The following is a 70679-nucleotide window of genomic DNA, read 5'->3' as shown; positions in this document are numbered from 1 at the left end:
GGAAGAAGGGCGCTGCGTCGACACCCCCCCCCCCCCCCCTCGAATGGGAACCTTGCGTACGCCTATTATTCTGGTGTTCTTTAACGTGCGCGAACATCGCATAGTACATGGGCCTGTATACTATTTCGCGACCATCCAAATGTGACCACCGCGGCCGGAATCGAACCCGCGACCTTCGGTTCACCAGCCGTGCACCGTGACCGCTACGGCTTCGCGGTGGACCGCAGAGAAACGGGCTGGAGACAGAGAAACGCAACGGGGCATTTCGCATTCCTTGCTCTTCTCTGCAGGAATGTATGCGTGCGCGCATCCCGTATTGACTGCGGCGCATTTGTTTTTGCCGCCAGAGAAATCCGTTGGAGCGCGCGTGCAGCGGATATGCAAATGAGATCGTGCAGATTTAGACGCCGCGCTGCTCGCGGAACGACGGCCGAGTTCGTGCATCCGGTGGTCAAGAGGCTCGCTTACTTCTGGGTTGCGCCGAGGCGAGAAGCGAATACTAGCGCATCGCGCGGGCCGGCCTTCCGCCTGCCAACGCAGGCGCTGTGTGCTCGCACAAACTCTTTGTTGTATAGTGCGAACGGCCATCTAGTATTGCAAAAGTTTTTTTTTTTTTTTTAACTGTGAAGATGTTTATAGGCCGGTTGTAAAGTGCGTACTCCGCCACTATCATCATCATAAACGAACATATGCCGTGGATGTGTCGTCACGTGGGGGACCAATCCATTTTTTTTTCACGACGTCACAGCGCGTGCACGAGCCCTTTCCCTGGCGGGACTGTCCCAAAACGCCCCCTTTTCTCGGAGGCCTTCTTTCCAGCAATACCAGTTTCTAGCAATACCAGTTTCTAGCAATGCCCAGTTTGTATGGCAATACCCTTCACAACTTCGCGTTAAAAGATGAGGAAGTTGTGTACTCCACGATATGGCTACGCTTCCTGCAGGCGATATTTCCTCCTCGCAATGTATTTCTTCATAAAGCACGTGTATACAATGCCAGCACTGAACTTTGAGCCTATCACGGCTTAGAGCTTGTCGGCTGCATGCTTTTATCTCGGCTTGCGCTGTCGGAGACACGCATAATGATGTTAAATCAGCTGATCGCGCACGCTAGGCATGTGAGACACGGATGCACGGACGGACGGCTGCATGACAAAGCAGTACGAATTACCAACTGACATTTCGCGTGTATTGACTGATGGGAAGTACGTGTTGTATGACGTCATGGGAATCACCGTTTCAGCGTCACAAACTACGCCAGGTAGACGAGAATGCGCAGGAAAGCATAACGCGCTAGCTTTTTTTTTTTTTTTTTTGTTCAGAGGCTGTTTAAGGGGGGCGCTGTGAATGACGAAAAAGGTGCACCTTTCGGGATGTCGTGGAGCTAATTTGCCGAAAATAAAGGAATCGTGATGGTCTAATTAATAAGAACAAATTCGACAACGAGGACGTCGTTTTTTTCTCAGGCCAGGCAGGAATGATTTAGTGCTCATTATTGCGTACATGGTCGATTAGTGGTGGCGGCGCCATGATTGTTCTAGTGTGCCTCACAAAGGGATCGTGACGCTGCCGGGCCGATCCCTTTCTTGGCCTTAATGGAAACTAGCGATCTCAGGTCTCTCGATTCTCACCACGCACGAGATGCTCGTTGGCTGATTGGTTCATACAATAATGGCTCAACAGACTATGGGCGGTCGGTCATAACTCGTGTGCCAGCACACTTTGTGAAAAAAAGAAAGATTCCAACGAGGTCCTTTGTACACGCAAGTGAAAATATTAGTAAAGTTCTCGTTTGTTTAATAAATGCTAGTGAAGAAAGGAGTTAAATAAATTAATAAATAAAAATAATTTAATAAATGAATAAAATAATAATTGTGTACTTATTAGTATAGTAAGTATGGACAGTTGGGTCGGGAGAAGCTGTCATTGGAACCTGAACTTGGCAACGTTTAACGTTAGAAGCTTATGTAGTGCGCAAAGTCTATCTGTGTTATTCGAAGAACTAGAGCGTATTAAATTGTGTGTAATAGCGCTCAGTGAGATTAGGACGATATATGAGGCCTATATAATGCTACATAATGGGCATGACCTTTGCTCTCGTGGCTTGACTGACTGAAGAGAACAGTGGGTGGGACGAATTGAACCGAATTGAGTGGCGAATTGAACCAAACGCGTACTACTTGCACTAGCCTGTAGGTACTCGGGCTATTTATTTTTCATCAGGTAAATAACTGTCAATTCTTAATTACTTTGTTTTTAATGATCGGCTGGAAACCCAAAATATGAACGCTGAGATGTAGAGCACTTTCACAAACCACCGAATAACTTGTTTCCTTTACTATACGTCTAGCGTTGTTATCTTTTTCCGCGTTGTAAAGAAAGCCCGCGAAACGTGAAAAGAAGCCGTGTGATATAGGCTTTCTTTACAACTTGTAAAAAATAATAGCGCTAGACGTATAGTAAAGGAAACAAGTTATTCGGTGGTTTGTGAAAGTGCTCTACATCTCAGTGTTCAGATCTTGGGTTTCCAGCCCATAAAGGAACAAATTTGGTTATTAAGAATTATAATTAATGGTATGGGAAGAAATGAAATATAGCCTGAGTACCTACAGGCCAGTGCGAGTAGTATGCACTTGGTTCGATTCGCCTCCTAAGTGCCTTTCACTTTCAAATTCTTGGCTGAAATTATGTGGCACACCCTGTATATCGTGCGTTTTCAGAAGCACCGGCTATCATGCCCGGTAAACTTAGATGACTCTCTGGACGACATGGTGCTTTCCAACTCTCGGATTATTCATAAGAAGTGCACTCGATTGAAACGTGCTCAGCCTACCGAGAATCAGGGAAGAGGATGGGCAGCGAAGTGCTGGGTAACGGATAATGGTCATGCCTTCTTTTGCTCTTTTTTTTTTATTTCGCTGGAATTGGCAGACAGCAGACAAACACCAATACTTTATTAAGATAAAAGCTGTCTAGTCAGACGTTTCGCAAGCTGATCGACGAGTCTCTCATTAAAATATTTTGCTCAGTTTCATTGCTTGAAAAGTTACTTAATACTTGATTAGGCAATAAAGCATAAGACATAAATTTACTAAGGCTAAATATTGTGACTTAGTCTATTTGTCTACCGAGAAAGAAAATGGAGAGGAGTGAGAATGGTAAGATCGCATAGCGGCATTCATTGATATTCATTGAACACTGCAAATTGCAAAGGTGCATTTTTTCACCACTTCACCGAAAGCTGAGCAAAAAAGACGTCTGTCGACTGGCAGTGATAACAAATTAGAACCTATGCGAATCCGGTGATCTCGCATCTAATTTACCCAGACATATACAAGGTTATACTGTGGTTATAGAGCCGCTCTCGAGGAATCTCGCGGGATAGCGATCAATGCTGGGGGGCGCAGCTTCTAGCGATTGCCTCCGCGTGCTGGGAGACTTGTGCTGCACAGCCCTGCCCTTTACGACCAGCTTTGAGCTTTTCAACAAACCAAGGAAGCCACCAGAAATGAAAAAAAAAAAAACTCGGCTGTCAGCCAGGCGGGACATTTTATTCGTCCCACTAACTTGCATACGTTTAGTTAAAGTTATTCTTGTGCATGTGCGTTACTTTATGCAATAGTCATCACCATGCATACAGTCGTGCCGTCTTGAGCTTCATCGACCTTTTTGAAATGTCTTGCTGTAGAGTTGGCTGGGGCACCCTGTAGAGCCATGGTGGTGCGGAGGAAAGAAGCAGGCCCTTTCACACGTCTCAAGCGACGGAGTTTCGTGTTCTTGTCTTTTAATGCCGAACATAATAAAATCATAAAGCTAACAACGATGTTGTTCTTTTTTTTTGTTTTGTTTCCTGTTCTCTCTCTATTATATATAAGCTTACGCGTGGGGGAAATGTGGGAGGGGAGTACACAAGGGCGGTCACCGCCCTTATTGATATAATAAATAGGGGGGTGCCGATTTCCCCCCATACCTTTACTCATTGAAACCTTTCAAGTTATTTTTGAATGCGCAGGGTCACGGTTACGCATTACGGGTATAGAAAACCAGCGCTAGAATGACAGAACGAAGGCAGGACGTGAACCACGGGGTTGACTAACAATCAAATGAGCTTGTTCTGCGAGGCCACTATATGGTATGTTAAAGTTTATCCAGGTCCCTTAGGCTCACGCAGGCGGCTCCCTTGCTGGCACAGTATGGCTTTAACTTTAACCACCGTATCGTGGACCTTGTGGACCTTGTACGCTTGATCTTAAAGTGCTCCACCATGAAGGACTCTTTACAACAGTCTCAGTCTGTGCAAACCACCAGACACTGCCAGTACACATCTGCCGAAGTAATGATGCCTTTACACTTCTCGCACTCAGTTTGCACCTCCATTTCTGACATATCCTACTAATAATGTTTTTGTCTGTGGTATTCTGTAGTAAGAGCATAGCGTGTGGCATGGGAATCCGCTGCTGTTCATCTAGTGATGATGTGTAACTTTGTTACATGTAAGTAATCGGTCCTTGTCCTCCTTCGTATTAGTGGGATTCTGGTCACGTGATATACGTGTAGTAAGTCTCCGTGCAGGGACAGAACTCTATGTGTGCAAGAGGCTAGCGGATTTCATTGTCTTCGCTGTTCATGTTTATTGTCTTGTTTTTTTTATATTGTACTTGTGACAAGGGATCCCTTATGGTGCATTGAAAGAACTGTACCTCCCTTCTTGAACCACAGAAAGCCGAGCACCCATGACAGGCCGCTGTGAGGAGCACGTCGTCGCTTCACTTTCATTTTTGCATACCTTGCGGAGCTCGTTTTCATTTGGACTCGACCAACGGAGGGTGCATGAGAGGCACTGCGGCCATACTCGCCCCCCCCCCCCCCTCCTCTTTCTTCTGATGGAGAACCGTACGCAGGCCTGTGCCCTCTATGTATATCTACATCTGCCATCCGCTCGTGTACCCCGACGAGGTTGATGTGCTACGTTGGCTGTCCCTTAATTTTCAGTTGCGCATTCTAGTCGCGTGCTTCGCGGTATTCCAAAGATAAGACGTCGAGATTTAATGACCCCCCTCCGCGAACGGACAGAGTTGGGACCAATCGGAGTTGGCTCAAGTGAAGAGCAAAGAACCACGACAAGGCCAGTCGAAGAGTCCTCCAGACAGAGCGTGGCTGAAGAATCTCGGTGGCGTTCTCTAATCGGGATCTCTAATGGGCCCCGCTTCGCAAAGCCACTGTGAGAAAGTATGCGACTGGGACGCTCCCCCGTCTGCAGCGACGATGTGCCGGTCAGATACGTCGACAGCTGTTGCGCAGGTACGCATGCACCGTATCCCCGCGCGTACAACAGCCCGTGAAGGCACACAGTCGTTCCGGCCGGGTTTCCTCAGATGCTCCGGCCTATACTTTCGGTGCTGAGGCACAGTGAAATGTTTGCTTTTTTACATGTGTTTAGAGCATATGAACTTCAATCAAGTTCAACGGCGAAACCCAAACCGAAGCACCCACTTGTGCATCAAGGCGATGAATAAGATGGCGTCGTTGTTCAAGACAGCGATTGCAGAAATGTAGTTGTTAGGCGTTCGTTAATGTGTGCGTGTCATGCGTGCTATCTGCTATGATTGCAAGCGCTACCTGCACAACCACAAAACAAAGTCGGCAAATGCTTGATAACGCCGCTTACTCTTTCTGGACGTCTCAAAATACGGTCGTTGCGCTCTAGCGCGGCCGCTGCATTTTCGATGGAAGCGAAAATGCTGTAGGGCCGTGTGCTCAGATTTGGGTGCACTTTAAAGAACCCCAGGTGGTCTAAATTTTCGGAGCCCTCCACTACGGCATCTCTCATAATCATATGGTGGTTTTGGGACGTTAAACCGCACAAATCAATCAATCAATCAATCAATCAGCGCTCTTGCGCGCTTTGGTTTAGGTACCGCCACTGAATTTCATTGAAGTTTATTGAATTTCATTACTTCGCAATTATCATAAGAACCGCCTTTTCTAAATCTCAAATCTCAAAGCTTGGAATACCGCATGAATGACTTCCATTTAACATGACTGCGTGAATCACCTAACTCCACCAATGAAAAAATTAATATAATGCAAATTTCTCAATAACGGCCCCAAATGATGTCTTTAACCATATTAAAGGAACACTAAAGAGAAACATTCACTTGCTGTAAATTGAAAAAAGTGCACTCTGAGGACCTTAATGTCATATGCCTCACCATAATATGTTCATTATTAGCAGAGAAAAATCAAGCTGAATTTTATCTTTAAATTGTGTGCCTAAATATAGGTGCGTGGCGTGAAAATTTTCAAAAGGCAGTATTCCGTATTTTCGTAACATTGACTGAATGAAATTCTCTGAAACTTCGTGTGCTAAGTCTGTGGCACCCGCAGATGACTGTGCACTTCATTTTATTGACTAGAAGCTACGTAGGGTTATTCTAGGAACCGTAGTAGGGCTCAGTAGACGCGCCTTCAAAATTCGTGACGTCGCGCTGTTTGGTGCAGAAATCTCAAGGGGGCGTCTCCACCTGCATTTTCTTTTCGCGCCCTTTCTCGTTAACCAGGCGTCATGTTGCGGTAAGAGTGGTACTTTTGGGATCGGAAAATTATAATTTACTAAGGCTGTGTTCCAATACTCAGCGTAGACGGCTGAATAGACAGCTAAATTGCATGCATTAGACTAGCATTGCCGGCTTTATTGTATCACGTAGCTATTTGTAACAAGAATTACTACTGCTTTTCGAATCGTGGGCCGTGCTACTGATTGCGCGCGCTTGTGTGTGTGTCGTGACAATCTGAAAGCTTACTCCATTATTGCTTCCCTGTGTACCGCGGACCGTGTTACTGGTCGCGTGTAAACTTTTTATTCAAACTCTGCACTGTACCACTCCTGCCCTGGCTGCCAAAGGGTGGCTGGCAGTATTGAATAAATAAATAAATAATGGACGGCGGCCATCTTAAGTCCCATTCCAATTCTCACGTAGCCGACAAAGTAGACACAGCTCCGAGGAGAACGCATTGTGGACAAATACGATGCAGGCTACTTTGCTGTCTAAACAAGATGGCGGCTCAGCGAATCACTCAGATAGATCAAATCTCGCCAGAATGGCCGTCTGCAGACAAGCAGACGCTTTCCCAGACGCTCAATGGAAAAGTTTATTTGTTTTTTTTTTATTTCAACACAAAACAAGCCAGGTAATACAACTGTTACGTTTGTTTCCTTAGGTTTTTCTTCTCGACGCGAGGTGGCGCATCGTCGCGTAAAAGCTGTCTAAACGTGTTCCAATTCTCGGACAGCATGAGCTCGGTGCGATCTTCTAAGCAGTCTGCGTAGACTCTCTACGTGTTGTCTAAGAATTGGAACACAGCCTAATACACGAGGAATAGTTTTTTTTCTCTTTAGTTTACTTTAAGACGACTGTGGCTACAGATGAATAATACTGAAGGCGTCGAGCAAATATCACATTCATTTCATTTTGATCATTTCGGGCACATTTTTTTATGCACCCGGCATGTGAGTGCATAGAAAACTATCCTTGTGTTGGTAAGAACGGCGACGTCGCACAGTTTTGAATCGTTTCAGCGCGTCTGCTGTGAAGCGGAAGGGCGAGCAGCATGTAGCCAACGAGGGCGTTAGACGCGCGTGCCACGTGACTCGTAAAGCGCGGCCGCCCCTCGTCCTTGTAATGAAGGCGTTACGCGCAAAGGATGGCTTGATTTGTGCTAGTTGCAGCATTCTTGAACACATGTAGCTGGGCTGCACGAAAAAAAAAAAAAACACGGACGAAAGACAGTACACAGAACGGGTGCAAACTTCGACTGTAACACTAAAGGCCACACCACAAACACAAAAAATAAAATAAAATAAAATAATGCCGCTAGCTTCAGAGCTAGCTGAACAGTCACCTGAGAAAGGGACCAAATCAGTCCCGAAACGTCAGGTCACTTTGTGGTTATAAATTTTAACGTTCGAAACTTTGGGCTATAAGTGGCTTGAGAGTTTGTTTCATTCGTTTTTAAGGTAACTTAGTATGAATAAACATCAGCCTGACACGGGCATGCATATAAAGAACAACAAAAATGTACGGCATCAAAATGCTGCGTTATACTTACAAATGCGTAAGAATGCCCTTGCCGACTTTGTTGGCTAAACTGCGACTTTCTTGGCTTTCGCAGAACCTGGTCTGCGGAAACAATTCTGGAAGATCCTAGGTAATATATGTCATGCGAATCGGGGAGGATCTGTCTGTGCCTCAAGGTTTGTATTTGAGCCAAGTTCTACAAGTATTGTGTATGGTAACTTCTGCTGTTCGAAAAAAAAAACTGTATAGGTCTCAGCTTTTTGGCGTTCGTTTTAGAAGCACGATGCCTTGTTTCTTAGAACTGCGGCCGTTTGTCTCCGCAGTGAGTCCTGGGCAAAGGTGAAGTGCTTCTGTGTTCGTCGATGCACAGTGGACCGCAATTTGAAGGTTATCGTGCGAGCGCCGACCAAGAACTACAACAGCGCCACGTCCCAGCATACTCTATCGAGGAGATGCAGGTATACCACGTAAGCTTCACTCTTTTTTGCTGTTCCTTCAGCTGCGATCACCCCCGTCTGATGAAGCAGTTTACACAAAGCAGTGCCAAACACCAGCTTTGTAAGGGCCTCCAACAACCTCTAAAAATGCGAGAATTGTTATCCCCCGACGTTACCCCTCTTTTGCGGCACAATTCTTGACGCCAGCTGTAGACCGAGTGAGATGCGCTCCTGCGCAGCCCAGACGAAATCTTGGCCGCTCAGTGCGTCCGCGACAGGGCCGTTATAGGCTCTGTAGACCTGCCAGTCCCCACGTGAAAGTAGCCGGGTGGCGCTTGTCAACCTCAGCGCCTGCACTAGGTCATAATAAAGTTGTACTCACTCACGTGGCGTCAGGATAGAATAAGCTATCAGTTTGTCGATTTACGAGAAATATTTGTTGTAAATTCTCACCTACCCTGCTTTCCCATTCAGTCGCATGCCCGCTGTGTCTTGTTTCTAATGGATATATATCACGTGCGATGAACTGCATTCACTTCGTTTTCTGCGTTTACGACGGCGCAAGCGGAGATAGCGGTGTGCAGTCAAAAAGCGCGGAATCCTGACTGGCTCAACGATTATGAAGAAATCAGTGACGAGGACAGCGCTTGTAGGAAGAGTAGCGGCAGCGAGAAAGAAACTGCTGTTTCACCTTTGAACTCGGTGTGACTTCACACATCTTTCCCAACAATTTTTTTAGTTGCCTGCGGAGATAAGAGCCCAGGAAGAATGCACTTGATCGCAGCGAATGGAAGGGTCAAAATAAAGAGAACGGGTGTAGAGATCGTCGTAGTGGTGATTATTGTAGCACGAAACTCAGAGAAGAATGCGCAGTCTAGATTTTCACTGTTATGAAACGTGCCGCTAGGTGACGTTAACCAGGTCGACGCGTGTGCAATAGCCTTCATATCGCGCGCAACTGTATTTTGTCCGCTCATGAAAAGGGCTTTTGCAACTATCCTAAGGGCCCGAAGCTGCAGAGGTCAAGCTGAGAATAGGAAAGTGCCCCAAGCCTTCATCGACCGTGTGGAGCAAGTACTTCGTGACTTCTGCTATACCCGCCTTAGGCGCCACTACTCGCTTGCAACCGTGCCCCGCCACGGTGGTCTAGTGGCTAAGGTACTCGGCTGCTGACCCGCAGGTCGCGGGATCAAATCCCGGCTGTGGCGGCTGCATTTCCGATGGAGGTGGAAATGTTGTAGGCCCGTGTGCTCAGATTTGGGTGCACGTTAAAGAACCCCAGGTGGTCGAAATTTCCGGAGCCCTCCACTACGGCGTCTCTCATAATCATATGGTGGTTTTGGGACGTTAAACCCCACAAATCAGTCAATCGCTTGCAACCGTGCTTGAGTGCCTCGCCGCTACTTCAGCCATTTATTGCTCGCAGGCTATAAGCATAGGCGACTTACACCAGGCGCGGTGACGTGCCAAAACGTGCCGCGAAGGCCCTTAAACAGGGATCTGACGTGGCCTCTGATCTGACGTGGCCCCCGCCCCCCAGAATTTTTTTTTTGCCATGACATAGAGAGCGAAAAATGACCATTTAAAGGGAGTGTGCCTCCCGAAATCAAGGTAGTGCCCCCTTTCGAAAACAAGGCTCGTGAGCGCAGCTGAGCGGCGCAGGATATACGAGACTATGGCTCTATTTGGTTGGTTGGCGTACCTATAAATTGTCCAGTTTCAATTAGTGAGTACTGCACAGCCAGCCGAATCTATACGGCGTATTTTGAACTATAGCATCGTGCGCGAGCGGTGACTTTTGCTGTGCGTCAGCGTCGTACGACGGAGCCAAGTTATGGGGTATATATACTATAGCCTATAGTTGCAAACAGGGCGCACTGCCAGGGCCACACTGGCGGTGCGCACATTGTAAACTACACCATTTTAACGGTGGTGCGTGAAGAGACGACAGCGCAGAAGGACTGAAAACTAAACGCAGCGCAAGTGTAAACTACAGGCCGACTCTTTATTGACCGGAAGGATTGATCGCGCTCCGTATCATTCACTCTTTACCACAACACCTTGGCTCCACGAGCGGCGTTGAACATTGCGTTGGCCACGCGCTCTGGACGTCCTACTTCATCTGTCAGTACTGTACAGTATGAATTTTCATGAAATGGAACCCGTGAGCCCGCGGCCTGCGCTCTTCTGCACAGCACTCTACAGATAAACAAAACGCATCCGCTTTTGGCGACATGGCCCTGTGCGAGACCAGAGCGGGAACACAATTTAGCAGCGATTGTTGTTTTGTTTGCTAACAGATGACGCAAGAAACGGACGCGCTTTTTTTATCTGTCTGTTGGTGGCGCTGTATACGCATGCAGCCACGACAGAGCGCCGGTCACGCGTTTTCGTGTCCCCTGTCATAAAATTTTGCACTATACATGCCTATAGTTTACCCATGAAGACAAGCACGTGTCTTCATCAGTAAAAAGACAATTCTGGTATATGCTGTGTTCACAATACAAAACGAGAGCACCCAGGCGCAGGCGGCTTGACAGATAACTCGATAGATAGGGAGATAGAAATAGTCAAAGTGCATTTCGTTCGTCAAGAAATGTTTCTCACTTGATGCACTTCCCCTTTCGTGTTCAGGTGTGTGCCCGTTTGCTGTCGAGTTATGCCCCGCAAGCTATGCAACGTGGGTGAACAAACCCCCTACACACCTCAGGGCAGAGGTGTGCGTCGCGGAGTCGCAGGCGAGGCGCCGACTACATGTCTCGCGCGCGAGCGTCGTGCATGGCGTGTGTCCTTTCACCTCCGTGGGCGAACGGAAGCGGTTGGCGCGCGGCTGCAAGACACGTTGGCCTAGCGCCGTGTATGTGTTCTCTGTTTTCTTCTCTGTCCCGTACTGGATGCGCTATACCTCGAACAACATGAATAACCAACAAGCCCGCCGTGCAACCTTAGTTGGCCTCAGTTGTCTTCGAGTCTCTGCAGGCTTCGCACGGCTTCGGTGCGACGCTGCATACCTGTCGCCGTCTCTCCGGCGGCTCACGCGAAAGGCGCTGCGTTTTATTCTCAGCGCCCGGTGCCGCTGCAAGAATGAGTGACAGGTGCACGTGATTCTTCTCTTCTGTCGCTCTTGGTTTCCGCTCTACTACCGAGTGTTCTGTGGCTTCTTAAAAAAAAAAGAAAAAAACTGAATGAGCAATGACTACAAAAAGATGGGATAGTTCGCGGAAGATCCGCCGCTTGCGCCTGTATTCGTAATCAGTCCACCCAAGTTTCCCAGCGCGCAGCCTTCGCATTTCACTGACTGCCACGGCAGGTGCGTCGCTGAATGTGCTATTTCACTGGGCTCAAGGACACGCTAGCTGTCTTCAGTACGGTTCCTTATTTACAAGAGCCACAAACTCATCTTTGGGTCTACTTTGCACGCACGCAAACATAAACATTTACGCAAGTGTGATGCGCTGATTTTCGGGAATATTGTTGCTCTCTGCCGCCGACTGATGTCGCCCCTCAGCCACGCACTGTAACTATAGTGTACTATATTCTGGTACACTCTAACTGTAACTGTATATAGAGTTACGCACTACGTGGTATGCGAGCCGCCCATTCAGCATTGCGGATTGGGAAGATTGCGAACGAACGAGCTCTGCGAAACAGAGGAGACACATCATGAGACACGAGGACTGCATATCCTCTGCTCCGCAAGTCACGGCGTCGTATTGCGTGCTAGTTGCCTCATCACCCTCACAAACGCCGTCTTGCGCATGAACTCAATGATGTTCTTGTTGACAAAGAACCTCTCGGGCCGACTGCTGGTCCTTTCACTGCGATATTATCGGCGTCGCCACTTCGCGGCACAGAACCATTGGGAGTGCGTCAGAAATAAAGGCTTGGCCTGCTGGGGTATGCGTTAGAATCTGTTTGATTTTATAAAGGACACGAAAGATTCATTTGATTCAGTTCAAAATATTTTACTGCAGCGACAGAATCATTAAACTCAATTGGGCAAGTGATAAAAAAAAACATTGAGGCAGCTTCGCACAAGTGACCAAGTACGGAGGAAAGAAAGAGTTGTTTCCTTCCTCTATCGGTGCCAAGCCTGACAGAAGTGCGGTGCTGTTTGTATGTTTGTTTTTTCTTCAATATATGGCACGTACCTACTCTGAAAAATCGGAAGGTTGCTTTTTGCTCTTTGGTTTTGTTGTTTTTTCATTCTTTCTTCTCGTTCACGTTTTGAGTTTTTCTCGTTTTCCCTCTTTGTTTCTATTCATTCGTTTTTCTTCTGAGAATTTTCGCCTTTTATATTTCTCGTTTGCTCCCATACATATTTCATTTTTTTACGCACTTTTGTCTACGTTACGCCAAGCGATGACAGCTTGGGCCCTGAAGTGCTTCGCCCTTTAATTGTAATTGTACGCTTAATACCATAAACAGTGAAATAATATATTGTAACGAACAAATACAGTGCCGGAAGCTAAAACAGCTATTTATTAATGGCCAACTTGTGCCCGTCAACTAAATACACAAAGGTTGTGAGCTGACTGGTCAAAAACTCGTCAACTTCTCTTGCGTCTCGCCTCGAGCTGCTCCTCGAAAAACCGCCAGCGTTCCTTGTCCAGCGCGTGATGTGGTGACACGTGCAGCCGGCGTTGCAGGGCGCGTTTTGCTTGGCGTGTTTGGCTTGTCCGTTGGTGTGGCAGAATTCAAATCAGCAGGAAGCGGCGCAGGACTTCGGCAGGTGCCTAACAACATGCGGCAATATGTTATTGCGTCAGACTTTAAGATCGCTGCCATAAGAATTCCAAAACTCGCTTATTGAAATAATATCGGACGCGGCTAATTGCTTGGAAAGTAATGAATTTCTGTAAAGCCCCTCTGGGGAATATAAAGTAGGCAATTGAACATTGCGGCCACTGACCAAACTGAAAGAATTTACTCTTTTGTCTTTGTCGGCAGAAGTAATGTGAAGGGGGGAGAGCATACCGTTTAGGAACTACCCATGGGTGCTTTATGGGCCACAAAGTAACTAACGAAATAGTCAATTAGTAAAGCCTACTTCAATAAAACTAATTAGCGTGCGTCTAACGTTTGTGGACGTCCGGCGCTCCTGGTACTTTACTTTTGAATATAATTTATTTCTTGCATGCAAATCTGACCATTAAAAATGCTCGGAAGTCGTATAAAAGCCACACCGCTATAGCTAAATGTGTTTACGCTATTTCCAACCCGGCGACACGCTCTTCGAGAAAGCGATTTTCTCATAACGGGACTTGGCATGCGTGCTGCCACCTGCCAGTTCTTCCTTCAACAAACGCTCGCGGGTAAATTGAAAATGCGTTCTTGTGTTACATCGGTTATGACGACATATTTTATTCGCAAAGCACGCACTTGGTGATCGAAAACCGTGTCGACACTTCAAGTCGTAATGCTGCCCACTGCATATTTTAATAGAGCACATCCGATGTCTCTGACGCTATACGGCTAAAAGCTAGAGAATGCCCGACATGTACCGTAAGTCTGCTACCGTATAAATCTAGCAAAAGAATGTGTTTGCAAATGATAGCAAGCAATATGGACATGTGTTGATTGATATGTGGGGTTTAACGTCCCAAAACCACCGTATGATTATGAAAGACGCCGTAGGGGAGGGCTCCGGAAATTTCGGCCACTTGTGGTTTTTTTAACGTGCACCCAAATCTGAGCACACGGGCCTAGAGCATTTCCGCCTCCATGAAAATATGGGCGTGGGTTAAAACGCTATCATTCCCTATGTGTTCTCATAGGCAAGTTCAACGTAGTCATGAAACAAATGTCGTAGAGCGTATGAGATCATTGAGATTATTGGCACGGTTACCTATCGGTGAACTCATCTATTCTTTTATTTTGTCGGCAAACGTTTTGTATACACATTGTGTACAGATTTCAACAAAATTACACTCGTGAGCGAAATGGGAATTCAACTATAAAATGTTGCTCATACATCGCCAAGTTTTGCGAATAATTAGCAAGATTTGTTGCACTGCACTGTTGTTAACTTACTTAGCGAGACGTTCGCGCTTTCAGGCAAGATATTTCAGCACCACTTAGCCCAATGCGTTTCACTACCGATTTGGGGGCATGATCCTGAACGCGATGGCTGTGGGTATGTATACAAGATACATTAAATGTAAACATTTCTTGACCTCATGTAATGCTGTCTGTGAAACTAGCACTGGAAGAAATGCAGCTATAGTAGTTCAGGAGTGCCGTGCTACGCTAGCGAACTATAACAGAAATCAGCTGTTGCAGCCAGAAGCTAGCAGAAGACAATCCCCGAATACCCTGGACCTTAGCACCGCTTCTATCAGTATCATAGTGATCGATAAGTACTAAGTTTCACTTTGGCGACCATCTTCTTTTACGTACTTGTTTCACCAACTCAGCTGAGCGTGGGTGTAGCCCGAAATTTTATTCGGGAGGGGGGGGGGGAGGCGAGCAGACTTTATCTGTTTTTGCTTGCGTTTGTACGCATGTGTGTGCGTGCGCACATGTATGTGTGTATGCGCACATACATAATAATACCTTCTTGTGGAGATGTGAAGACAACCCTATGCCCCTGTAGCTATACATATGAACATGTGAAAGTCTACCACCGCGCCAATATCCAACTTGCGCTCAATGTCTAACGTCGCCAGGTGGTCCATGCAGTATTCACGGTGCTCGGCCGCTGACGCCAAATACGACCAAGGTCGATCAAATCCGTGGCGGTCTCGTTTCGACGAAACAGGATGTTACAGGGCCTTTATACTGTACCATGTCAGTGTACGTTGAAAAACCCCGTGAGGTCGAAGTTCTGCGGAGCTTTCGCTAATATGGCGTCTCTCATAGGCTGAGTCGTTTTGGAATGTTAAACTCTACAAACAATCACCATTACCTGGAGCCGTTGCACATCGGAACTGGCGTCTAAATAATCAAACATGTTTTTATTTTCGTTTTTCATTTACACGATAAAATGAAAAAAAAAGGAGACAAAAAAAAAAGCTGCTTCGTCGCAGCTTGACAGAGTTCCTGCCACCTGTACATATGTATCATACAGCAAAATGCATAAGCATAAATTGAATACAGAATAAACCATCTATGCTCAATTTACACTTAAATGGCCTTGCAGAACGTCTGTGTAGCACAGTATGAAATAAAACAGTAAAAAACAGTACGAACAACAAGAACAGCGCTGAAACTACACTGCGACATGTATTTACGTTATACTACAAGTTCTAATACACCATTTCGTCATACCAGTTGTGATAATGAGACACACTTTCATGAAATGATGATTATTTATTTCAGGTGCAGAGATTTCTTCATATATAATTTTTATAATAATAAATTGATAATATCAGTGTTGGATAAAACCGTGTATTTTTACAGTAGTAGATGCCTATTGGACTAAATTTGAACAAATGCTGTAGCTGCCGCTTCCTGAAACGTGGCTCAACGGTTCGCAACTCATCTCTCAGCAGAATATTGTTAGTGGGCACGGTAAGTGGTAACGTTTACTGTGATTGCTTTTTGTCCAATGCGGTTGTATCCTACTCTTTTCAAGAGCCCGTACTGCTGTGATTTTGCTATTGCGGCATTAATACTTCGAACGCAATTCTTTTTGTTCGATGCTGAGCTACGGCATCGATAATGTTTGTAACTATGGCTTCGATAGTGTATTCTATGCCCTAACAGCAAACATTCTGGCATCAAGAGTTGACCAGTTGTTTTACCGTAAGATTACGGCGATATTCTTAACAGCGACCAACATACTCACATTCACACCCTTCACAACCAACCAGTCTACAATTATCTCAATAAAAGCCCTTCTTTATACGAATAACTACGCGCAATTACAATATGACACTCGACGATCCGTTTCCCTTAAACGGCGCTCTCACGGTGCGAGACAGGCAGCGTTTCTACGGCGTAGAGCTCTCGCTGGCGCGTCCTTCAAGCGGTGCAAAGCCATTCCTTGAACGCATAGTGGGACATGGTCGCGATACTGGACCTGCCGTTGCTGCATATCAGGTCGCCTCTGGCATTGAGTACCACAAGCGTTGGTATGCCGGAGATCTTGTACCTGGCCTTGAGAGTGCTGTCAGAGAGATACAATCAAACAATGCATGTGCGAGCGGCAGTAGAAAAGTACTGACTGTTTTAGCTAAACATTGTCTATACCAATACTGCCCAACTACTACTACTACTATAGTGCTACTACTAGTACTACAGCGATGACGACAAAAACCACAACAATGTTGATTTATCTTTTATAAGAATCGGCCATTGCACGAAAGTGAAACACGCGTTTTCATAGAAGCGGTTGCAGCTTTGTTGGATGTGAACGAATACAAGTTCAGAAGTTTTCACAGGGTCTGTTTCTGGAACATGGCAGTAGATACAATGCGCGTTTTTAATTGGGAAACTTCGTAAGCGATGTGAAATATCCGGAGTGGTCACGAAGCTGTTAAAAAAATATAACTCAACACTGACTACAGTAATAGGTAAACACGAAAGTGAAAGGTGTCTTCGCAGAGGTTGTTAAGTGGTTATTGTGCGTTGTTTCACCACAAGGGAAAATAAATGAATGATATAGCTACAAATTGTAATGTCACGCGAAGAACGGTAAACAGCTCGAAACGTGCTGCTCCCTCTAAAAACAGAAAGGTCGTACGAAAAGAACATACGCAGGACGAGCGCGAACTAGCAACTAGAACTAGCAAGTATATACAAAACGAGAGCATCGAGTGTGCAGCGTGCTCCTTTCGCAAGCGCGGCCGCTGCAGCAAGCGAACTGGCGTTCGTTCGTTCTTTAACTTCAACGCACACTTTCGGTGAGAGGCCAAGACGTACAGTGTCAATTTTCATGAAAGGGAACAAGCGAACGCGTGGCTCGTCCGCTTCGGCGGCTGCTTGTAGCGCGTTCAAGCGGGAGTGATGACAACCACAGTTTCTGTTCCCGTCGTCTAGTGGCGACCAAAAAAAAAAAAAAACCAGTCACTGGTGATATGCAACTGGCGGCAAGATTGCAGCCCCGTTCCTCTTCAAGGCGATTTCACCCGGAGTCTCACGTGATTGCTATGAAAGGGAGGTGGTTGCTATCTTGCCGCTGGTTCGATATCACCAATAACCGGTTGCTTTGCTCGCCACTAGATGACGAGAATACGGACTGTGGCTGCTATCGGTCCCGCTTGAATGCCCTACAAGCAGCAGCCGGAGCGCTCCGGTCCCGCGTTCACGTGTTCCCTTACATAACAATTGACACTGTACAAACCACCTCGATTGTAAGATAAGCGTGGGCGCACGAGCGTTCACGCCCTGTTGAGGCGCGCTCATCGCAAAGCACGGGCAATGGCTTTTAAACGCTCTGCGGACCCCTCGCGCCATCTCTCCTGCTATAAGAAGAATACGTGAAAGTAAATAATCTCTGAAGACCGCCAACAGTGTATATAAACAACTCATCGTTGGCAAGCTCAAGAACGTGCGCTTCGCGGTTGATTCGGTTCGCGCTGCGGAGCGAGAGGTCGTACGTTCGTCTCTCGGTGACGGAACTTTTTCTTCCAGTACTTTCATTGCCATCTCTTAATGCATATTTCACAGTATCATGTCTCTGACGGAACTACGTCAGGGAAGACGGCGGACTTGGTATAAAATACTTTTTTGTTAAAAAAGAAAAGCAGGGGAAAGAGAGAAAAAACCGAACAGAAACAAGGAAGGCTCCGCACTTCCTTCTGGCTGGGGGCACCCTTAGAGCAAAACTGCCTTAACTTTCGCTTTTTAAGGAGCCTCTCTTTAGCTATTTGTAAGCTTAAGTACATTCTATGGCATACTCACAACTGCAGTGGGTCACCGTAGGGAAGCACAGGCCAGTTTTCGTGGCTGTTATTGACGAAGGCGTTCATTTCGTCCTCACTTCGGTCGGACGACACGAACACTACCTGCACCGAGAAATTGCTGCTGAGCGTGAGGATGAGGGTTCGACTGCCAGCGCCGCGGCGGCAGATAATCGTTAGGAGCGAAAAAGCGCAGCAAGTATGGGCTTAAACGTTATCCCGCTTTAAGGGCCCGCCAACGGGCTCCGAATTTTTTTTTACACCCCCCAAAGAAGCTCGGCAATGCGTAAAGTAGACCGCGGTGATCATGTTTTCCGAATATTACAGTGCTGCGCGCCGCGCAAAGCCTCCATTTTGAAAAACAATTCTCGGGATCCTTTCCTACGCATAGCCAATCTTTTTTTTTTTTTTTCACGCGCAGTGACGCAGAGTCGCTGACCGGTGACTTGACGTAGCACGCATATCGTCTATTGGTCTAAACCAGTCGTGACGAAGGCGCTACGCCTTTCAATCCCTGTGAAGAAGGGTGGCGAGGCCGCGCGAAAATTTGAAACCATGGCAACTGAAACCGATGTTCTAGCCCTTGCAACTTCCTTAATGTAGCATGCTTTCGCAAAATTCTTGCAGCAGCATATTCACAAAGCAAAAAATGCACATATTTCTCTTTAAACTAATTTTCGGTCCTCGAAATTGTTTAATAGCCCTTTAAAGGGCTACTGACACGGTTTGACGACACTGTAGAGGTGACATTTTTTGTTTCCATATTATGTACTGTCAACACCCTCCACACACCGGAATCAGACTACACGTATAAAGATATTTTGATTTCAAAGATTTGTCACCGAGCATCTGCAAGCCAGTTCTTATGAAATGGACATTATCGCTACCAGTCAAGACAGTTCTAAATTTGTGAGCTCCGTGCCCTGTATGTCACCTATATCGCAGAAATTGTTGTCGGGATCACGGAACGACAATTCACTCCTCTTTATTTGCGTGCACCATGAGCAGACGAGATTTGCCGTCAGTATATTGGCAGCTGCGGTCTTCTCGTGACGTCACCCTTCTATTGATTGATATGTGGGGGTTAACGTACCAAAACCACCATATGATTATGAGAGGCGCCGTAGTGGGGGGCTCCGGAAATTTTGAACACCTGGGGTTCTTTAACCCAAATCTGAGCACACGGGCCTATAGCGTTTCCGCCTCCATCGGAAATGCTGCCGCCGCAGCTGGGATTCGATCCCGCGACCTGTGGGTCAGCAGCCGAGTACCTAAGCCACTTGACCACCGCGACGGGGCCGTCACACTGCTATTGCACGTCACTGAGAAGCCACCCTCTCGACATCAAAACCGAAAGTGTGTTTTAAAGCTAGTAATAATTAAAATAAATTTCTTTTCTTCCTTTAGCGTTATGATAAGCATCTCTTCGTACCTCGATGGGCAGGCCTTCTTCCTTTGCTTCGCGGTAGGCGGTGGCCAGTATCGGCGTGAAGGTAATACATGGAGGACACCACTCGGCCGCGAAGTAGAGGCAGATGAGGCGCTTGTTGCGCAGCGCGGCCTCGGCCGTGATGGTCGTGCCATCCTTTCTGACCAGGGTCTTGCCCCGCAGCGAGTTCATCGGCGATGTTCACTGAAACGCGCGCATCGCAGTGGTGACGTGGAAAGGGATGTACGAATGACGAGGAGCACCTAGACGGGCGTAAAGATAGTTACGTTATGCAACTCATTTGACGAAGAAAAAAGAAAAGTGGATTTGATGGGAGACGGTAACAACGTGCGTTAAGTGTATACCGATTCGGGCATAGCAAGCTGTAGTGAAGAAGAGGAGCTTCAGTGGCATTTCAAGGACCGCAGTAGAAAACACGAGGTGAGGACGCCGATGTTCCTATACCTCTATCTCTTCTCGACGTTCGGGCTGGCCTCCGAATATATATATATATATATTCAATAAATTTAGTTTTCAATTAGGACCTTCTCGGACTCTGACTAACCAACACTTCGCTGAACCGAACTCGCTTGAACTCGGTGGTGTTTTCGTTAACAAGATCCAACCGGACTTATATTCGCCAAAAATTGCCGCAAGTGGGGACTCGCACTCGACTCAGACTCATCAACGTTTGTTTGTTTCTTTTTTTAATCAAATTCACTCGTTCTCAAACTCGCGAAAATCTTCGATCCTCAGCTGGACTCACTCAGACTCACCGATATTTGCCTCAAGCTGACTCCCTCCAACTAACTCACCGCTGAATCTGAATCACACTGAGTCGACTCGCGTGTTTGCCGGCACATCATAGAAAGACTAACATTTCGGTGCACACACGCATAATGCTTAGAGGTCCATGGTTGCCGCCATTGACTCCGCTTGTGAGCGCTTGTCCGCAGCGATATATGGACGCTAGCCTTGCCGCTGACACATACGGCCGCAGATATAGCTTCTATTGTTTGTTACAAGATCAGACACTTTCGTGCGATGACAAATTATTTGGTCGTAGGTTGCATGCACCCTAACGTACCTGACTAAGCCGTCTAAAGTCAGCGTTACGTCGTCAAAGTAAGCGTCATTCACATTATTCTACATAATAACAGACACTATACATTGATCTAGCATTCAAACACGTTATACATCATTTTACCTTATAATATGCGTTATATCAAAAATGCTGACCTGATCTGGTAGGATGTAGCACCAGGCCCGGCCATGCACTTCTTCATCTTCCTTCTTCTTTATATGCCAGCAGTGTGCATCAAAGCTTCAAGCGTGTTTGTATAGTCAAATTCTATTTTATTTCCAACACACGATTGGATATAATTGAATAAGTTTATTTCTTTGACGTATACTAACGCGATAGCGTTGAAGACCTCATTTTGCAGAAATTTAAATGTCGGCGTTCGTATCCGCGACGTTGGTTATGAGCAGGGAATATCATCTCGCCCGTGATCAGCGAGATGCAGACAAAATACACAATAAAAACTGGGTAGTTGTTAAGCATGTAGGGAAGAGTGTTTCAGCTCCACTAACGTGACACCGGGGACGAAGCGAAGCATGCAGTGTTTTGAGATATATTTCCTTGATGGGGAACCGGTGGGGGTGCCAACGGTCGTGTAAGGAAGGATGTCCCGCTCCACTAATGTCGTCTGAAAACTGCTTCGAAATGCAGCTTGATGATGATAATGATGATGATACCTCAACTGTGTCTCATACCCACGGAGGGGGGTTGGCCAAGAATCGGTTATATGAATTTTTACACGTTTCAAGTAATAATCCCAACAAAGAAAGAGGAAAGAACCTACTTAAAAACAGAAAGAATGCAATAGTTAATTTTTGTCATTCATACCAGCCATATAGTCTATATATTGAATATAAATTGCAGAAATATCGAACAGTCTTCAAATACATATTATGAAGTAGCTCATGAAGGCCAAATAATACATATATCAACAGGAATTTAGAGGCGCATTCATTCCGCGTCGTTAACGTAACTGCAAACGGCTTCAAATGTGTACCTGTGGCAGAAGCCCAGAGCTGAAGCACCAAAAGTAAGTACATTACAGCGAAAGCTGTTATGAGATAACAATTCGGATCTCGCGCAGTGCCATAGTTGTCCGTCGCCGCCGGTGTCCATAACCACATCGCGCGAAATTAGGAAAAAAACTAGTACCAATGACATAGTTAGGCTCGAACCCGGGTCCGCTGGGTGCTAGCCCAGTATTCTACTACAGAGCCACGCCGGTGTTTTTTTTTTCATGGTATTTATTAAAGTAGTTGCGCAATAAAGACAAAATCAAGCGAACAAAAGTACAATCAAATCGCGAAAGTAAGCGCTCAAGCGTTACTCATAAACACTAAATGGCTAACACAGCGTGAGTTCCTCACATGGAGAGTTCTTCACATCGAGTTATACAAACAAAAAAGGGGTGAGGTCAAACAGCTCTCTAAGACGGAGTACCAGTCCGGTCTAATCTATAGCTCGTCGTAAATGTTTTTTAGGTGGATAGACATTTGAATGAAGTGTGCGCTTGAAGAGGTGGTGGGCTCGCATTGCGGTCTTGCATTCGTGTCTTCCACAAGCTGTGCACACTCATGAGGAAAAACATATCATATGGTACTTCATCAAGCGCTGCTGATAGAAGATAACGTATTGTGTGAGAATTAATGACGAAATGTTTTTTCAGTGCTCGCTGAAGGACATCCCAAAACAGTATGGCATCTTTGCAGCTAACAAAGCAATGTTCAATCGTTTCCGGCACACCGCATAGACGGCAGTTAACAGACCGAATGAAAATACCCTTTCTTTCTAACCGTGCGTTTACCGCCAATGTTTCAGAGTGGAGTTTATAGAAGAATGTTTTTGAATTCGGTGGAATGTACATTTTGCGCACTCGCTTCAACACATCGTGGCCTAGAAGATTGAAGTACAGTGAGCGGTACAATGGAGGTGGGAAGAGTGTATTCAGTAGGTCTTTATACAGCACCTTGCGCGATACTGTGTACAAGTATTCTACAGAAAAGCGAGTTTTAAGGAACTTCCTGCATGAATCCCTACAAGCATGGGCGTTTGGAGAAGTTCGATGAAACAATTAAATCTGGTAAGCAATCAACAAGTGTAACCTGCAAGAAGGAACAGATTACAGGATGGGAATTGTCTCGCAAAAAGAAGAATCGGGACACTATTTGCCATAGATAAAGGTGTTTTAGTCCTAACCCACCCTCACTGACTTGAATATATTGTCCGGTGTTAGGTACTTGTTGGCAAACCTGCCTTAAGCAGGCTTCATGTCGGCAAAGCAATCGCGTTTTTACGATTTATAAAGCGTTTTGAAACGGCGAAAGAACAAGCAGCCGTCGCCCAATGCGAATAGCATAACGAAAGGGTCGTCCTATGCTCCAACCCATTACAAAAGCTTGTTTTTGTTCAGTTATTAACTGTGGCGAATATATCTTCAGGCATAATTCCTCATCGTCGTCAGCCACTGCATGAACAATTGGCGCGAAACTCCTCGCAACAGTTTAGCGTATACTACGCTTCTCAGAAGAATGACAAAAATAGCATAGCGAATGTCGTACCTACTACCCCAAAATTTTTATTAATAATGCCGTAGCGGGCATCAAGCAAGTGAGCTTGCGGCAGTTACACAATGAGTGTTTTGAAAAGGCTCTGAAAGGCTGCTCTTCCAGCTTTCGTTGTGACTGTGCTGGCGCCTTCCGCACAGGCCTGGCGTTTTTCTCAATGGTGAAGGTCGACCCTTGGTTAGCTAGTCAGATGACAAGGAGTCGTTTTCTTAACAATCTGTGACGGTGACATGACAAAAAATAATGCTCTATTGATTCTGTTTCTGAACAAAAGCTGCATAGGGGAGATATCACCAGACCAACTCTGTATGAACATAAATTCAATTGAGGCACACGACATCGTAATCTAGTTAACATGACTTCCAGTTGTCTTGTATGACACTGCTTGGTTTTCCATTGCAATTTTAAGTGTCTAAATTCGGTCCGTGATGTTGGGAAACGGGGCGTAAAATGTGCCCCCATTTTTTTATTATTGAAATGGAAAATAAACAAATGAGTTTTTGTCACCTTTACTTAGCGACGGCTACCCCTTTCCACTTGATTAGTACAAATAAACAAAATATAAAAAACATTAGCATATATACATATATACAGTCCTACATGGGTGAAAGCAAAAGTTCTCCTATGGGCAGAAGAAACACGTAGACGCCACCCTCACTTTTAAATTTTGTCCGCTCAGTAATACTTTGCTTAATAGGAGGGGAGGGGATGTTGTGATTACCCTCCCCTCCGTGGAGAAAACCCTGCGCACGCCTATGCGTCGTAGTAATCAAGAATGAAAGCGAACGCGGAGAGAGAATGACCAAGGGACGCCGCCCGAGGCTACGAAATGGCGTCACATCATTCGCGATTTGCGCCGCCGAAGCGGAAGGTGATCGCCGCCGCCTCAAAGAGGATCCTGCAGTTCTAGCCAAACGAGAATATCTTCACTACCGCCCCCCGCAGAACGTGCCGAATAAAAAGGCGCGTGCAACTGCACTCAGGGTTTGAATTGGGGAGCATCGTAATCGCAGTTGCCACATGCTACCGATATAGCAAGCAACCTATCATCGCAAGAGAAGACCCCTAGAAAAGGAGGGTGAGAAAGTCGACAGAAAGTCGACAAGGTCGACTTTCTCGGTGAAGCCCAAAGGTACCTAAAATTTTCCTATGTTCTCAAATTAACGAAATTAAATTTTCCCATTCTTGAAAAGTATCTTTAACTATAATAAAATAAACGTCACTCACACAAGGGTCGTTGAAATAATCGCCTAAATTATTTTAAAGAGTGCAATATTGAGATGGGAACATACAACGCTGGATGCGGGACGGTATACAGGAAAAGGAATGAAAAGAAGAGAGAGAGGAAAGGCAGGGACGTTAACCAGTTTGCAAAACTAGAGCTAGTGTATATGCTAACGTTACCTAAACGTAGCATATACGGTAACTCTAGGCATATGCTACTCGCTCAGGGGGAAAAGATTGGGAAGATTGAATAGATAAAAGAAATGGAGCGATACACTACCCGTGTCCTGTGATGTTTGCTACCGGCTTAATAGTGCATCAACCAGCTAGGTTAGGAGCACTCCTGTAGCAAATTATGAATGAAATGCAAGTACGCGAAATCCCGCGCAACGACCCAAATAACCTTGTAATTTTCTGCAAGCATTCGGAGAGGGCGGTTGGTTGTTCGCATCATGAACGTAATATTTATATGTCTGTATTATATAGATATATGTACTGCCATCCTGTTGGGGCAATCATTATGTATGCAGTAGACAAAACCTTGTGCACAGATTGACCAGAAAATTACAATAGAGTCGTCGTCGATCTCGCGAATAAAGTTTGTCACTGTACACCGTTTTTTTTTTCGGCTATATACTCGTTTTTTTTTTAAATCAAAACACGAGCGTTTATTCGTGGCGACGCCTTCCGTCGGGCTCCCTTGCAGGTTCATATGCAGCTAAGCCAGTCCTTGAACGCCTTGTAGCCCTTGGTCTGGACGTCGGGCCTGCCGTTGGTGCTCACGAGTGCCCCGTCCGCCTTGACCACCACCAGTGTAGGTATGCCGGCCACCTTGTACCGGGCCCGGAGACCGCTGCAGATGAGGTGAATCAACAAGCGCGCTGAGGCATTCGCAATCTTTTGCCGCCACGTGTTCTTCATAGTGTACTCTGTGATGTCCGCGCACGTTAGAGAGGTAGTGACATGAAAAACTTTAGTTGTCATTTTTTTGCGCAAATGAAGGGACAAGTTATCCAGAGTTTACAGTATCTTTTTGAATGCTACTTTTGGTTCACTGTACCCTGACGGGAACAACGCGGTACGAACTTCTCGTCACGTGCTCGCGCAAGTAATCGTGACGTTTCCATGGCCGCTGGGCACTGTGGCTCATTTGGGGAAGCACAAATAGTCGTTTTGAATGTTTGGTGACACACAAGCGGCCATTTCGAAAGTTTTGAAGCTTGACGTCATCACAACTAGCCAGACGCAGCGGGAAGTATGGACAATTGTTACTGTAGCGTGACATCAGGCTAGGGTCGATGTTGGCAAGTACGCCATTTGAAAACTGATCTTAATATCAAAGTAGAGTATCTTACCAGCATTTTCTGAGCCTCACGCTTTCTCAGAGCCGCCTTTCCATGTAGAATATTTGTATGGTAGTGTCACCGCACCTCATAAAAAATGGTGGAGGTACCCCTTCAAAGAATTCAGGTAGGCCAAAGTTATCGGATGCTCTCTCTTTCTTTCAACTACGGTGTCCCTTATTGCCAGAGTCGCTTTGGCACGTAAAACCCCATAAAACAACCAACTAACTATCCTGTATCCGTTAGGAGCCAGACAGATTGACGAATTTTTCTATTAGTGAAAGGGAGACCCAAATGTTTATGATAGAAAGAGTCGGGAAGGGGTGGTAGGCACACAACTACATGACGCCTGCCAAGCCGCTACTAATTACGGAGTGGGCTAATGTGACAAGCCGATGAGAGTTCTCGAGTGTGTCCTTTTGTACCGCTTCTAAATCGGGATGTAGAACAATGTCGTTGTACTTTCGATGATGAATGATGTAGGGCAGCCGGGGAGTGTAGAATGAGGCGCCCCATGTTGGCTACGCACGAAGGATGCCAAAAGGTACATATGCAGTTTCGCCCGAGATGCGAAACACTGGTAGCGGTATTGCAAATTAGTCAAGTGGAATCCCGCAAAGAGGCGGAACGGTTATGAAAGGGAAAGCTTACGACCACCCGTTTGTGGCAGAACTTGATTTCTGTATTCTGCATCCATGTGCTTCGAGTTGCCGACTGATTCGCCCTCGAACTGCAAAATACTAGCATCTTGGTTAGCTCGATTCGCAACGTGACCGCCGGTGAAAGGTGTTGGTACTATAGGCTCGGTAACCGGACCAGGACGAATTTTTCTTCAACTGGATGCTCTCCTTTTTAAAAAATCTGTGTCGATTTTATTGTGACTTCGTGCCTGAAGGGGTGGTTCTCACATATTCCTTTCATAACTGGCCGCAAATATGATTGCATTAGGCAGATGTACAAAGTAAGGTTCGTAGTTTGAAGTGAACGACAGCGATTAAAACAAGGATGAAGAAAGTAGATATGACAACATGGGCGCTGAGTAACAACATTTTTTCTTTATTGCACGAAGGTAATCTACGGAAACAAAACAGCCTTCCCCGTATGTGGGACAACACTAGACCAAATCTGAGCAAAGATGATTAAAAATATATTTTAGTCGTGATCAAGACGCAATATATAAAGGTACTCCAATTTTGGACTGTTAAGCTGACGTTGTGTGTGTGTGTGTGTGTGTGTGTGTGTGTGTGTGTGTGTGCGTGTGCGTGTGCGTGTGTGTGTGTGTGTGTGTGTGTGTGTGTGTGTGTGTGTGTGTTGCGACGTGCATTAAGAATGCCGTGAAACATGGTATGCACGAAAAGAACAGTTTTCGTGCGCATGCGTCTACTGTAACGCTGTTCGGTCAATTGTTAAAGGTACAAAACACAAAAGGTAACAGCCCAACATGACTCCATTGAAACCCATTCGTAAAATATATTCTATAGCAACATGAATAAAGGCCTTAGACAGGTGGCAAGATTAACGTAACGTGGCAGGGATCGAGAAAGAATATATAAAAATCTTGACAAACTCACGCCTGCAGCGCGTCTCCGTAAGGAAGCGCAGGCCAGTCTTCGTGGTCGCTCTTCACGTAAGCGCTCATGTCGTTAGCGTTTCGGTCCGACGACACAAACACCACCTGCGTGTCGAGAGGGCGCGTCGTCCTATTCTGTCGAGCCACATAAAGCAAATCACATTGCTTCGCAAGTACCGCTTGACACGCGAGCGTCCTGCATGGGCTGTTTAACTCTTTCGTTACCGTAGGAAAACTGGCCACCACGTTTTGCAGAATTCAGCAGTGTTCTTTTTTATGAATAATATTACAAATATAGTCGAGCACCCTATGTCAAAATGAAGCTAAGTGATTTTACTTTTCAATGGTATTACTTTAGAAACTAATAATAATGCATATAACATAAACATATTTATGAAAAACAGGATTTGTTGTATATATATTGCATAGAACATTTCTAATTTGGTGCTCCCACCATGAAATATAAAAAATGCCAAACATCGTCTGAAATGCAAGAAATGGTTGCTCAGCAGTATATCATTTTACAGGATAGGCTGAATGATCTATAGCTCAAAAAGTGTATGGGTTCAGTTTTTTGTTTGCTGTGTGAAAATTTCATTATTCCGTGAGATGAAAAAAAAAACCATCCAAGAACACAGGTCAATTTAGGCTCGAGCGCAGCACCCCTGTATACGTTTTTTTTTTATCGCAACGCTTCCATATTTCCCTTGCTGTCGTTTTTTCTCAAATTATTTTATCAAGTTACGGGGTTATATTTTTTCCCTCTACAAATTTTCTAAATGTTGTAATATACAATTGATATAACCAAAAAAGATATTTGACATTCAGCGACAGCTCTTTTAAAATTTTATGCTAAATAGCAGCCGACAAAAAGAAGTCAGATACCAAACGGTAGCATTGAACAACGCCCTAAAACATACTAAAGTATGACTTCACTGCATGCAGTAAAATATTTTAAACGTCAGGCTAAGAAGGCGCCTCCACATTTTAATGTCCGAAAGTATCAAAACATTTGGATCTGGGTCTGAAAGCTCAAAAATGTAGAAACATATTTTTGTGTGAGGTTGATGAGCCATTGGTTAGAACAAGCTTTACTGTTGACATTTGTGTGTAATCAAGTCCTTTTTTATCCTCAGAACAACTTGGGCATCTTCTCTGCTCCGTGAACTGGTGAGACATGTTCTGAATGAACTTCTTTTTAGAAAATCGTGATCACCGAAGCTCGATGAAGGCCACACTGATTGAAAGACAAATGAAATTCATTTATTTCTGTGGCCGTAACCATTTCCCAAGGATCAAAATCCTGGCATGAGACTGTTTCTACAGTATTACCAACCATGCATAACTAAATTTTGTTCACGCAAATACTGTTTTTTACTTCCTCTGTGAAAAAGTTGCCCAGAACACCGATTTTTCTCGTGACACACATCGATTCACCGCGGAGTCCTGTTCTGAGGTTGCGGCTTGGCTGAATGTCAGTCTTTGCTGGCCCAAGGCGATGTCAACAAATCTCTACCATATACTGTTGAGACAATACAAATAAAAGATAGAATAGTGCTGACATCATCATGGCTATTCAATTGGCTGATAAAACTGATGTTCTGGAAACTGAATCGTACCGATCAATGACCAAATAAATATCGGGCTCTTCTACGGTTTTATCATCCGAAATGTATTTTGATTTCGCATCATTATCAATCAACTCTGCTATAGGAAAACGGACGCTACAAAAATACACAAAGACAAACATTACCGAGGGCGTCTCACTACCGGGTAGCTTGCCACCCTTGATAACCAACCAAGCGAACCGCTATCTTTGGATCGCTGTTTAAGATAACCGCTGCTCGAAAAAAAAATTAAACAGGAGACGAAGTGTTAGGGATTGCAGAATGTGCTAGGTGGCTGAAATGATTGATAGGCGCGCCTGTATATTTAGTCTTGCTCGGCGCGTTCAGATTATCGGTTATCTACGTCATATAGGCGCCGTCATGAAACAATAAGGAAGACACGAGAGTGAAATACCAAGTCCGTTTGTACCGACAAATATTTTTTGGAGAACAAAATTGTCAACTATGCCATCATAGGTTTCTTATTAAACATGAAAATAAAGGTAAACGTCTTAATCCTGAATTTCATTCTACTGGACCTAAGAGAGGTTTAGAATTCGAGTGCTCGCTGTAGGGTCTCTTTACATCACAGTGTGAACGCACGAACGCTTGAAACTATGAATTTTAATTAAGCATTGATAGTATTACCATATTGTATATTTCGTGGAAAACATGGTTAAGACATCGCCGAAGATACTGCCTAACCGCATAACCAATATTTACGCCATATCATACTGATTAATTACTGATACCGAGATTTTCTACGTGTTGCATTACTTCGTGAAGCGAACTAAACTATTTGTTGCAGCTGGTTTCTGGTTACTGGTGATGGTGGCCCTCTGCTGAAAGGAACAAAACTGATTATTTCAGCGTTTATAAAAACAGCACGTCACACACACATTCAAACGCCGCAGTTCTCTTGTTAAATATACGACCATTTTGCCTTACATTTCCCGTGCTAAAGCTTTTTTCTTTAACAAATGCTTACAATTAAATTCAACGCTATCTACCAAATCAGATTGTCTTTGAGCGGAAATATTCAGTTGTAAGTTAAAAAAAAACTTAAGTTCGGGACAAGATAGAAGCAGCAAGAAATGAAAATTCTTGGATCCCGGGATATTGCTAGAGGCAACGTTTCGGTTAGCGGGCTTGTATTTTCAGTGCTGCAACCTTGGAGCCTGTAGTGGCAGCCTTGAATAAAAGTCTGATCGACGAAGCGTCGTCTCTGGAACACACATCGTTTTCACGAATTTTTCATATCTTCAAATGTAAGCTGCATCTCCACACGCAAAGCCCGACACCAAAAGGGTCGAACAAGAGCACATCTTTAGTTGAAATCAAGGCTTCCACGGGCATCTGTCTGGTCGGGAAAAATCATTGAATAAAAAGACGAGGATGCCAACCACAAGAGAATAAAAATGCATTGATGTTTCGGCACCTGGAGGCCGTGTACACAATCCAAGATTGCGCACAAAAAAAAAAAAGGGTGGGCGGGGGCTCCCGTTATGGGTACTGAAATGTCAATACATGCTTTGATTCTCTTATGGTCGGCGTCCTCGTATTTTCATTCACGTCTTATTCAGGGGACAAATGACTTCCTCGGAGGTGCTCGCGAGCGACCATGAACGTACCTCGATCGGCAGCCCTTCGTCTTTGGCCCTGCGGTACGCGTTGGCCAATATCGGCGTGAAGACGCGACACGGTGGGCACCACTGCGCCGCGAAGTAGATGCAGATCAGCCGCTTGTTGCGCAGCGCGCCGTCGGCCGAGATGGTGGTGCCGTCCTTCTTGAGCAATGTTTTGCCTCGGAACAGATCCATCGTCGCGCAATTCGACGACGACTGAGAGGAAGTCCTGGAAAGAAGACGAAATGTGGACGGCTTCTGGCACACCGTGCTTGCCTTCTTTCTTCAAGTACTCGCCTTGGTGGCCTAATGCTTGATTTGCTCGACTGCTGATCCGAAGGTTGTATAGGTTCGAATCCCGCTCCATATGTGGCATGGCGCCAACACACATTGACGAGGGAGAGGCAAGGCAAGCGCTAACTATCAACTTTTGTTTAGCTTCAAAAGGAACGCTTACAGCTGTGTCTACCAGAGGTGTATGTACAAGTTTTTTTTCTTTCGGGAGAAGGGGTCATCTATTTGGTTTCAATGGGGGGGGGGGGGGGGGCGCTTCCTTGAAATGGTAATATTTAGCTCGGTTATTGCTGTCGCGCAAAATATGCCCCCCCCCCCCTAAAAAACACAAGAAAGAACGTAGATGGAGCCCTTTTATTGTGGTTGTGTGCTTTCGCACTTTGAGATCAATAATGACGTCACAAACTCACCCAACAAGAAATTGGGACGTACAGCAACTCGCCAAAGAACACGCACACGCGCGCGCACGCACGTACGCACGCGCTTGTACACACGCACACACACACATACATACACACAGACATACACACATACATATCTACATGCACACATACATGCACACATATGCCAGCCACGCCACGGTTGGTCTAGTGGCTGTTGGCCTGAGTGCTCAGATTTGGGTGCACGTTAAAGAACCCCAGGTGGTCAAATTTCCGGGGCCCTCCACAACGGCGTCTCTCGTCATATTATGGTTTTGTGACGTTAAACCCCGCATAATAATCAAAGCTCAAGAACGCCACGCGCGAGATAAAATTTTTACACACACCATTGCAATAAATTTTAGGCCAGATATCGCAACATCCAGCACAAAGTTACAGTCAAGTTGCGGTCTGAAAAGTGAATTCCTTATAAGCAGAATTGACAACTCATTTGCGCAATTATCTGCACAACTTTTGATGTAGAATGTTTAGTTGTGTGGCTTAAAGGGACACTGAAGGTAACTATCAAGTCGACGTTTATTGTTGAAATAGCGGTCCAGAAACCTCGTAGTGTTACTTTTGTGCCAAAGAAGGGCTTATTTTGAAATAAAATCGCGTTTTAGTGGCCCGCGTCTGGTTAGCGCACTTAACATTGCCCGCCTCAAGAAGTGGACCGACTCACGTCACTGTTTCTGTGCACAACGTTGCCCGGCTTTACTGCGCGGTCGCCGACACTAGTAGGTAGAACGAAAACAGCTGGAGCTGCAGCAGCAACATTGGCTATTGATCAATTTCCTGCCGTTGGCTCCGAGATAGCAGACGTGTTTTGGTTGAGCTGCGCCCCGCTAGATGGCACGACCTATCCAGTGTATTCACGCGTAAATTAAATTTTTGAACCACTAGCGCCATTCCCCATAGTAGCTTCTGGCGGTTCTTTTTTCCATGAACCAAACAGAAACGAACAAATATATATAGCATTTTATTGCGTCTCTTGATGCACGGAAGGTTTTTTATTTAGTGCAGCTAGATCTATTATTAGTGATTAATGGTAGGTGATTCGTCTGACGTCATCAGTATCATTTTTTTAATGTCCTACGGCGGCGCATGCATTGTACATTCACCCTAATTTCTCGGTAAGTAGGGCACTGCTGTTGATAATATTGTGTTAGATGTTTTCATACATTGAGCTTTCACTCTGACGTAAATTGCTATTTTACTTTAGTGTCCCTTTAACGAGATTTCAGTGCCACACCACGCGGGTGGACGATGGCAGTTCTTGCATTCGCGGGGCTAGATGTGAGCGATTTTGCCTAATGACTTCTGATGTTCTTTAGGACTACTGTGTTAATGAATTGGTCAGTCTGACTGGTGTAAACATAGCCGCAGGTCAACATGACCTGCCAACTCTTTCCTGTCAGTGTCTGCGTTCCTTTCATCAGTGTAATTATAAACTCCTTCATGCGCAGAACTCTATTATAGGTGGGAAACAGATTTTTTTAATTGAAAATGGTGAAATCGTTTGGAGGAAATTCTTTTTTCAAACAAACAATTAGCAACGTAAGTTTAAAAGACATGAAGTGGTCACCTGAGGTGACTACAGTGCTTTGAGGGTTTACTGGTCACTTTCGGGGAAAGCTAAGTTCGTAATTTCTACAGTCCTTAGCAATATATAGCCACATATTCGCATGCAACATGCTCTCCTGCACTATCAACATAATGAGAACAACAGGTACGTTTACATTTATATAAATATATCAGGTACATCGTCTAGCGCGCCTTGAAGACGACGACAGCCGGAAGCAAACATAACATGTCACATTGCAGCCCAAACGAAGTAGCATAATCTTTGTCAGATTTCCAAATGTTTTAAAATGTGCGTCATTTAAGATCCGGCACGCGAGGCTCATGTGTTTCAAGAAGAAAAAAAAAACTAAAAGGTGGTTACCTGGGGTGACCACCTTGTTGCGGAAAACATTAATGGGCTAGATACCCTAGGCGACATATGAAACGAGCCTTCAGTGCCGCGAATAAAAGAGACTTACCTGCTCTAATAATCGATGAACAGTCGACGACTGGTTGAGCACTACGGAGCGCGGCTTCCGATGTCGTTGGTCTTCTTCTACGTTCACGTCTACATATGATCTGCCTTCTTAACAACGCCATTGGCTGACACAAATTTCGAGAATCAAGAATGGGGTGAAATTGACGACTGATATAATGCGACATTTAACATTATCTATGGATAAATGTTGAATGTATTTATAGAAAATGCGGCTTTGTATAGTGCAAAAATAAACGCGGGTCCACAGCGCTTATTTTCTATCTTTTTTTTTTTGTCCTCGTGTTTGCTGACACTAAAAAGATATGCAGCAATTAGCCCATAGGTTGGTTTTGTTGCGAACGTATTGCCAACGTAAAAAAAAAAAATAGTACATCATACCTGATTTGTTCGAAAACTTGCCTACAGCTTTCCAAAATTTTATGTATTTATTTATTTATTCCGGCAACACCAAACACAGCTGTATATTTTTTGTATTGGTTTTTTCAACCTCCTTGACTGCCATTTATAATTGATAAATGATTTAAATTGATAAAGTTAAAAACGCTGGGCCTGTGCGGAAAGTGAAGCACAGTCACAGTGAGCCTTTTTTAAACACTCATTGGTAACTGGTGCAAACACACTTGCTTAATGCCCACTATGGCAATAATATAAAAATTTTAGAGTAGTAGGCCAACATTCGCTATGCTATTTTTCATCATTCTTCTGAGAAGCGTTGTATCCGCTAAACTATTGCGAGGAATTTCGTGCCAATTGTTCGTGCAGTGTCTGACGACAATGAGAAATTATGTCTGTAGTGGGTATGCGCCACCGTTTATAGCTGAACAAAAAACAAGCTTTTGTAACATGTTGAAGCATTGGACGACCCACTCGTTACGCTACTCGCATTGTGTGACGACTGCTTGTTCTTTCGATGTTTTAAAATGCCTTATAAGTCGTATTAACGCGATTGCTTCTCCAACATCAAGCCTGCCTAAGGTAAAGTTTGCCGAAAATTCCAAGCATCGGCGTGGCTCAGTGGTAGAATACTGGGCTGGCACCCGGCGAACCCGGGTTTTAGACCCACTGTGTCATTGACAGTGGTTTTGTTTTCCTGATTTTGCCTGATGTGGTTACGGACACCGGCGGCGGCGGGGGAGGCGGACAACTACGGCACTGCGCGAGAAGGAGTTGTGATCTCATAACTGCTTTCGCTGTAAAAGAAAAAAAAAACTTCTCGAGTGGAAGCTCTCGCTACGCCTTGCCAGCAAAAGTAAAACCAGCCTTTGCCACCCAAAGATCTCGGAAACATGCCCCTTTCTAATGGTGTCAGCTTAGAGATCAAGTTGCTTTGAACTATTTCTTTATAATAAATTAATTATATAATATATATTTATTTAATAATTATAAAATAAACAAAACATGTTCTTGCCGACAAAAGTAGCACATCCACATGAGTATTGATAGGTTGATCTTTAATAAAATTCTAGAAGACTTCGAGGCCTAAAAGAAAGACTATACTGACATATGCACACTCATGCACCATTTTCTGGCACGAAAAAGTTGCTTTGTCAATTCTTTCGGGCGTTCCAGGAACACGCTTACTTTTCTTCGCCAAGCGTCGAAGGCTTATCGTATTCCTACTTTCCCACCACCGAATTTTTTTAAACATCTTTGGGTTGCGACTATATAGTGAACTTGAGCGTACTATAGTTGAAACCGACTGTAGTTTTCACATCGTTCAGCTTTAAGCATAAAAAAAAACAGACTACAGGTGTGTTGATTTTTTTTTTGCTTTTATGCACTGTTTTAAACATTTGAACACGTAACACCAACTTGCTCAAAGAATTGTTCTCTCCAATCGGTATTCATTTTTGTGGCGACTCGTCGATGCGACTGGGCTGCGGCTTTCATCCATAATCAGGAATTGGCATCTTCGTGCGGTGTCGCAGTTGTCGACTCGGTAGTGGAACGAGTTCGGAACGTGCTGTAGAACTGTCCGAACACTTGTACAATCCTGTCGTGGAGTACACGCTTAGCGTCGACTCCGTACAGGTAGTCGGTGTGGCTGAACGGGCCCGACCCCACGCGCTCGTCGACGACGATGCTGGAGACGCGGCTGCGGATTCGGTCGATGTCCTTCGGCCGTGAAAGCGTGTCCCCGTGTCCCCAGAACATGGCGACGGGAGCGCTGATCTCCTCCAGAGGATAGCAAGGGGGCACAGCCTGCGAATGGAAGAGTGTAAAGCTTTTTGCGAAGACTGAACGCGCTGCAAGCAACCGGTGGAGCGATCAGGCCACGCGCTCGGGTGTTCCCTTTCATGAAAAAAAAATGAGTGTGTACGTGTTGGTTTATTCGCCGCAGCGTATGCGTCACAAAACGATATGTGAAATCTTACCCTGCTAATAAACAGTTGTGAGTAACGCGCGACTCCGTCTTCTTTCTTGTAGTCGTCGATTTTTTTTATTTTGTGCTAATATATAGGAGCCTATTATGCACCACCGACTAGTAGAGCAATTTATTCTTTAGACCTAATTGATTCCTTTACACCACCTGCAAAGGGGAGTCACTATGCAGCAATTCGATAATGATCGGGCTTAATCGCTATCAGCATGTGCACCATGGGACATAGATAAAATGCTTAAAAAAGAGAGAGAATAGTTTGTCATCTTGTTTAGTGAGAATATTTTTGATGTGAATTATTATTTGACAATTAAAAAATAGTGATGAAGCTTACCTGACGGTAGATTTGCTTGTTCTTTGCTGTGCCGTGGTCGTACTTGCAGAAACGGGCAGTATTGACCAGCTGCACGATGGTCAATGAAAAAAAATCATTACCACCCAGCGCTGGAGCGTTGTTGACAATCCCACCCAGTTTACGTTAATGTTTTTGTGATCCTAATCTACAACGTCATTAGTAATTTTCAAGAGGTTGTGTTAGTAAATTATAGTTCTTTTTAGAGGGTGTCTCGGCTAACTCGGCGACTTCCGAAGAAAATGTGGGAAAACTTTAAAGGCTCGATGACAACCAATTTTCGAACATCAGGCTTATGTGGCTGAATCCTTGCGCGATCACAATCAAACAGACGAAATTTCTGCGTACTTGGTCGAGAACTTAATTCATTATCCTTGCACGATCAGAATTAAACAGACTAAATTTCCGTTCATTTGGTCGACCACCTAATCATTATTGAATACTTTTGTAACCACGCGACTGGTCTGAGAGTCGGCTAACACTGGCACATTCGCGAGCCGTGACGTAACAAGTAGCTTTGTGTATTAGCGTTTGTATTCTGGCGAACTATATTGTTCTGTGGTCAACGACATGCGCTAGATGTTATAGCTTTTTTCAGCTTGACACTTGAATGATTGAATGATTTTTAGCGGCTGCAGATTTTCTGGGAGACGATGCCTCCACTTTATGCAGTGCATGACGTCAAAGACGTCATGACAGCGTGGCGGTTACCAGCGGTTTCAAACACAAACTAACCCCCGTTTTTTCACTAACCCACTCCTCTGTATTCCTTTACTATGCTATTTACACCTATAATTCTCTTTTCCATTTCTCGCTGCGTCGTCCTCAATTCAAGTTGAACACATGATACACCTCTGGCAATTGGATCAAAGAGATATTGTGGTACATTTGCCTTTGTTGGTTCTTTATTTGTTTATTTAAGTAATTCCAGACCTCTACAGGAGAGGGCGTACAAAATAAAAAGACTTCATATATAGAAAAAAGAAAAAAAGAAAATGCGCAATACAAATTCACCACAGCAGCAATGACTACAAAAAAGCCATAAATGACCAACTCATAAGTGTTTCAGCGGGTGTAAGATAAAAATCAAAACTAGCATACATTGATGACATCAAACGTTAACACAAAATACACACTTTCCACGGCACAATAAGCGTCTAAGTTTTGCGTTCTTGCCTGAGCAAAGTGCAGCAGGTTCTTCCATGATATACCGGCGGGTACCTGGCTCAGGTATACATGAAGGCGGCTCTGCGGTGTATAGGAACGAAGCAGCGGTCACCAGCAAGTCACGGTTGCAATGCTGGCATAACAGCCAACCTTACAGCAAATACATGCGCAATTTTCGAACATCTGTCAAAACGTGGTCGTATTTATACGGGATTTGCGGCAGTGTATTCTTTTTAGTATATGGAGGAAATGTCACGTACTGAATCCTTACTCAGACGTGTGTGTGTGTGTGTGTGTGTGTGTGTGTGTGTGTGTGTGTGTGTGTGTGTGTGTGTGTGTGTGTGTGTGTGTGTGTGTGTGTGTGTGTGTAAGAAATCAGATGCAAGTATAAAGAAATATGCATCTTTACGTGTCGCTGTTTTGTGCCCTGTACTAAAAAAACGAGTTAATTATTTTAGTTTCAACCGCAACATTTCGTTCCTTTTTATTTCCTCGATGTTACGGCATAACTGCAATGCATATCAAGTCCCTGCCAAGGTCTGAATTTGGACGCTCCGAAAGCTTTGTGCAAACTCTCAGCGTGGATTTAAAGTTCCCGCGAAATTTTAGGGGCGAGACCTGGCTTCACCTGGTGCCGCTTATTCGGTGCCGCCTATATATCGCATGTAGGGATCATTTCTGAAGACAATTTTGTGTGCGACGTGCTTCATATTCGTATCATGGTTTTGGTACGTAACTATGGATCTAGGGTACTTTAATATCAAATACCGCGCCTATTCAACATTGTTGAGCATCACATACATTTTATGCACCCCGCTTTAACAATTTGTCTGAAACTACGATAAATTATCGATAAAATCAATCTCATTAACTTTTTTGTGTACACCACATATACGTGTTTTAGATTTTTTTGCTGGTTGGCGTTGCATTTTGAATGCTCATAATTTAATGCATATAGGTAAATATTCTTAAAGTGTTTCTGTGATACGCTTGTTTTCATCAAGTGTTTGCATGATGTCTACCTGTATTGCTTTATTTGCAGTTAAAGTAATGTACATGCATAATTAATTGAATTGTTTGGTTGCTGTATTAATGTAATCAAAACCATGTGCACGCATGTCGAATGCACATATGAGTAAGAGCCTCTGTCAGGCCATACGGCCTTTAACTCTTACTCCTCTTTCTGTATGAAAGAAAAATACCATATATTTTTAATTTTTTTAATTCCGAACTTCAAGAAGTGGTTAATTTTTACTTGCCGCGTTCAACATGACGGACGGCCCAAAAATGGTGCTCCACATGGACTCGCAAAATGACAGTGACTCCTGCATACGACAGGGCTTGTCCGCGATCTTCTCATAGAGGGGGTTTCTTCGCCCGCCTACTTCGCCAATCCTAAGCACCGTGCGGCGGATCTTCATACCACCCCGTGCATAGAGATAAAGAATGAATTTAAGCATGAGCTTAGTGCGTATGCGATATCTTCAATCACATAAATTAACCAACATATGGTAACTTTGGTTGACAAGAACCATCGTTCGCCCGCACAAGCCAACAATTTCAAGAAGTCAGCCAACGGTAGTCGACATTGGCAACTTTATTTATTTATTTATTTATTTATTTATTTATTTATTTATTTATTTATTTATTTATATATTTATTTATTTATTTAATAATCAGGCCTCTATATACAAAGCGTACATCCGGAGTACAAAGTAACTACAACAATCACAACTCAATCATTAAATTGCGCAATTAAATATTTCAGCGGGTGTGCATAAAATTAGCATACATGTTCAAGACAAATGAGAATGTAGTCAAACGGTGATGTTTTAATGGTAGAAGTCGTCATAACAGAACACGGGTTTGCATGCTGAAGAGCTGACTGGAGGCGTGGGCAGCGATCGCACGTCGTAATCTTTCTTTTCTCTTCGTAGCCAAGCCCCATATCCCATAGAGTTCCCTAACATTAATTAGCAGAGACTTTGGCGCTGCGATCATTAAGCGAGCACGGGAATGATGGGTAGTACACGGATTTGCCGAGTCTTCGTATTTGCGGGCGGCTAATCGCACTTGTGGCTTCGTTTGATGCAGTGTTTCGGCTTTGTTTTTAAAGAAAAAAAAACAACAAACTTTTTTGAACTTCTTCGGAATGGTCGCCGCCGACGGTAAAATTTCCTGTTTGATGAGGCATGTAAGGATCTCGCTTTAATGATAAAGTTGTACCCTATAAACACGACAACATGAGACACACATAAAGTAAAGAATTGGGCTGAGCTTCGCCTTCAAGATAATGTCTGGCTTTGTGCGCCTTGCCTTCTGAACGGCTTCAGTTCTCGGTGTGGGACCTAACCTTGCCGCAAGGAAGCGAACGCCTATCGCAAGCACATTTGTTAAGTGGCCACAATGCCTTAATTACGATACTCTCTTGGAGTACTTCGACGCAAAAATTTTAGTCTGTCTGTACCTTTGTCTGTTTGTCCGCCGTAACGATACCCCAAATGGTCAACCTCATCCGCAGCGCCCACCAATATTGATCGAACTTCAGCGTTCATACTTGTGCGATAGTCAATTAAAAAGCAATTATTGCGCATATTGCATTTATACTTGTGCGATTGCCAATTAAAAAGCAATTATTGCGCATATCTGAGGCACCACAACAACACGCCAATATTTTGTATGTGTGTCTTGATACTAGAGAAGGCATACATAAGTAATTCAAGGACCATAGCGTTTATCACGCTGCTCTAACAATGCAATGCGATGCTCAAAAATGCAAGTGTTTCCAACGCTTTGCTAAGACGACATGGTGGTGGCACCTGCCAGTCGCTCTGCGTTGTACATTTTATCGCCTCCGAGGCAGGCGCGTTAGCCATCCTTTGTTTTCAAAGATAACTGCCAGACAGCGCTCGTGTGTAACGTGCCTCAATGCGCTCGTTCGCCTTCGCTGCACGGATCGAGACACTAACGCAGCGCCTCTAGAACACAATTCACAGATTTTTTCGCACAGAACATCGAATAAACGTTTTGTTCACTCCCTCCAGACCCAAGACTATCGTCTTTCGACGACGTTTGCAGTGAAACATGCAGATACGGTGCCAATTATTTCTTTGGCGAATCAGCGAAAGGCCCACTACGAAGGCAACACGGCGAACATTACGCAGCGTTTCACTTTGATGATTTTGCTGATGACAATGGGTAAATATGGCTGAGCGTTTTGTAATGGGTGCACCCTTTGAACGTCCACTATAGTTGCTCAACTCGCATATTTGTATGCGTGGCACGATTCTACGCATCTGTCATGCAACATATGATGCATTAAGAATACTCCATCCACTAGATGGCATTGATTGATATGGGGGGTTTAACGTCCCAAAACCACCATATGATTAAGAGAGATGCCGTAGTGGAAGGCTCTGGAAATTTCCACCCCCTGGGGTTCTTTAACGTGCACTCAAAGCTGAGCACACGGTCATATGGTATGCAGCATTGCCGGCTCCGTCGAAAATGCAGCCGTCGCATCTGGCATTCGATCCCGCGACATGCACTAGATGACGTTCATTTAGTGTAACTGGGATTTAAACGCACAAAAAGCACAAAGGAACACGGGACAAGTGCTTGCCTTCGCGTTTTTTTTTTATTCGCGCTTAGATCACAATTATGCCATGCATATCCAACTAGATCAACTTTCGATTCTGTTGCAATTCATTTAGTGTTTTTTTTTTTTCAAGGCAGTTTCCACAAATCTTGTGGCTCTGTGGCAGAGCACCTGGTTACCACGGAGACGGCCTAGGTTCGATGCCCACTCGGACCCGGAGATTTTCATTATTTAATAACGCGAAATCGACAGAGCTCGTTTCGCAGAAATTCCGGCGTAGGCCTCCGTGGCGGCGTCGTTAGTTGTGAGCGAAAAATCGTTAAATATGCAAATAAGATAAAAAAAATTCTGAGTCTTGGTGGGAATCGAACCAGGGTCGTTTGCCTGGCAAGTTAGTGTTCTACGGCACAGCCATGCCTCTGCTTGTGCACACAGTGAAAATAACTTCCTCTGCTCGGAAATGCAGTGAAAGCAACTTTCATGCTTTACAAACACGCGTGGCGGTTACGAACAGCAACTTGGCTGTTACTACCTGCACTTACTACGTGGGTCGTCAACGTTCTGTCGCGCATTTACTACCATGTGCACATTTACTACCTACATCAGCCAATTTTATCTCCACTGCTGGACGAATGTCTCTTCCAATTATCTACCTGGAAAAATTGTAGCTCTAAATTAAGTATACTCCGTGTTTTCACTAATTTCAATAGAGCAATATGTGCAAGCGACCTATTCGCGAACACTTCACACGTACCTCATTCACAATATGTTCACTGTGCAAAAAGCAAGCAAGCTGTACGTCACATGCGTTGCAAGAACTGTTTTGTGACTTCGGTTAAGAATATTGGATTCTCGCTACTACGAAGAAAAGTCCAGCGATCAACCAGCAATATGAAGCCGCCAGTTTTTCGGAACAATCACTATTCGGGACATGAAGTCAGTTATTCTGCTTGAGTTTATTTTGTCCTGGTAAATTCTTCTAAGCTGTAACCTTCAAATAATTAATCCAAGTACAAATATAGAGCCGGAGATACTCACTATTGGTCTGTCGGAAAGAGCTAACAAGTGCTGCCTTGCAATTATAATCGCGTGAACCGGTGTGGTCACCGGGGCCAGCGCCACAAAGAGGCCCACCTGCATAAAAGTGCGTCACTTCAGCGCCAAGCCAGTTTAGTGTTTCCAATACAATATACCGAATTGTGGGACATCAAACGGATTGCGTCCACATTGAAGCCTCTGTTTATTATACGGGAACCCATAGCACATTTAGCCTCACTTTCTTGAAATACTTAATCTAGAATCAAAAGACTTACGGTCCGGACTCAATATTCACCAAAGGTGGCCGTGTCATGAATTATGACGTGTTTTTATCGTGAAAAAGTGCTGCCTCTGCATCTAGTGCATTCTGTCTAACGAGAAAATGGTTGAACTTTCTTAGGAACATGGATTGCTTATCTAAACAACCTGTTTAGCGTTGTCGTGTGTTTTGTGTATGTTCTGTATCTGCCGTGCACAAGTGCATACCTTCATAGCCAGCTAGGATGACTTGCTGAGAGTGTCACCATGCAAACCCTCCAATACTTATTAAACAAACCACCATACCGTCATCTTTCACATCCTGTCTTTACAGCGCTGTGACATCATTTATAACCCATTTTTCTTTATCAGCTGGAACAGTCTCAAAGAAAATAGTTTATCTATGACGTCTTTCTAGTGTTTTCCCTTTGTCGATGCGTAATATGGCTTTCAACAGTCAAATGTAAGGTCGCACGTATACTCGACGGGGGGCCGAAGTGGCTCAATACAAATTAGGGGCGTAGCCAAATATTTTTTATGGGGGGGGGGGGGGGAGGCACAGGCATCAGCTTTCCTCTGTTACCCGACTACCAGTGGTAGTTTGAACAGATTGTGTTCATGTATGTCAAAGTCATGACACTCCCCATGTGTACGCTTGAAAAGAGAGTAAGTGAAAGTAAAGTAAAGTAGTCGCAGTATAAAATACAATAAACGACAGGTACAGTGCGACGGCCTCTCGTCGCACCACTGAACGGACTAGTCTTCGAAAGCGCATAATTGCGATGACCCGCCCGATCGGAAAATACATCGTTACTTCATAATCTCTGTTAAGCGTATTAGATTGATATGTGGGGTTTAACGCCCAAAATGATTATGAAAGACGCCGTAGTGGAGGGCTCCGGTAATTTCAACCACCTGGGGTTCTTTAACGTGCACCCAAATCTGAGCACATGTGCCTACAACATTTCCGTTTCCATCGGAAATGCAGCCGCCGCAGCCGGGATTTGAACCCGCGACCTGCGGGTCAGCAGCCGAGTACTTTAGCCACTAGACCACCGCGGTGGGGCGTTGGCAGAAATCAGGACTATCGCACTCGTGAAATCACTGAAGCCTGCCACATAGTGCTAGACGGTTCGTCAACAGCATCTGTTTGTCTGTCAACAAAAGAATTATCGTTCTTGTAAGAGAACGTGTAATCATGCCGTGAAATCTTGTCATCCCTTACTGTATTTTTTTTAATTTTCTGTATATATTTTCCTTTCGCGTTCAATAAAAGAAAGTTTACTTGAACGTCAGCGCTTGTCGGTATTTTTTTTTCTGTGTAGAATATCGTGCTTATCCTATTTCACATTGCGATTGCTGATAACGCGCGTGTACCTTTTCATTGTAGGCTGGCACCGACGACAGTAAGCCGAACATGATGAGCGACCCCTGGGAGTGGCCGATGTAGCCAAGTCTGGAGCAGCCGGTCTCTCGGAGGACGTAGTCGATCATGGCAGGAACGTCGTATTCGATCATCTGATCGAACCTGAGTTCGCACAGGTTAGATCACGACTGAACACATTATCTTCTACATCAAGTCAGTACAGCCACTTGTCACTATGGGAATGCATTTTCCATCTCCAGTTTTCCTCGCAATGTATTAGCACACCGGCTGTCTTTTTTTGCCCCTTCCCCCCCAATCCACCCTGTAAACGAATTTAATCCGAAATACGTAATTACAGAATAGTGAAACAACGTAGTGCATTAAACGGGGGGCCCGAAACATTGTCGCAAGAGCTTGCAAAATATTGCCATGCATGTTTATCGCTTTATTTTTTAGGCGAAAGCCTTAGATGCCTTCAATCTTACAGGAAACTTGACGGACGTCGGAGAGAGCCCTCGTGGCGTCAGGTACCAGTGATGCAAATAATCATAATGTGATTTCGTCCACATACGACGGCATAATGACGACACAGATCGCTAAATTTTGTGACGTCATTATAAAGTGTAGCGTGACGTCATGTGACGTAACGCCACACTATGCCGTTGTAGCTTTCCACGCCTTTATAACGTGGCTTCGCGTTGCCTTCGTTATCGGCACACCTTTGATGAAGTGTCGATGTTGTGTGTTATAACGTGATCAAGTGTCGTCACAACTCTGCAAAACTTGTGACACCATGATGGCGTCCCAAATTTTGCTGACTTGTGACGTCATGACTTCATGTGGTGAGGTCGTCACGTGACGTTTTTTGTTTTGCGTCACTCGTATTAACGCCGATCTGAATTTTCGCTTTATGTTTCAAGGCTTTCGCCTTGAAACATAAATGAGATCATTGAATGAGTACGACATTGTCTGGACTCATTTTGTTGAAACCTTTACACAAGAAAATAAAGCAGCTACTAGTGGTGCCAAGCCTCAAGAAAGCGTAGAGCTGGGCAGCCTTCTTCGCTTTTTTCTTTCTTTCCTCCTCCCTTCCTTTTCTTTCTCTTTGTAATTCTATATATTTCTTCCTGTCTCTCTATTTTTGCGCGATAGCGTCAAAGAGCTCCTTTCGCAAGATTGCGGCGTTGGCGTCGCTGGTTATGAGCGAAAAATTGTTTGCATGACCGAAAAATCGAAAGATATGCAAATATTCTGGATCTGATTGGGGATTGAATCCGGGTCGTTTGAGTCCGAATGGGGATCGAACTCGGGTCTTTTGTGTGGAACGCGGCTGTTCTATCACACAGCCATGCCTCGGCTTGCGAATACAGTGAAAATCACTCCCTCTGCTTGGAAATGCACTGAAAGTAACTTTCTTGCTTTTACAAACACACGTGTCCTATATAAATGTTTAACAATACAACATGAATTATGGCAGTAGCAATGCGTGGTTCAAGTGTACATTACCCTGGGGCGTCAGAACATAGGATTATCATAATGGCTTCATAGTTAAAACCAGTCACCCACTACAAAAGGCACACACGTTACTTCACCCTTAAGACCATGCACCCACGTATTGGGTGCATGGCAAGTTTGAAAAGATTTCACACACTAAGTGTTTAACGCACTAGGAACAGAATATCGCTACCGCGTAGAACTCTTAAAGGCAAAGCTTAAGGGCCCCCCAATTTTGTTTCCCTTTATCCCGCTACGTTGCGTTTGCTTCCACTCTTTTTCTATTTTTATACGTAGTTTTACCTGCCTTATGCCTTGCAAACTAGTTACATTTGTTTGCTGATGATAATGAGTGATCATCAAGGCGCTCCAAGAACAAGAGGAAGAAGACGTCTACTAGGCGCGAGCGCGCTCAAAATGCTACACATCCCCCTTTGTGGGCGAGTGCCAGCAAAGCTGAAGGTCATGATCATCATCATCATCATCATCATCATCACATGGAACATTATGCCAAGCGATGACGTCAACACACGACAGCATACGACAGCCCGTATCCCTAAAGCGCTCCGCACTTAAGCCAAGTCTGCACTCACGTGAAGTCCCAGAAACTGGCGTTATTGTCCGGGCTGATCTTCACGTGCTTGCGGGAGAGAGTGCTTCCGCGGAGATTGCCGAGCCAGACGTCGTAGCCGGCATCGGCCAGCACGTATCCTGCGGTCAAGCGACCACAGTCACCACATTGTCCCTGCTTGTGGTGGAATGGAGTTGGAATAACTAACAGTGAGTCGGTCAGGAATTCATCACGAGGCTACAACCCTGCTCGTGATTGTACTTGTAACGTGACTGCTGTACAGTGGTCACCGAATAAAAGAAGCGCGCTGTGCAATATCGTCACAGGGCTGTGACGTCGACGAAGGGAGCAGACTGTAGCTCGAAGATCGAATTGTTTATTAGGCCGAATTTGTGGCCAGTCAACGAAGAGTCAGATTACAGCAGTACGCATTGACTCTGATAGGGGCGAACTGAGCGTCGTCCGTCCATTAACTGAGAAGCGCGTCGGCTTTAATACGCATTCACGCCGTCGAATATTCTGTCATTCGCTAGCGACCGCGTAGGTTACAGAATAATCTGTAATGCTCGAGAAGTGGACGTAATTTCAACAAAACGATCTTCTACAGTACTGAACCTTCTCGAACACTTCAGGCGTGGTGTCCGCTTAGAACTACTAACAGTATAATGGGGCGATAACAAAACTTAAGGAAGGTAGCAGTGCCCCCCTCTGAAAACACCGTCGTCCCGATGCCTTAATTGATTGATATGTGGGGTCTAACGTCTCAAAACCACCATATGATTATGAGAGACACCGTGGTGGAGGGCTCCGGAAATTTCGAGCACATGGGGTTCTTTAACATGCACTCAAATCTGAGCACACGGACCTACAACATTTTTGCCTCAATCGAAAATGCAGCCGCTGCAGCCGCCGCAGTCGGGATTCGATCCCGCGACCTGCCAGCAGCCGATTATCTTAGCCACTAGACCACCGCGGCGGGGCATCCCGATGCCTTAACAAAAAATGAAAGCACAATAATAAAGTAAGAAAATAAACTATCAGTACAAGCAATAAAGCACAGCTACAAAACGAAGATACAATCCTCAGGTTCATTGGCGCGCATGAAATGGCTTCAGGCGGACGACATGGGCTACTTCAGGTCGTGCACGGCGCTGTTCAGAGTTAGTAATGTCTTCGGGGACAATCTCGTAGTCGACTGGGCCGTGACGTTTATACCCTGTATGGTCCGAAGTGCCGTCGCAGAAGATTTTTCACCGAGTCCACGTCGGTGTATCGGCGTCCACACCCAAACGTGGTCACCAGGCTGGTGTTCCACGAAGCTACGTTGGAGATTGTAACGGTGGCTCCATTTGCTTCCGGAATTCCATTTCGGAAACGGCCCCAGGAGGTCCATCCCGATCTGCTGAAACAGTCGCCGGGTACAGTCGATTGGCTGGAGAAAGCCTGCTGGTTTTGTGGGCGGTGTCTTTTGTCGCTGACAGTCTCGGCACCTCCTTACGCAGCGAGACACGTCGGCGACAAGGCGCGGCCAGTAGTACTTTTCTTGTACTCTTGTTAGCGTGCGGGAAAGTCCGAGCTGTCCAGCCGTAGGGTCGTCGTGTAGAGCCTGAAGAATTTCTGGTCGCATTGCCGAAGGTACAACAATGAGATCGCTGGCTCGGGCCGGAGAGAAGTTCTTCTTTTAAGAGGACGTTGATTTTTTTTTTTTAAATGACGCCAGTCTTCGCTTGAATAGTTGTGAGACGACTGTGGTCCGTCTCTCGAGGTATTTCCCTAGGCTCCCAGTTCCGGGTCGGCTTACTGTCACTCGGCGAAATCGTCGGCACTTATGGTTCCTAAGAAGCACACATCAGCCTGGTCGTCTTGCGGTGGTGGATAGACGGGGGCGCGAGACAGCCAGTGGGCGTCGGAGTGTTATCTTCAGGCAATGTCGAATTCTTGAAGTCAAGTTAGCTATATCAACACTCTTAAAAAAAGGCAGTGCTACTTACTAACTTTGAGGTAGTAAATTGTTGTCACAACATTGCCTACATGAGTAGTAACTGTAGGTGGTAGACCACAGACATTTACTACCTCTGGTTGCTTCTAAGGTAGTAAACGTCTGTGGTATACTACCTGCAGTTACTACCTAGGTAGTGAATGTTGTGACAACAATTTACTACCTCAAAGTTAGTAAGTAGCACTGCCTTTTTTTAAGAGTGCAGACAGGGCTTGGTCACTCACCACTTTGAAAGCCCTGCCGTAGAGGTAAGGGTGAAACTTTGACGCTGCCCAGATGATGGCAAGGCACTTGTTTTCTGTTGTGGAATAATTGGCCTCGGCCTCGGATAGCGATCGGCTAGCGTAAATGATAACCATTTCCAAACCTTTCCGGTGGGAGCGGTGGTGTTGTCTAGCGGCGAAACTGCGGCAATGCGGCGTCTTGGCGTAGGAGTGGAGGAGGGGCCTGACGGTGGGCTGCTGCAGCATAATTCATGGCTTGCACTTGCGGCTGTGGAAGCTGAGAGCCGCCCAGCGATTGTGTGATCAAATGGCGTGCGAAGTCTGCAATGCAGTCAACTTGAGGCTCCGCTGAAGGTAGCAATTTCGCAGCTCCTCTTGCACGATCGCTCGGATCGTCTCACGCAGGTCAGTGGTTCCTAGTGCTTAGATGTCGGCGTAGCTTGTAGCCGAGAAGCTTCGGCTGTATTGCCGTGTCCGCATCTCGAGCGTCTTCTCAGTTGTAGATGCTTCCGAGGCGAATTCAGCGACCTTCTTCGGCGGGCTTCTGATTAATCCGGCGAAGAGTTCTTGCTTCACACCCCTCATGAGGAAGGTCACTTTCTGCTCCTCGGTCACGCAGGGGTTGGCGTGGTGGAACAGCCGGGTCATCTCTTCAACGAAGATACTCGCGTTTTCGTTGGGAAGTTGCACACGTGTCTCCAAGGCACTAGCCGCACGTTCCTTGCGGACGACGCTCGTGTAGGCGCTCCGGAGCGTCATCTCAAAGCGATCCCAGGTTCCTATAGCGAGGGTTCCCGTTTCTCGAACCACGTCTCCGCGGCGTCTTTCAGGTTAAAGTAAACGCGGTGCAACTTTTCGCCGGGGTCCGAGCTGTTCAAGGAGGCGAGTCAGTCCTATACTATAGGTCTCCAGCCAGTTTTCTGGGTCATCAAACGATGATCCGCGGAAAGTAGGGGGTACTTTTCGGCTCTTGTTTTATCATGAACTTATACCAACATGCCCAACTGGCAGTCATCCTACATGTAATTCACGTCTAACTTTGTATGGTAACGAAAAAGTAACGATGTTACTTTTTCTCGGTAACTGTAAATGCAACATGTTTTTTTTTTTTTGGAAACACGATAAGTGTAACGGTTTTTTTTTTGGGGGGGGGGGGGGAGGCTTAGGTGTTTAGGTAGCTGCAACTATAAACCTGTTACTCTTTGCCGCAACGTGGCCATGAGTGCGATGAACAGCTGCGTGCCGGAACTGCATTCGCACAAGTGCAAAGAGCCGCATGCTGTGGGCATGCCTGCAGGTCCTCTTGAAGGGCGAATTCCCAGACGGGAGTGGATGGAAGGCTACGCTCCCCAGTGCCGACCGCAATTGCAAGACCGCTTAATACGGCGGCTGAAGACGCCGCCAGGACCCACGGGATCACGGCCGTCGTCTAGGGTGCTCCCCCCCCCCTTTCCTCCTTTAAAAAGGGGAGGAGGATCTTTGTCCTGGTTGAATAAAGTTTGTTCATGATGACCATCATCGTCGTATGCGCATCATTTGAGTTTATCAGTTATAGGCTGTGAGAGGGTGAAATTGTATGTCGTGATAGTGTGTGCTGTTGACCTTTTTTATGTCAATGTGCGCATGTGCCACAAGTACGTATTCAAGCCTTCGTGCTATGAATAAATCAATTGGAAGTGAGCGTTGTGCGTGGTTGATGCCTGAGTGTGTGTGAGAGTATGCCGTGTGTTAGCGCTCGAATTAAGTTTTAGGAGTCATCACTAGGGATGACGCCGTCGGTGACGATGTTTGATCTTCGCGTTAAATGGTGCATCCAAGGGAATGCATCTGAGTTTCTTGAGCACGCACTGCGAATGATATACGCGTATTTCTTCAAATAAATCCGTTGCTCGTTGTGTCCTGTCCCGTGTCCTGTCTTGTGTTTTTTTTTTTCGCGCAATCGGGAACCAACTCACCCAACCAAAGGTTTTCGAAGTATAGTCGTTATCGTACCGAGGCTCTGGTCTGCATAATTGGTCACCCACGTGGTGGCCGAGCTAAGCAGTCCGTGCACGAGGAGCAGGGGGGTTCTGCTGGCACCGTCACATTCAAGGTAAGGCGAACCAGTTGTGGTCTCTTCAGTCTCCAACCTGCCTCGAGGTATCCTGTAGAGGCCGAGTACGTAGCCGTCGTCTGTCACTATTTTCCGGGATTCCACGGGGTAGCCACGGTCTTCGATCAGCTCTTCCTGCGCAGAGGCGTGACCAACAAAGGTTGCAGTTGAATGTTTTGTACGCATCGCAGTGTATGGTGCATAAGCAACGGGATGTGCTTTTCTGTGCTTCTGTGAAAATAAGAAGGAATCTTGTAGAAGGACGAAAGGGGAATGTTGCACGAGGCAAAGTTTTTACTAGAGCTTGCTTTTGTTTGCAGTCATGGTTTGTGCTGAAAAAGCGAGATGCGAATTGCAGAAGTTGCCTTTAAATAATCTTTGTTACTTTTCCACACTTTCGTTTAGGTTCTCCTAAGGCACATGATTTCTTTTTTATTCACAGTTCATTTATTCATGAAAAATTTTGCATTCTGGTTGAATTTACGATAATCACAGCAAACCTGTTCACACGCGTCCTATGAAGACCTCCGTACTATCAGCGTGAAATGAAACCCGAACAGCGGCAAGCATTCGCTATGGTAGTGCACATTGTCCAGTTATCACCATTGACGTACGCGCACATCCTGTTCGGCATATGTGTGGGCCTATCCACGATAAGTGGACGGCGGGCGCTATACACTGTCGCGAAGTCTTGCCACTGTACGGGTTTCATTTGACGCTAATAGGACATGCAACCTGTGCACATGACAAGAAGACAACAGGCTTGTCATTGCGTTTTATACAAGTCAACTCGTAATAGAGCAACGCAATAGACGGAACGCTAAAACACGTGTCCCCATTTTTCCAGACAGCGAAAACTTCACATAGCTCTCGATATCTGCAAAATGGCGACACGTGTGTTAGTACACTTCCCATTGGGTTGCTCCATTACGAGTTGACTTACTTGGATAAGACTTGATGATGTTGCAGGCTTGTAGTCTTCTTGTCATATGCCTAGGTTGCGCGTGCATGTTTTACTCTTATTCTCCCTTTTCTTTTTCTGTTTCGTTTGAATAAATCACTCAGTTGCCTGTCAGCGCTCGTGTTAAGTTTTCTTCTGTGTCTTTTGCACTGTTTCAAAGTGAATAATTATTAGCGGTTACATGTACGAACGAGCCCACAACTTCGGGTCCCTTTAATCCCTTTCGGTGCCATATTACTGTCCTTTATAGCTTTTCGAGGTTCTGTAAGACTCAGTGTTTTCTAGTGTTGTCGATAATCGCGCAATTTCTCATTGCGGAGCATGTGAGGGCTCAGTCAATGCCACCTAGATGATTTGAAGTCTGATCACTGTATCTGCCGTGAGCTCTGACGTCACTCCGTTTATACCAGTGAGTTCCGCTGCACAGACGTGCCTACGCTTGCTCCCGCCGCTCCACAGACATTGCCAATCCTGACGAACGTTTTAGTGGCGTGCTGGTGTGCTTGTTGGCAACGCGAAAAGACCGTGTTTTTCTGTGTCCGTGAACTGCAGCGTGGATATACGATGCGCTTTGTGCACTGGATATTCGCAATCTGTACGGCTACAAATCCGAACGGTTGGGCGATGCGGCGTGGCAAATTGTCGCGGCAGAGGGACCGAAGTTGCGAGTGTTCTGGTTTCTTGGGGATAACCGAAAAACGAAATGGGAGCGTGTGGTTCATCAAGCTGGCGTCGACATTAGTTTTCTTCGTGACCCGAAGGTACGTGTGTCCGCACTATATACTTATTTATAAGTCGTTCCAATGGCACCACTTCTTGCTATAAAATAAAGGTGCGATGTGTGTTTCTGACTTGTTATCGTAAGCCCTGGCATTCAAATAATAAACGCGCGTGGCAGCACGTTTACAGAACAGGCGTTTTTCTTTCAGGGTCGGTAAAAATTTTGCTATTGGCAATTAGCGCAGCAGGCTTCTTGTTTTACGTCTGTTTATTTTGTTTAAAAAATGGAAGGAATGCAGTTGCATTGCTTATCGGTTTTGGGCAAAGTGCTTTTTTGCCGGTCTTCCGACCACTTCACAGCGGTATTATAGTTTTGCGCCAGTCTTGCCACTGCTAGCATATATCCTTATATGTTTCCTTGAAATTTACATGCGTGTGGACACTTGTGGTAAAGTGCTTTTGTAAATGGTTTTGAGGTGTTTGAGCTCTACTTCAAGCTAGAATATTTAGGAACCACTACCAAATATACCGATCCGAAAACCAGTAGAAGCACCCACGGGGGCTACACGGTTTGGTCTAGACCCAGTATTAACTTTTTTTTTCTAGGCCCTACGTTGTAGGAGCGACTGTATACGCACCACTGCGAGAGGGGACAGAGCAAAAGAGATACGCCGCTCCTTGTGTTGGTCAAAAGAGAGGTTTGTGAAACGAAAGCTTTTGTTTTCTCTTACAGTGGGCAGCAGCACACACGCTCCTCAATACCTACATGTCTATGAAGACAGATGTTCGAAATAGTACAAATGAAACTGCGGAAACCTTTAAAGTTAGGAGCAGTTTTTTTTTTGCACGTTCTAGATTGTGTGTGTGTGTGGGCTTGTGCGTGGCAATAAAGAATGAATAAAATTTACCTTATTTATTTCGTCACATTTGTGGTCCATCAAATTTCGCTCTTATATATTGACCACACGTTCGATAGCACGTTATTCGACTTTTTCGTGGTAAAAATGGCTCACATATAAATCTCCAAATGCTTTCAAGCGTAATACATCGCTTACGCCAGCGCCTTTATAAGCTTTTATTGGTGCAAAAGGCAAACTAAAAATGTTGAGCATGTAAAACTCGCCACAAATTCTTTCTTTTAACGGGAGACGATGGTGAAAATGGATTCACAGCCTCCAGTACGCGCGCTCGCTCGGAAAAAAACGTGACGTCACGGCGGCAGTGAGTAGGCCTGAAAATATTTTTATAGGTGGCACTAGTTCAGTTTTCTTACCGCAGCTGCGACGCTCACTTTTCGGCAATCACGGCATCATGCAGTAGCAGGGACCGTTCTCTCGGAAGTCTGCAACACTCGCAGGTTGTATCCAATGGCTGCCTACGAGCTCTCACTTTCGCGATCCGCACTTCACGCAGCTTCTTACCCTGCGGTGTTCGAGGGTCAAGTAGCTGTTTCAGCGCGTGCCATCAGACTCGTCCACTTGCTTCAAGTAAGATTTCGAAGCGACCCAGTGTCGCTACTGGGCAACTTTAGCACAACGTAAAGTGCGGCGCGGCACGTGGGGGCATCATGTGGCAAGCAGCACATCTGATCCAAACGATGCTCTTGATTTATGGCAACTGTCCGCCAATAGAAGCAGTCTGCTCGATGTCGAAATAAAGGTGGTGTACGCAGTGCCGGAGGAAGCGAGGGCTGTCCTTGTATAAAGAGAGGACGCTTAAGATAGCGACAAAATCGCCCTCCTCTTGTACGTTCATCTTGCTGCATATGACTATATGAGATGAGGCTGATATGTTTACCGCGGCGATTGCTTTCAAATTTTGCGCTTTTTTTTTCACCAAGCACGAGGGGTGCTTCTGGAGCCTTTTAGGATGTGTAGGAGTACAAAGATTCGATTCGTCATTTTAATCGGATCTAACTGTCCCCTGTAATATTGTTACGAGGTTGGTTGCTTCTGAGCGAGATGTATTTGCAGAGTAAAAACTACAGGCAAGAGACACAATGGCTGATTGGCCCAGTCGCGCGCCTGTCAGTCGCACCTCTTCCTTTTCTTCCTCTCCGTAGCAGGACCCCCGGGCGTTGGAGCGCCGTCTCGGCGAGAGTCCGGAGAAGTGCGACAGAAGTAGGGTTTCAAGCGCGAAACATGGACAATGTCAACTAGTGACGAACTTGGTGACGTATTGGAGTGCAATGGCGCTATCTCGTAGGTTACGTCGCTAACTTGACGTAAGACTAGGTAGGGTCCGGCGTATCGGGACAAAAGTTTTTCGGAGAGACCTACACGGCGACACGGTGACCAGAGGAGCACGTGGTCACCTGGGGCAAACGTTATATTTCGATGCCGGTGGTCGTAGCGGGCTTTTTGCATATCCTGTGACCTGGTGAGGCGAGACTGGGCAACTTGACGAGCCATGTGAGCCCGATCAATGGCTTCGCGCGCGTACTCGGAAGGAGATGGCACGAGAGGCAAGGTGGTTTCAAATGGCAATATGGGGTCGCGACCATATAAAAGATAAAAAGGCGAGAATCCCGCAGTGTCATGTCGAGAGGAGTTATATGCGAAGGTCACATAGGCCAACGTTGTATCCCAGTCTCGATGATCATCGGAGACGTACATCGAAAGCATCTCTGTGAGCGTGCGGTTGAGACGTTCAGTTAGGCCATTAGTTTGTGGGTGGTAGGCGGTAGATAGCTTATGGGCTGTAGCACACGATCGAAGGAGGTCATCGACAACTTTGGACAGGAAAGAGCGGCCGCGGTCCGTAAGCAGCTGTCGGGGTGCACCATGGTGTAAGATGACGTCATGAAGAAGAAAATCCGCGACGTCAGTGGCGCAACTGGTTGGCATGGCCTTTGTTATCGCGTAACGGGTCGCATAATCTGTGGCGACGGCAATCCATTTATTTCCTAGTGTCGTCGTCGGAAAAGGGCCAAGAAGGTCGAGTCCCACGCGATGAAATGGTTCAGAGGGGACTTCAATTGGGTGAAGATATCCAGCTGGCAGCAAAGAAGGTCTTTTCCGGCGCTGGCAGAGGTCGCAAGTGGCGACATATCGACGTACGCTGCGGTACAATCCAGGCCAGAAAAATCGACGTCGTACGCGGTCGTATGTGCGGGAAACGCCGAGGTGTCCCGCTGTTGGTGCGTCGTGAAGTTGTTGAAGTATGGCAGGCCGTAGATGACGAGGGATGACAAGCAGAAGCTCAGGGCCTTCAGTGGTGACGTTGCGGCGGTAGAGGATGCCGTCATGCAGCACGAACATACGGGATTCAGCGTCATGGCTGTCAGACTGGATGGCGTCGATGATAGTGCGCAATGACTCATCCCGTCGTTGTTCGATGCGCATATCGCTGACGTCTGTAAACGCCATTACTCTGCTCTCCAGGTCAGGCGCAACGGGATCAGGAGGATCTACCGGATATCGAGAAAGACAGTCTGCGTCCTTGTGCAAACGGCCAGACTTGTAGCTGACGCTAAACGAAAATTCCTGAAGCCTCAGAGCCCAGCGAGCCAGACGTCCAGTCGGGTCCTTCAGAGAAGTCAGCCAACAGAGGGCGTGGTGGTCCGTAACGACAGTGAAAATGCGACCATATAAATATGGCCGAAACTTGGCGACGGCCCAAACTAAAGCTAGACACTCTCTCTCGGTGATGGAATAATTCATCTCCTGGGGAGAAAGCAGGCGACTGGCGTAAGCTATCACGCACTGTCTACCGTGGTGCCGCTGAGCGAGAACTGCGCCGATACCGTGGCCACTGGCGTCGGTGCGAACCTCTGTGGCAGCAGAAGGATTAAAGTGGGCAAGTATGGGGGGCGTAGTTAGGTAGCCGATGAGAGCGGCGAACGCTTGAGCCTGCTCAGGGCCCCATGAGAATGTGGTATCCTTCTTCAGCAAATCTGTCAGTGGCCGGGCAACGTCAGCGAAGTTTTTCACAAAACGGCGAAAGTAGGAACATAAGCCGACGAAGCTACGGACGTCGGATGTAGAACGGGGCACTGGAAAGCTACGGACGACGCGGATCTTTTCGGGATCTGGTTGGACACCATCGGCGTTTACAATATGGCCCAGAATGGCAATCTGACGGTGACCAAATTGACACTTCTTGGAATTGAGTTGTAGCCCAGCTGTTCTGAAGACTGCGAGAATTGCAGCGAGACGGGTCAGGTGGCTATCGAAAGTAGATGAAAAGACTATCACATCGTCTAGGTAACAAAGACAAGTAGACCACTTGTAACCACGCAGGAGAGAGTCCATCATTCGTTCGAATGTGGCAGGGGCGTTACATAGTCCAAAAGGCATGACCTTAAACTGGTATAAACCATCTGGTGTAATGAAGGCCGTCTTCTCGCGGTCCATTTCATCGACAGAAATCTGCCAGTAGCCGGACCGGAGATCTATAGACGAGAAGTATGTAGCCCCGTGTAGGCAGTCCAACGCGTCATCGATGCGTGGTAGCGGGTACACGTCTTTTCGTGTGATCTTGTTTAGGTGGCGATAGTCAACGCAGAAGCGCCAGGTACCATCTTTTTTCTTCACAAGGACGACAGGGGAGGCCCAAGGACTACTTGATGGTTCTATGACACCTTTGTTGAGCATTTTGTCCACTTCTGCTTGGATAACTCTACGCTCAGTGGGGGAGACACGATAGGGGCGTCGGCGAATAGGACTGGCGTCACCAGTATTTATACGGTGCTGAACAGTGGATGTTTGCCCTAGAGGTCTGTCGTCGAAAGAAAAAATGTCGGTATATGACGCGAGAAGGCGATGGATGTCATTGGCTTGCGCAGGGTTGAGGTCGGGTGCAATCATCTTCGAGAAACGATCTGGCCGAGAACAGGTGCTGTTCGCTACTGGAGACTGAAGTAAATCAATCTCGGTGGTGAGCGCTGCTATTTCGAATTCGTCAGCATTAGATACGCTGGCCAAGAACATGCCACGAGGAAGCACTTGAGGGCACAAGCTGAAATTGAGAAGTGGAAGCGAGGTACAATTGTCAGTAACAGTCACAAGCGTATTGGGAATGGCAATGTTGCGGCTCAAGAGGACGTCGGCGAGAGGAAGGAGGACATATTGACCATCGGGAACTTGGGGCTGTGCGGTCAAAACGACGAAGGTGGCTGCCTGAGCTGACAGCCGCACATCCTGAAGAGAGCACAGGCGCGGCGGGGCAGTGGGGGGGTCAGCGACTATCTGAGGCAACTCTAGCTGAAGAACGCCTGTAGCACAATCGATCAGAGCAGAATGATTCGACAAGAAGTCCAGGCCTAGGATAATGTCATAAGGGCAGTGGTCAATCACGGCTAAAATGACAGAAGTAGTGTGGTCCTTTATACGTAAGCGGGCAGTGCACAGACCGAGAACCATCGGCGTGCCGCCATCGGCCACACGGAGCATTTGTGCAGCCGCTGGTGTCAGAACTTTCTTTAAACGTGTGCGTAGGCTTGAACTCATGACCGAAATGCTTGCGCCGGTGTCGACAAGTGCTTGTACAGGTTCGCCGTCTACTTTAACGTCTATTACACTTCGTCTGGTGGGAACGGAAAGAGGATTTGCTGCGGAAGTCGTCAATGCAGCACCACCTCCGGGGGCTGCATTTCTCAGTTTTCCGAGACAACGCGGCCGGAAGCCACGGGGGACGAGAAGCGCCGTGGCTGCGGCGAACGGGACGATGGGCGACGTGTTTGCGGCGATCGAGACTGGTGCCCACGTGGTGAAGGCGAGCGGCTGTACCAAGTGTTCCGAGAATGGTCAATGGCATTGGGCTCTTCGGCAGGTGGAAAGGTGCGGGCGGTATCGTCGAAACGGGTCATATTGGTCGTTGCGCGATGTGCCGAGGACCATGTGTTGCGGCAGTAACGGGCAATATGTCCAACGCGGTGGCAGTTGAAACATATAGGGCGGTCATCTGCAGTTCGCCACTCAGCCGGGTTGCGAGTACGTGGAGAAGACCGTCGGTCGGAGAAGGGCATCACGAAAGGGCGTTCGCTGACTCTAGGCGCGGTGACATGGCACACGGAATGCACTCCGATGTTTTCAAGCTCCCGGCGCACGATGGCTTGAACAAGAGGAACAGTAACAGGAGTGGCATCGGTACTGCGCGAATAGAACGCCGAGGGCGCCATAGCTTCCAGTTCACGACGAACAATGCGTGTAAGGTCTCCCGGCGGCGATGCACGTTGTGGTGTTGACTGGTCCTCGCAAGTAGATGTTGCAGCGGTGTTTGGGAGTCGAGCGAATGTTTGTAGAATGCGGCGACTTTTCACTTGCTCGAACTGACGACACTCTTTGATGATCGCGTCTACGGTGGAACAGCCCTTGCACATCAGGAGATTGAACGCGTCGTCGGCAATCCCTTTCAGAACATGTCCCACCTTGTCACCTTCTGTCATGTCGCTTTCGGCCTTTCGGCAGAGGGCCAGCACGTCTTGAATGTAAGCGAGGTATGACTCCGTAGGGGATTGGGCACGGCAGGCCAATTCCTTTTTGGCGGCGATCTTCCGACTGGCGGTTTTGCCAAACACCTCCCGCATCTTTGCTTTGCATTGGTCCCAGCTTGTGAGTTCTTCTTCATTGTTCTCATACCACACCTTGGCCGTGCCTCTCAAATAGAACAGCACATTAGCCAACTGAAGTGTGGGATCCCATCTGTTCGGCACACTCACTCGTTCAAACATGGCCAGCCAATCGTCAACGTCGACGCCATCGGTTCCGCAGAATGTACCGGGATCCTTGAGAGGCGTGAAAACGTACGGTTGCGACGCCATGTTCGTCGGAGACGCTGACGTTGACGCGGAGGGCTGAGCATTGGCCATGGCTGGAAGGGCGATGCGACGTCCGCTGCGGAGCTCCGTTGCCTGATGGTTACCCAGCACCTCTCACCAATATGTTACGAGGTTGGTTGCTTCTGAGCGAGATGTATTTGCAGAGTAAAAACTACAGGCAAGAGACACAATGGCTGATTGGCCCAGTCGCGCGCCTGTCAGTCGCACCTCTTCCTTTTCTTCCTCTCCGTAGCAATATATTTAAAAGGTACCATAACAACCACACACCGTTATGAAAACCTGGGGGGGGGGGGGGAGTGATCTCAAATGAAAAGAAGAGAAATGTGAGCCCCGTAACTGTCTCTAAGGGGAGGACACCTCAACAATAGCTCACGAGGGATGGGGGTAGAAAAGGGATTTAAAGAATATGATTAAAAGGTAAAGAGAGAGGAGAGAGTGAGGCGTAGAGACAGCGGATGATGGAAGTAAGGAGAAGACAGGAAAGATGGACACGGTTGCAGGAGTCCGACACCACTGGCGAGACTTCTTGTCGGCGTCAGGAGATTGGGCAAGTCCAGTAGGCCAGAGCTACGCTGTCGTCAAAGATCGGCGTCAGGAGATGGCCTAGAGCCAGCCCAGTCGGCCAGAGCTACGCTGACGTTGGAGATCGCGAGGGCACAACCGGTCGGCATGAAATCCAACGAGTGAGTCGTTATGAAAACATAGATGAATCCACAAATAGGTGAAAACGCAAGATCCTACCGTTGGACCTAGGCGTGGGAGTAGTCATTAGACGAGGATGCCCTGAGATGCTGCCGCCCATCGGGCTCTCATGACCAGGTCTGGATGATGTCGGTAATTGACACCAGACAGTGATGCTAGCGTCAACTGTGCCCTAAATAAATGACACACTACTCACGATGCTTCTGTCAGCGTCAGCGTCCTTGGGCAGCATTAGAGCGCGGGCGCCTCTGGTCTTCCAGGAGGACAGCGTGCCACCCACCAGAAGGAACACGAGCACAGAATCCCTGCACGTGAATCGGGGGCGTATACGTGTAACACATACCTTGCTCTGTCAACTGACGCTGCAACGAATCTGCATATGCTTGCTTGCCAATGCTCCATGTCACAGTGGAATGAGCCTCACTTCACGCATGCAAGATTACTCTTCCTTCATCCTACGTTAAGCTTACGGCTTCCAACAAAGCCCCGATGAGTGACGCTACTGTTCTGTGCAGACTACGGCTGGGCGTTGTGTTTGCCCGTGCGTACGCGTACCGCACAGGGATGGCGGACACCGCCGCCTGCGTACACTGCGGAAAAGAGATGGTTCGACACGTCATGTGCGACTTCCTGGAATGTAACATACAAAGACAATATCTTTCTAATACACTCAACAAGCTAGATGTCCCGCTTCTGCGTAGAAGAAAGCATACTGTACCATCGTCTAGACTCATCATCACAGAAGGCCGTGCAAGCGTTACTGGGTTTCGTCCGAACTAGGGCCTGTCTGAATGACTCTGAGTAGATAGATTTTGTGTGTGCGTGTGTGTCGGTGTTTTGTTCGTATTTATTTTTATCTGTCTCTTTCAACCCCCTATTCCCCAACCCCAGTACAGGGTAGAATACTGGATCCTAGCATCTGGTTAACCTCTTTGCCGTCCTTTTTAACACGAAAGTGTTTCATGCCGGCGTCCACCACGCCTCCGCTGACGTATTTCCGTCACGGATATGACGCTGTAAAATATATACCAACAGATTTATCAACAAAAATGAGAAGAAAAAAAACAAGAAAGAAAAACGAGAAATTTTCAGAGCCTTCCACTATGACGTCCCTTATAACGAGCTATAGTGATTTCGGCAGGCAAACTCTAGATATAATCTTTGATGTTCGCTTTTTTGGAAGCACTACATGTGTTCGTACACGTGACTATGGCCCCTAACCGTCGTGCACTATTAATAAGAAACACTGTGAAAAATAAGCTATATCTCTTTCTTTATATGTGATTGTGTAACTTGCTCATCTTCGCATCTACTGATTTGAGATAGGATCGTGGAATCGTATACGGGCTTGAGTCTATGCAGGCCTTTTTAATGTTAAGAATAACCGTGATGGAAAGGGTTCTTGTCTAACATATTCACATTTCGTGCTAGTCCACGGGTGCGTGGTCCGGCTTTTTCAAGCCAGCAGTATTTTATCCGTTGCTCGCAGTCATCATCATCATCAGCCTGACTACGTCCGCTGCAGGACAGAGGCCTCTCCCATGTTCCGCCAGTCAACTCGGTCTTGTGCTTGCTGCTGCCAATTTATACCCGCAAACTTCTTAATCTCATCTGCCCACCTAACCTTCTATTTCCCCCTTATCCTCTTGCCTTCTCTGGGAATCCAGTTAGTTAACCTTATTGACCAGCGGTTATCCTGTCTACGCGCTACATGCCCGGCCCATGTCCATTTTCTCTTCTTTATTTCAACTATGATATCCTTAACCCCCGTTTGTTCCCTAATCCACTCTGCTCTCTTCTTGTCTCTTAAGGTTACACCTACCATTTTCCTTTTCATTGCTCGCTGCGTCGTCCTCAATTTAAGCTGAACCCTCTTTGTAAATTTCCAGGTTTCTGCTCCGTAGCTAAGTACCGGCAAGATACAGCTGTTGTATACCTTCCTCTTGAGGGATCGGGGAAATCTACCTGTCATAATTTGAGAGTGCTTGCCAAACGTGCTCCACCCCATTCCTATTCTTCTAGTTACTTCAATCTCGTGGTTCGGCTCCGCGGTTATTACCTGCCCTAAGTAGACATAGTCTTTTACAACTGGAAGTGCACTATTACCTATCTCGAAACGCTGCTCTTTTCCGAGGTTGTTGTACATTACTTTCGTTTTCTGTATCGTTTTCTGTAGATTAATTTTAAGACCCACATTTATGCTCTTCTTGTCTAACTCCGTAATCATGAGTTGCAATTCGTCCCCTGAGTTACTTAGCAGTGCAATGTCATCGGCGAAACGCAGATTACTAAGGTACTCTCCATTAACTCTTATCCGTAACCGTTCCCATTCTAAGCTTCTGAAAACCTCCTGTAAGCACGCGGTAAATAGCATTGGGGAGATTGTGTCCCCCTGTCTTACACCCTTCTTGATTGGTATTCTGTTGCTTTCCTTATGAAGCACTATGGTAGCAGTTTATCCCCTGTAGATTTCTTCCAGGATGTTTATATATACTTCATCGACGCCCTGATTCCACAGTGTCTGCATGACGGCTGATATTTCTACTGAATCAAACGCCTTCTCCTAATTTATGAAGGCTATGAAGGCTATAGTGGTTGGTTATATTATAAGCATTTCTCTATTACCTGATTGATAGTATGAATTTGGTCGATTGTTGAGTAGCCAGCAGTGTTCGAAATCCTGCTTGTTCCTTTGGTTGATTGAATTCTAATGTTTTCTTTACTCTGTTAGCAATTACCTTTGTAAATAGCTTGTATACTACAGAGAGCAAGCTGATCGGCCTGTAATTCTTCAAGTCCTTGTCATCTTCTTTCTTATGTATTAAGATGATGTTAGCGTTCTTCCAAGACTCTGGCACTCTTCTCTTCAGGAGACATATCGTAAACAGGGTGGCTAGTTTTTCTAACACAATCTGTTCTCCATCTTTCAGCAGAGCTGATGTTACCTGGTCCTCACCCGCAGCTTTGCCTCTTTGCATGTTCTCCAAAGCTTTTCTGACTTCTATCATTACTGGTGGGATGTCATCTGGGTTACTGCTAGTTCTTATAGTATTAAGGTCGTGGTTGTCTCGGCTACTGTACAGATCTCTGTAAAACTCCTCCGCTATTTTAACTATCCTATCCATATTGGTAGTTATTTTGCCTTCTTTGTCCCTTAGTGCATACATCCGACTTTAGCCTATCCCAAGTTTCCTCTTCACTGCTTTGACGCTTCCTCCGTTTTTCAGAGCGTGTTCAATTCTCTCCAAGTTATACCTTCTTACTGCGCATACCTTACGCCTATTAATCAACTTCGAAAGCTCTGCCAGTTCTATTTTGTGTTTTGTACTTGAGACTTTCATGATTTGACGCTTCTTAATGAGATTCTTCGTTCCTGGGAAAGCTTGCCAGTGTCCTGTCTAACTTGCTCGCAGTATATAGCTTTTTATCGTTGCTGCTATTCATAGAGCGTACTCTGTAACAATGTAAGGTGATCACATCCTCTCTCTATATTAACAGTGGAGCTGTTTAAGCAAGCCGTAAAAACTTCGGTGTTCGCAGAAAACCGTCGAGGAGCGCCTCTCGGCACGCACTCTAGCTCTTCGTCGTCAGCTCCATCTGCTGCTTTGCTCCCACAACACGCGCGCTGATTTTTCGGTGAGTAATGCAGTAACTCTGATAGGTGAGAACAGAGCGCTAGAATGAAATAGAAAATGGGAGAGAGAGAAGTAAAGTTAGAGAAAGGGACAAGTTCTAGAGGGAGAGTGTGGAATTATTCTCGAGGTGATATTAGAACCCACGCGCTCGCTACCCGAAGGTGACGTCTGCTACGCTCTTCTAGCGTACCTGGAAAGCCGTCACCTTCGGCGACGGCTATATATCCAGGTACGCTAGAAGAGCGTAGCATTGGTGTATATAGCATAACATAGCATAGCATAGCATAGCATAGCATAGCATAGCATAGCATAGAAAGGGAATGGGATAGAAAAGGGAGGGCGAGGACAGATGTGAAAAAGAGAAAGGAAAAATTAAATCATAGTATTGAATGACGGAGAACGATAGGCAGAAAGAAAGGAAAGGCTGCTTAAAGAAATAATCAAAGAAAGAGAGATAAAGAAATAAAGGGCTAGAAAAAGAAACAGGATGTAAGACACAGACAGAGAGAGAGAGAGTAAGAGAGAAAGGTATGATAGAAAGATAAACGCAAAAAGACCGAGAAATCGAAATAAACTGAGAGAGAAGGAAAGAATGAAATAAGCAGAGGCAAAAAGACACACACTAGAAACACGAGGAGAATATAAAAAGAAGAATACACGTGGTTCAGTAAAACCTGCCGCTAGGCGAGTTCGTATTTCAAGGTAAACTGGTGCGCGCAAATAAACACATATGGCATAAAAAAGACTGGACAGGTTCAAGCCTTTTTTGTGTCCTTGTTTTTATTTGTGTACACCAGTTTACCTTGAAAAAGGAACATTTGTAAAACCAAACTATACAGCAACAGCTGCAGGACTGTTGGTGCCCATCAGCGTCGCTGTAACGCTGTAAAAAACAGCAGCTGTGCTGTTTTTTATTTTCATGTTGCCCACTGCGTGCTAGAGCGTGTACTCAGTAAAGTTATTTCAGCCAATCAATAAATCAATCAACATCAACAACAAAAAGCGATGAGTGAAATGTCGCGTAGATGGCGTAACGAATTTCAGCCAGTGCCGTGTGGGTTGGTTTCGTTAACTGAGAGACACGAATAGGAAGGATTAGAATGCACTTATTAAAAGATAAGCAGGGCGATGTGAAAGGCATAGTGATTGCATTAGAAGACCTCTTCTCAGAAATGTATAGTTCAGATAAATCATCCGTCTCAAATGTAATCAAAGTAGACCAAAACATCGAGGCTGGGCTTCAAATGGGCAGGTTCGAAATAAGAGCCGGAACCCCAGCTAATGGTGGCCAATAAGAACATAAACGTTTTATTTTATTTTATTTTATTTTATATATATGAGTATACTGAAAGCCTCGCTTAGGGTTTTAGCAAAGTGTACATACAGTGCAATTTACAAATGAACAAACAATTGAGAATGAAACAGGAAATGTACACTTTCTAATAACGAAAACGAAGGTCCACAATAGAGTGGCACCAGGCACGTGTTATCAAAGCGATGAAACAAAGAAATATTTAATCATTTATTATTTATTTTATTCTGAACCAGCCTACTTTTGATTCTTTACGGTATGTGCTACGGTTGCGAAGGACATTTCTAAGTTTTTTTTTTTTCATCGAATCATCCATTTGCTATGGCACACGAATAATTTTTATCAGGAACGATTCGGTATACAGTGGACCCTACAGGAAATCTGCTGAGGGAATTTACAATTAGCTACAACAGCCAATAACTACAACACACTTTGAAACTTGCGTTCCTTCTCTAGTGAACTTCAGCGGAATATTCGTAGAAATAGGATCATTTCCCTTCCTTCTCGCTTCTAACTATAAACAGATTTTCGCGTGCCAAGCGAAAGTGCAGTATTGAACAGAGGAGTGCGGTATGATTTCGTGTGCCGTTTCGTAGCGTTTTAAGCTGAATGAGCCCGAAGTCGATTACCCCGTTACCTTTATATTGACGGCATTCCTGTGTTTTGCGCGCACTTATACGTGAACTATATTGAATTAGGCGTAAAAGTTACGTCTTCTATTATTCCCAAGGCCAGTGGCGACTTACACACAGCAGCTACGGATGGCCAGCCTCTTGAAGCGTACAGCGTGGAACGTCGCCGTAAAATTCTCGGCAACCATGGCAGTTGGCGTATGCCATTTCAATGCTCCGGTGTCGCGTCAAGCTCGCGAATTCGGACAAGGTCTCCGGGCAACTGGGCAAACATTCGCCGCCGCCAACACCGCTCATTCATCTTCACACCGTGTTAAAGTCTGCGCTTGGGTAATGATATATGCATATACGGCGAATGAATGTGGGATAAATCATGACACCGAGAGGGCTATAAGGACGTCTCAGCTTTCTACACAGGTGGATTAACACATAAGCGGAAGGAATGGGCTTGTTAGCCAGCTCTCAGACCGGCTGGCTACCCTGTGCAGTGGAAAGGGGAATAAAAATGATGGAATAGAGATGTTAAAAATGGAAAGAGTAAAAAAAAAGAAGGAAAAGGGGGAAAATAAAGATGAATCACGAACGGAGGAACATATGGGAAACCGGCGCTGCCCAAATGGTGCGGCTATCCTTCCTCTATTAAAATCCTTCATTAGGGAGCCTTCACACAGCCTCCCTATCCTCCATGTGCGCCTAAAATTTGCACGATGCGCCGCCCTGGCGAGCTGGCTGAGAACCAACTAGTAGGACAAAGCCGCCGCGAGGTGCACCACGGGTACGTTTTACCTCGTACTCGTTGCGTGCGTGGAAATGCATGGTTATCGCCATGCTGCACTACCGGCGTCATGTTGCAGGTACTTTAAGACGAGCAAAACCAGCGAATGATTGGACACCTCGCTGAAAACTGCGACGCAGCGGGCGAGCAGCGATGCCAGCAATTGGTCTCCGCTTCAGCGATGTGGTGTGCGCGGCCGGATACTTTCGCGAGACTGTCTTGTCGAAAGGACTAAAGCCCTAGAAAGGACGGACGCTGTCCGATGTGAAGTATGTACGCCTATGACGCGGAAGAGACGGTGTGACCTTTCGACTTAGTGCTAAGCATTGTTCTAATTCACCTCCTGATACTTTTCTCGAGGTGATATTAGAAAAAAGCGTATGCGCCTGCGCATGCCAAAAGCCTATGTCCATGCCAATAAGCTTATGCGCGTGCGCAAGCCAAAAAGCCGCCTGCACATGCCAAAAAGCCCATGCGCATGCATGCATGCCTCCGGAATTCTGCTAGTGCGCGTCTGTGGTGCAGTGTACATTACCCCGGTGTGCACTGGTGTAGCACGCACTGCTGTACTTACTCTATTTCTAATGACGTCTTTTTTTTTTTGTACAATCTGTTTCTTCGGTCTGCACGAATATCTTATTCGTTCGTATTCTTACCGATCAAACAGGCACAGGTGAAAGGTTTTCCTGCATGATTCTTTTACGTTACAATAATACCCTGAGACGAGCGATACGTGCGTGCACGCCAAATCCTGTTAAGATGTCGAAATTGGGACTTTCTTGTACCACTCGTGATATCTTCTCAGGTCGCCTGCAGTGATTTATTCATGTTTTCGGGTGGTAAGTTATGAGCGAAAAAATGTTTAATTTCTGTTTAAAGCACAGCAGTAATCTAAGGTACACGAGCGCTACTGTGTTCTTTTTTTTTCTCATTTGATATGCCCTAATCAGTTTCCACTCGCTTTTCGAGGCTGGGTACTATTAAAAGCGGGCGAGCATTGACATACTCTCAGCAGGCAAATCTTCCCGATGTGATGGGCGTCTCACGGCATGGAGGGTATATGGCATCAACGTTTATGGCATGCAGAACCACTTGGTTAGGATTGATTGATTGATATGTGGGGTTTAACGTCCCAAAACCACTATATGATTATGAGAGACGCCGTAGTGGAGGGCTCCGGAAATTTCGACCACCTGGGGTTCTTTAACGTGCACCCAAATCTGAGCACACGGGCCTACACCATTTCCGCCTCCATCGGAAATGCAGCCGCCGCAGCCGGGATTCGAACCCGCGACCTGTGGGTCAGCAGCCGAGTACCTTAGCACTTGGTTAGGATATGCACGGGCTTGTGGTAGTGTACTGCCCGCGGCTTACACAAGCCAGTGTGTGGGAGGGGGAATACAATCTTGACAGATGGAAGTGTTTCGCTATCTTATTGAACATGAGCAAGGGCTCACTGCGCGGTATACAGGAGGACTGCAAAAGCGGCGTATTCCTCGGGTGGCCTATGCGCGCACTCAAAATTGGTGGATATATAGCAAAATCGTGGCTCACGCAAAGAACTGTGGGCTATACGGCGCCAGTGTGCATCGACTTCCGATTCTAGATGCCGTTCTTGTGCCGTTGCTTTTTGCGTTCCACCCAGCACTCGCGGTGCCCTTTTTTCACAAAGTAGTTCACAATATTTTGGAGAGCTACGTAGAGGGCTTCGCGGCAAGCCTTAGCGGTGGTATAGTGCGTACCATCCAGCTATGTGCCCGCTATGTCTCTGGGCACATGCGCGTGCGCATGCTTCAAAGCCACGGTGTAAAAATATACGGGTGCTGACGCCCTCCTCGCAACGCGTGAAAAAGTGCAATCCCAGCGCGTCCAGATAATTTTCGGGCCGTTATCAGTTATCTAGGAGCTTCAGCGGTGCCTTCAGCATGCAACATTTGAGCCTGAGAGGAGACGCTTGAGCACAATCTATGTCACTGCCCAGCATACCAGTTTGAACGACGTATTATGGAAGCCAAGCTCCGTCAGCTGGATTGATGACCGCTTTCAGAAAAGAAGATCGTGGGACCTTGGCCGACGGTTTCGCATACGCGCAACGAAAGCTCTCTGGTGCTTCTTAAGGAACACCGGAGTTCACGAGCGCTGGTGAAAGAACAGCGTGAGACTGCGCTGTGTAATTTCGAGCTGACTGTTCATCCATCTCTTTCTTACTCCTTTTAGATGCGGAAGCATCTTATACTCGCGCCTTGTAGTGCGCCGTCCGCACCGCTTCTCGAACATTCGACAGCTGACGCGCGCGCATGCGCCGTCGTGCCGTCGCCCACTCTTCCACCATCTGTGCATCCCTTCCTCCTCTACACACCGCGCGCGCTTCACTCCTCCACCATCTGTGCACCCTTCCTCCTCTACACACCGCGTTCGACATCTACAATTCTCCTGATTCTCCAGTGGACGCGCATGTGGCGTCGCGCTTCGAGAACATTCAACAGCTGACAGTGCATGCGCCGTCGCGCTGTATATATACTCAAGGTCGGCGCTCGCTCGCTCAGTTGCCGCTCGTCGGTTGGTTTGTACGGCGCGTCGACGTCCAAGGTCGCGTGAAATGAATTCCAACGAATCCACAAACACAATGATCGACGTCCCTACGACCAGCGCCGCCCTTTCGCATACGTGTGTACGTGTTCACTCATTTAACACCCCCTCCTACAACCTCGTTAACCAATTTAGCCATCGACCCAAGTAAGTCGCAATTTAACACCCCATTTCACAACCACGTTAACCAATTTAGCCATCGACCCAAGTAAGTCGCACTTTAACACCCCGTTAACCAATTATATGCTCCGCATCCTCCTCAGTGTTCCCCCGAGGGAAGCTGCGGGCAATTTTTCTAACTCTTTCCTTTTTATTAGTCCGACTTTACCCCACCCCAAGTGTAGGGTAGCCAACCGAGCCAGGCTCGGTTAACATCCCTGCCTTTCCTCTCCATTTCTCTCTCTCTTTTTCTCTCAGCGGTGGCTTCTTAGATGGCGCTACGACGAGCGGGGTCAGCCGTCTCGGCGGCACGCTCGGCAGTATACACGCCTGCGGTCCATTTTTTTTTTTTTTTTGTTGGTACGTGTGACCACTCTGTTTTGAGGCGAGGTTTCTTTTTTGTTCGTATGTGTTGAATGTTATTCCATCGATGAAGATGACATCAAACTGCTGAGGGGTTCCTGCAATGGGTAGAAGGTGTTGTGTACTGAACTGCCGTTCTCGGACTTGTGAGGAGCACGTGCCTCTCTTCAGAGTGCCACCTAAAAGTGATTCTTGGCATAAATATGTGAATTCGCATACACATGTAGCCATGATGATATGTGGAGTTTAACGTCCCAAAACCACCATATGATAATGAGAAACGCCGCAATGGAGGACTCCGGAAATTTCGACCACCTAGGGTTCTTTAACATGCAGCCAAATCTCAGCACACGGGCCTCAGCATTTTCGCCTCCATCGAAAATGCAGCCGCCGCATCCAGGATTCGATCCCACGACCTGCGGGTCAGCGGCCGAGTACCTTATAGCCACAAGACCACTGCGGCGGGGCCACATGTAGCCATGAACAACGGCACTGCTTTAGTGTGCTGTTTATGAAATACTTGCGTGGTTCAAATATTTATATATTTCGCGGAACAGCTTCATTGCTCCTGTGTGCCTGATAACTGTGCGTTTCAAATATTTATATCGCGTTCACATGGAACAAGTGCAACTATGGTTCAACGGTTCCCTGTGTAAATGAAAGCAGCGATACGCATGAAATGCGTTTCTGGTGTACTAACTCTTTTGATTGAGGGGTCATAAAGTGGGGGTTTACGCGCCAAAAACCACAATCTGATTACGAGGGACGCCCTAGTCGAGAGATCCTGAATAATTTTGACCATCCGAGGCTGTTCAACATGCACCTACATCTAAGAACGGTGGAGTTTGATGGGGAAATAATTTGATGGGGGACTAACACGCTGACTAACGGTGTTTTTTAAATTGCTTTTCTCTACATCGAAGAATGCTTTGAACAGACAAAAATACAAGTGCAGGCGAGCGGAACTTGGCTTTGAGCACTCTCTGATCGATCCGTGTTGACGATGTTCACAGCCTACACAAGACATGAACAAATGTCCTTCGCGCTTTGAGAGTTATATAGCAAAGAAACCTTCGTGCTCATCATATGTCCTCAAGTTACTCACGGCACTAGGAACGATCACGACCTATTGTGCTCCTGACCTGCCCAGGTAGCGGGGTTCTTATGGGAGTGCGTGTGCTCACTCTCGTTCAACCGCTCGCCATTGGTGGCGTTACCTATAATCTGCTCGTCTGCTACACTACGGCGGTTCGGACGGTGCTTAAATAAGAATGCCTGGATTTTGTGATGAACTGCCGGTATATATGCGACTATTTTTTCACTTAGATGGCTGGCGAAGTAAGCTATTCAGTGTGGTCAAGTATTTATTGCACACTGGTTGGCAAAAATGGGAACCCGTAGACTTACATAGTGTAGGACAGCCTATGTAGTGTCGCGTCCATTTAATTGTGAACAATTTCGAATAACTCTTAATATATTTATTTTCAACTTAATTTTTACTTGTGCATAATTGTTACACAATATGAGCATTTTGTTGGCCGAGATATGACCACAAACGCAGAAAGTGACGTCAGTGAGCAGGTGCTGACTGACGCTACGCCGCTCGTAGGTTATGGCCCTAGCAGCAGAAAGTAGAAACTAGACATGGGTGCTGGAGATGGGCTATCTGTGCAGGTCAGGAGTAGAGTAGGTCGTGGGTACGATAACGTTGGGCAGGCAGAGGAATTTCAATGCGCCAGCGCTGCTTCGTTGGGCACGTTGGCCGTGGCGCCATCTGACGGCTAACAGCAGAGTGCGCCCGTGAGACCGAACATTATCTGGTCGCTCAGGCGCGCTCAGTGCCAACACCTGATTTTTCTTACACCGCGCTTTTTATTGAGGCTATAGGGAGAAAAATATAAATAGAAAGCAAAAAGTGGTTCTAAATATTTCGT

The 70679-nt window shown here is 46.1% G+C and overlaps 4 protein-coding genes across 4 annotated transcripts; all 4 read right to left on the bottom strand.

Annotated features, from left to right (window-relative positions):
* Positions 1-15449: 15449 nt before the first annotated feature.
* Positions 15450-20002, bottom strand: LOC119181907 (nucleoredoxin-like protein 2). The gene is made up of 3 exons (XM_037433147.2): positions 19792-20002; positions 18361-18464; positions 15450-16624 (listed from the first exon to the last, which is right to left on the bottom strand). Exons 1-3 carry the CDS (start codon positions 19978-19980, stop codon positions 16480-16482), a joined length of 438 nt encoding a protein of 145 aa, XP_037289044.2. The 5' UTR covers positions 19981-20002; the 3' UTR covers positions 15450-16479.
* Positions 20003-24246: 4244 nt separating this feature from the next.
* LOC119181221 (nucleoredoxin-like protein 2) lies at positions 24247-31210 on the bottom strand. Its single transcript, XM_075874936.1, has 3 exons — positions 30809-31210; positions 27572-27675; positions 24247-25510 (listed from the first exon to the last, which is right to left on the bottom strand). The coding sequence occupies exons 1-3, from the start codon at positions 30995-30997 to the stop codon at positions 25366-25368; spliced, it is 438 nt and encodes a 145-aa protein (XP_075731051.1). The 5' UTR covers positions 30998-31210; the 3' UTR covers positions 24247-25365.
* A 4263-nt stretch (positions 31211-35473) lies between these two features.
* LOC142774858 (lipase 1-like) lies at positions 35474-37117 on the bottom strand. Its single transcript, XM_075875999.1, has 3 exons — positions 37067-37117; positions 36292-36360; positions 35474-35779 (listed from the first exon to the last, which is right to left on the bottom strand). The coding sequence occupies exons 1-3, from the start codon at positions 37115-37117 to the stop codon at positions 35474-35476; spliced, it is 426 nt and encodes a 141-aa protein (XP_075732114.1).
* A 1043-nt stretch (positions 37118-38160) lies between these two features.
* On the bottom strand, positions 38161-61467 carry LOC142774542 (gastric triacylglycerol lipase-like). The gene is made up of 6 exons (XM_075874931.1): positions 59477-61467; positions 50017-50251; positions 45824-45941; positions 43748-43898; positions 42113-42208; positions 38161-38891 (listed from the first exon to the last, which is right to left on the bottom strand). Exons 1-6 carry the CDS (start codon positions 59510-59512, stop codon positions 38721-38723), a joined length of 807 nt encoding a protein of 268 aa, XP_075731046.1. The 5' UTR covers positions 59513-61467; the 3' UTR covers positions 38161-38720.
* Positions 61468-70679: the final 9212 nt, after the last annotated feature.

Source organism: Rhipicephalus microplus, chromosome 10 (assembly GCF_043290135.1).
Source record: "Rhipicephalus microplus isolate Deutch F79 chromosome 10, USDA_Rmic, whole genome shotgun sequence".
NCBI classification, from domain to species: domain Eukaryota; kingdom Metazoa; phylum Arthropoda; class Arachnida; order Ixodida; family Ixodidae; genus Rhipicephalus; species Rhipicephalus microplus.
Note: the sequence above shows the minus strand (reverse complement) of the source record. Positions and strands in the feature narration are given on the sequence as shown.

What these genes read in the sequence shown, in the direction of transcription:
- LOC119181907 (XM_037433147.2), bottom strand. Translation starts at nt 19,980, where the DNA reads ATGAACTCGCTGCGGGGCAAGACCCTGGTCAGAAAGGATGGCACGACC. An exon ending in AAGAAGGCCTGCCCATCGAG is followed by an intron (nt 18,465 to 19,791) that starts GTACGAAGAGAT and finishes TTCTCGGTGCAG; the next exon opens with GTAGTGTTCGTGTCGTCCGA. An exon ending in TACGGTGACCCACTGCAGTT is followed by an intron (nt 16,625 to 18,360) that starts GTGAGTATGCCA and finishes TCTCTCTGACAG; the next exon opens with CACTCTCAAGGCCAGGTACA.
- LOC119181221 (XM_075874936.1), bottom strand. Translation starts at nt 30,997, where the DNA reads ATGGATCTGTTCCGAGGCAAAACATTGCTCAAGAAGGACGGCACCACC. An exon ending in ACGAAGGGCTGCCGATCGAG is followed by an intron (nt 27,676 to 30,808) that starts GTACGTTCATGG and finishes CTCGACACGCAG; the next exon opens with GTGGTGTTTGTGTCGTCGGA. An exon ending in TACGGAGACGCGCTGCAGGC is followed by an intron (nt 25,511 to 27,571) that starts GTGAGTTTGTCA and finishes CCTCATCTGCAG; the next exon opens with CGGTCTCCGGGCCCGGTACA.
- LOC142774858 (XM_075875999.1), bottom strand. Translation starts at nt 37,117, where the DNA reads ATGGAAAAGAGAATTATAGGTGTAAATAGCATAGTAAAGGAATACAGA. An exon ending in TAGTAAAGGAATACAGAGGA is followed by an intron (nt 36,361 to 37,066) that starts GTGGGTTAGTGA and finishes ACCATCGTGCAG; the next exon opens with CTGGTCAATACTGCCCGTTT. An exon ending in ACAAGCAAATCTACCGTCAG is followed by an intron (nt 35,780 to 36,291) that starts GTAAGCTTCATC and finishes TTCCATTCGCAG; the next exon opens with GCTGTGCCCCCTTGCTATCC.
- LOC142774542 (XM_075874931.1), bottom strand. Translation starts at nt 59,512, where the DNA reads ATGCTGCCCAAGGACGCTGACGCTGACAGAAGCATC. An exon ending in CTGACGCTGACAGAAGCATC is followed by an intron (nt 50,252 to 59,476) that starts GTGAGTAGTGTG and finishes GCCTCTGCGCAG; the next exon opens with GAAGAGCTGATCGAAGACCG. An exon ending in GCCAGTTTCTGGGACTTCAC is followed by an intron (nt 43,899 to 45,823) that starts GTGAGTGCAGAC and finishes GTGCGAACTCAG; the next exon opens with GTTCGATCAGATGATCGAAT.